Source organism: Botryllus schlosseri, chromosome 3 (genome assembly GCF_051294905.1).
Source record: "Botryllus schlosseri isolate E-star chromosome 3, Bs_hap1, whole genome shotgun sequence".
Lineage (NCBI taxonomy): Eukaryota > Metazoa > Chordata > Ascidiacea > Stolidobranchia > Styelidae > Botryllus > Botryllus schlosseri.
In genome coordinates this window covers 5,844,237-5,916,325 of record NC_137238.1, presented here as the reverse complement: position 1 = coordinate 5,916,325, position 72,089 = coordinate 5,844,237, and the positions used below count along the sequence as shown (strand labels likewise).

The following is a 72,089-nucleotide window of genomic DNA, read 5'->3' as shown; positions in this document are numbered from 1 at the left end:
GGATTTGGCAGTTTCGGCTCTGTATGTAAAATGTGACCATTATTGAGACGGTATCGGCAAATTACATATGATGATGCATCTTCGGGTGGGCCAATTGGTATAAGTCACTTTGTTGCATGCTGTTAATTCTTGACCTGTCATTAGGATTGACGGTATAATGAGGAGCACACGATTCCGAGTTGGTATTTCTATATGAGATGCATCATTTTCCTCTGCTGTTCGTCTCTGTACTGTAAGGCTATGATTGCAATGAGCGCCCCTATATTAAATCGAAAAATTAAGTCACATTGATCGCGCGCAGCGCAAAGAAAATTTCAGGATTAATTAAAATCTTTCAAGAAATCGGGAGTCTATTCGTAAATTCAACTTGCATCTCGACGGCCGCCAATACATAGTATAAGTGCGTATCGAGTCCGCGGATGCGGACGCACAAATTCCCTTCTACGGCCGCAGGTTGGGCACCCCAGCAATAGATCATACGGTACGGGTTCACGTGATTCATTGGGCATTGCAACAATACAAAAAATATGAAAGCAAAACAAACTCAGTTTTGTATTGAACACAGGCTTGTTTTGGCGGCTACTAGAGCGTAATACGTAGTTGCAACGGCCACGCTCATCAATAGCCACAATCGCAATTCTGAAAAAGAATTAAAAAATTGAAGTATACGATCCGGCCCTGATCCGACTCCGGCCATATCATGAAGAAGTATGAATCCAGCTCATACCAAAAGTGAAAAAATCCTATCGGATATCCAGTCCTGCCTCGGTCCATGTCCCGGATTGCGCCGCTTTACATCACAGGCTAAATATTTGAATAGAAATCATGAATTACGCGCAACAGGTTTGAGCTTTCATAATAACGATGCGCAGGTTTCTCTAATTTACGCAATTTGAGCGAAAAAAAAGTAATAACCCCAATCGGGCCTGGTTTTGGATGGCTGACATTGCGCAAGAATGGCAGAGCGATCGATTTTTCGTCAGCCACAAAGAACATATTCTCCGTATATAGCAAATAATCCACAGGCCAATATACCATGGTTCGGGATTCGGAAAACGATGCAAATTTTTATGACTTCACGTCGCGGCACAGCTCTAAAAAATCTGTGCAAGCTTTATGTGTAATAAAATAAACTGAAATACCTCCCAGGAATAGCCTAAATCTTAAAACAAAGTATTTACGGTCTGATTGAAGTGCTGCGCAGCTTTTTGTTGTGACCACAGGGATGGTTGATGAGAAAAAAATTCGTTCCGTTCAAATGCAACATTGAAAACTTCAATGACTGCATGTTTGTTTGAAGAACAACCGAACTATTTATTATTCAGAACTTATGTGTTGTTAGATATAAACGGCGTTTGATAAATCAGATACATGAATGAAATCACTACGTAAACGACTTCAAATAAAATCGATTCCGCCAACATAAGTTAGTTGCTCCTGTATGATAACAAATATTAAGCGATGGCGCTTCTCTCTTATCTCTGCCGCCCCGGTATCATCCAGCGCTCTCCCTATGATGTCTTATACATCACTGAGGAAGAAGGTGATATCAAATATTCTGAATAATTCCGCAACCAGACTTGAATCGGCAGGATGTCTATTCATCCGTAAGTCACTTTATCAAAGCCATGCAGTTTGGTTATCTATGACAAACAACCTGACTACTATACTGCAATATATAAACCCCCTACATAATGCGATCACTCACATTGCTTGTTGACAGTCTTTGACTACACTTCGTGTAGAGAGATAGGCTATTAGAAATTATTATATTTGCGTGTAGATATATACAGCGTGGGCTATATGTGGAGAAACATGATATTAAAGCTTGGAAGTCCTACATTTGGACCCAACTTGTTGCAACATCGGAGATCTAACTAATGTCAATTCTTCTTTTTCAGTGGAACAATAAGTTATATAAAGGCCTGTAATAGTAGTCTGTCCGTCAAGATATGAATATGGACGCACAGCAGGAAAAGCAAGTCAACCCGGCGAAATTTTTGCAAACGTGAGAATTTAGTTTAATTTTTGTACTGGAATCCTGATGGTTTCCGTACCTATTATATCGTTTAAAACACCAAAATGAAATATATAGGGTTGAATTTAGCACTGATGTGTTTCATAAGTATTATTTTATTTCAGTGAAACCATGCGATTTGAGTACGGCGACACAGAGCACGCTCTTGCTGAGTTTCTGCGCGATTGGAGTCCGTTCGAAGAGTCGGAAAACACAACGAAGACCTAATCATTACGGTCCAACTGTCGCGACCCGTACCGTGGGGCCATGAGAAAAAGAATCAAACAGGTACGTCATTCCAGCTGTATTTATGCATGAAAGTTATCCCTATACTTCGTTTTCTCGGCACATTTGTACGATCAGCGCAGCTCAAACGGCTATCACAGGCACATGCTTTATATTTACATGACCAATATGATTTGCTATAATGTGACCTATTTGTTGCACAAAATGTGGTGACGCTAATTCAGTCACTTTGTAACCTTTGCAGAGAAAAGAGGCAAGATTCAGCAAAGATATATTCTCACCCGATCGATCGGAAGAAGTGGCAATCAAGCATTTTGTTCTACGAAACAGCAAATCTCGTTTCGACGAAAAACTCGGGGCCATTCCGATTAACTTCGGCGTCGACGATGACGAGTCTTCTTGAGATAGAAAGACTATATTTAATCTCTTTGAATTCTTGCCAAGCTAGTGGGATCGCAATACCGTTTCCTGTAACGCGATACGTTAAAACACTGTTTTCCATTTTTTGTTTCTAAGTATTTTGTTTGAATAAAACAATGGATTGACGCGATTGCCAAGGAATTTAAGCTATCCTTTTTATGATGGAAAATGCATCACGAAAAACCAAACCAGTGGTGGCATATTACAAATGTTAAGGGCATTCAATCAATATAATCAATAATAATCGTTAGATTATATCAGGGATATCTAGAACTCTAGAACCAGAGTTTACATCAGTGGTTCCCAAAGTGGGCGCCAGCGCCCCTGGGGGCGTTCGCGAGCATGCAGGGGTCGTCGGCCATTAAATTGGGCGGTTGTAGGGGGGAGAGGCGCTGAGAGCAAATGGGGGCGGTGTAGGTTTACAAGGTAACTGCTGAGTAGTGTTGACGCGATTGATAAAAAAAATCAGCTAAATTCACAGTAAAAATGCAGAATCGATTCAGTTAGGGCAGTGGTTCTCAACCTGTGGTACGCGTACCATTAGTCACTAGTGGTACGCGAAGGTCTGCCAGGTGGTGCGCCAGTAGGGAATAGAAGTTATTAGTTAAGGTTGGGTTGATTTTGAGTTTCCTGAAGCCGTCGTCGTCTTGGTTAGGTTGTCGTCGTGGGTAGGGACAATTCAACCAATGACGGCTTATGGGGAAGAGATCTAGTCGTAAAAAATTGGGATTCTTATTACCTTACTATATTCCGTTTTAATATATTTGACCTCTAGAATTCCAAATGGACCCATCACAGAAACCATATACTGCGCCTTAAAATGGGCAGTTTGTTTCCTGTTTCCCTGCCTTCGGCAGCTCAACGCGGTGGAAACATTTTTGACCGCTTTCGGCGCGCGTAACTTATGTAGTCGGTACGCGATCACTGCATAAAACCTCGACATGGCACGTTGGTGGAAAATGGTTGCGAACCACTGAGTTGGGGCAAGGGTCGTTCGTCTATTTATTCAGCTGTACCGGAAAATTCCATAGTTACGTGCCAATATCCCCATGGATGAACTCCAAAAAATAGAGCCAATTTGAAAAAAAACTAAGGTCATATTCGGAATCAGTGCCCTTCAGAACCCTTAAAACCACTCTTACTTTGTCTGACTAAAAATATATGTGTTGACCAGCAGTGTGTCAAGACACCAGCTTCATCCGTCTCATTTTTTAGCTGCAATAAATGCATAGCAACATTCGTTTTATGATATAGGCGTGGTCAGGGGGTGTCGGGGGCCGCTGGCACTAGATTCGTTGTCCGGGGGGGGGGGAGTTCCAGCTCCAGCTCCGGAGCTCTCTTCTATCATAAATTAACTCTGGTACCAGCTCCGGAGCACATTGATACCACTGTTCCGGCTCCAGCTCGGCTCAATTGTTGCCGTCGTAAGGACGCGTCATATTGTGGGTATGTAAAGTCCGGTGACGTGTAATTACTTCGTGCTGTCTGTGGATGACATCATAGCCGTACGAGAACGCACTTTACTCCATGCTATTGCTATGTACACGTTGTAAGCTTGAAAACAGTGACGTATTGTTTTCATACCGGCATTGCGCTTTTCCATATCAAGCCATACAGTCTAATTTAATCTTCAAATGGTGCGATTTGTTCAAGTATAACTGCCTAAATGAGCGCATGTCGCGACCTTAACAGCAGAAATCCACTTTCTACCAAATATACCCAATGGTTTGAAATTCGATATTGGTGCGCTCGTTACCATGCAGTCCGTTCGTCGTCGATCAAGTTTAGTGGAATATATTGCATTTTGACACCGGTCCGCCGATCAAAAAAGGTTGCCGACCCTGCATTAAACAATCGCTCTGGTGTGATTATACCATTCACGGCCCATATTTGGTTCGAGACGCATAACTTAGGAATCACTATCAATCATAGTGTATGCAGTTGCAACACATTTTTTATTTTGATCATATATGTTTTATAAGTATGCAAAATAAAATAATTTTGAGACCTGTCCGCAGTGATGAGAGAATAGTGCTTTTCGAGACTCCGAATCCCTCCGACAACTTTAGTGTCTGAGGAAAACTCCCTCCGACTCCGAAGAGCTCAATCCCAGACTCCGAGATACTCCGATGAATCTCGTCAAGTATCCGAAACAGTGGCAAGCATGGTGCATGGTACACATGGTACAACATGGTACATGTGATAATATGGTTTGCCTCATAGTATTGCTTACTCTAGTTCCCCAATTGCAGTGCAGATGGCTGATTTTTATGCACTTGGCAATCATTTTTGCATGTTACCCGTCATATTACAACTTTGCAAGGTGTCAACTGTCTGTGTTTTGGTTTGTCATCATAATCAATAGTGTATTCTGGTCAGAGCTATCCAAAGATATCGGAGACAAAAGTTACAATACTCCGAAAAAATATCTGTAGTAAACTCCGACTCCACTCCGACTGTCACAAAATCGGCAAAACTCCGCTCCGAATCCACTCCGACTCCGCTCCGATGCTCATTATACTGCGCTGTCCGCAGACCAAAAAAGGTTGCCTACAGCTGTATTAGAATATAATGACAAACTGGTTGTAGATATGGTATTGATTTATAACGGATGGTGCGCTGTGGAACTAATCCAGATCTGCAGAACCCGTCTGAGAACAGTTGATACAAAAGGGGTTTAATATTTTCGCGCGAGTATCAAAAACAGGACATTCCGTGGATGTGCTGCAGCGTGTGGCACATCTTTTTAATTTGACAATCGACGTTCAATAATAATGCGACAAATCGAGATTGTCTATTATCTAATTATTAGATTATGTTATTGGCATTACTTACAATCACCATAAAAAACTGAAAAATCGTTTATTGAGACGAACACAACATAACACAGCATTTTTAAATGGCCGCATCAATTCGCGAGGACAAAAGGCTATTCCACACTGATTATTTCGAAACCAAGACTTATCCTCATCGGTGGTTTCCGACGACATGCAGATGTCATTTTGTGGCAAGCTTTAATCGCCACTGGCACTTTGATAAAGTACTTCGCTGCGTCGCAAATTGGCCGAAATTCGGTATGAACTGGAGCGAAAATCGTCGACGAAATGGCTGGCACCATATTGCCCGATTCATCCCGCACTCGCAGGCTACACAAAGCATCCCAACAGTCACACGCGAAGGGAAATTCCTGGTACTACCTAATTATGAGGATTAGTATGACGATATCACTATAGATAACTATAATAACTATAGTAACTATAATAACTACAATATCACAGGCTATACGTAATTGATTAGTAAACATGAATTCGCGCAACAGGTTTTGATTTTCATAATAACAACGCGCAGGATCGTGTTTTTTACGCAATTTGAGCGAGCAAAACGTAAGTAAGTCGGGTTTCGAACCCTGACGGAACCTAATTCTGGATGGGTAACTACGCGTAATAGTGACAGGGCGTTCGATTTTTTGTTAGGAAGAAAGAACATATTCACCGTTTTTGACAACGAATCCACAGGCCAACATACGGTCGTTTGCAAGGATTTAGAAAACGATGTCATTTTGTGACTTCACCTCGCGGCATATTTCTAAACAACCCGTGTAAGCGTTCTACGTAATAAAATAAACTGAAGCAACTCTAAGGAATGAATCTCGGATCAAAACATGATAGGCCCTGATTGAAATGATGCGCAGCTTCTTGATGTGATCACAGAGAGAGCTGATGAAAGAAAAATTTCATTCCGTTCAAATGCAGAATTAAAAGCGCATCAGCGATTGTTTGTTTGAAGAACCACTGAACTTCATACAGAACTTGTGTTATCGGATATATAAAGCACATTTGATGAATCAGGTTAATGAATGGAATTACTTTGTAAACGACTTCAAATAGAATCGATTCCGCCAACTTAAATTGGTTGCTCCTGTATGACAATAAATTTTACGCGATGGCGCTTCATCTGATTTGTTTCGCAATCAGACTTTGAATCAGCGGGATGCATTTCGGTATCCACGACAAGCAACCTGTCTATAAACCTCCTACATAATGCGATCACTCACATTGCTTGTTGGCAGTCTTTGGCTTCACTTCGCAGAGAGAGATAGTTTACTGGGAATTATTAGATGTGCGTGTTGATATACAGAGTATATGTGCAGAAACATGATAATCAAGCTTACAACTCCTACAGTTGGACACCATTATTGCAAACAATGATTGTAAGATCGAAGACACTAACAAATATAAATTATTCTTTTTTCAGTTTGATAAGTTATAGTCGTTTGCCCGAAATAAAGATATGAATATGGACGCACAGCTAGAAAAGCAAGTCAGCCCGGCGAAATTTTTGCAAACGGAATCCTGATTTACGTCTTTATTATTCCGTTTAAAGCACCAATATTGAACTGTCTAATATAGCACCGTTTCATAAGTACTATTTTATTTCAGCGGAACCATGCGATTTGAGAACAGCGACACCGAACGCGCTCTTGATGAGTTTCTACGCCATTGGAGTCTGTTCGAAGAGTCGGAAAACACAACGAAGACCAAAACATTTCGGTCCAAGTGTCGCGACCCGTACCGTGGGGCCATGCGAAAAAGAATTAAACAGGTAGGCCTACGTCATTTCAGCCGTGTTTATGCATTTATGCACATTTATTTATGCATATACACAAAATGTGGTGACGCTAATTCAGTCACTTTGTCACCTTTCTAGAGAAAAGAGGCAAGATTCAGCAAAGATATATTCTCACCCGACCGATCGGACGAAGTAGCAATCAAGCATTTCGACTTAGGAAACAGCAAATCTCGTTTCGACGAAAAACTTGGGGCAATTCCAATTGACTTTGGCATCGATGATGACGAGTCTTCTTGAAATATGGAGAAGATGTTTGATTTTTTTGAATCCTTGCCACGCAAGTGCCCTGTTCTTTGTTTCCAATTTTGTGTTTCTGCGTATTTTATTGAATAAAACGATTTCGGCAATGCGACTGGCGTATGTAATATAAACAATGCTTTTCCATCATAAAATCCTGGACCAGTGCTTCTCGACAGGGTGCCGTAAATGAACTTCTCATCTTTCCCGCGAGAAAATGAGTTAAGGAGGGTTGAAAGTCGACATTAGGGTGGAGTGAAAATTGAAAATTTTTGAATTTCAAAAAAGGGTCTTGATATGTGGTGCCAAATAGTAAACAAATAAATTCTATCATAATTTTGGGTTCGTACACCCTCTAGTGGTCGTGCAATTTCACCGAACGAGCCCAAAACAGCTAATTTCGCCATATCTTGATCATCACTTACACTAGAAAGTCAGTTTTGGGCTTAAAAGATGCAGAAGCAACATGTTTCTATCTCACTTCCATAGAACTTACTCTTAAAAATGAACAGAAAAAAAGTTGTAAGCAAATTTCTGATTTTATAGGTAAAATTAAGCACTGAAGCAGTGGGTAGGATGTCAAAAGCGTGTAGTGATTGATCTTATGACTGAGCAACATACCCTATCAATTAGAACTACTTATCGAGACTTTCTCAAACAAATGAAACCCCCTCCTAGCATAAATAGGGCTCGGGCATCGAATATAGAGACTGCTAAAACTGTATTTAAAACAGCGTCTATCGGTAGTGCGGCATCACGATATCGGTAAGTTTATAACAACTGCCATCATGAGATTTCTTACCAAAATGCTGTCGTAGGGTTTGTAGCATATTTATCACAAAGCTCCTGAATTAAAGCGCAAAAATTGAAAATACACATTCAAAACACAAACATCAATTCTAAACTGGAAACAGAAAATTTTTGTAGCAGTATCACATGAGTATCAGTGTGCACAAGCAATAAAGTCATGTTTGGTATTGAAAGATTTCATCTGCTTTCAAGACTTCAGTTTTTGTCTGATGAGGTCATCTCTACGTTTAAATCCTGAAACATTGAGCAGATGCTTAAATCAACACTGTCACATGTCTTTCCACCGCCTGGCTGTGGCAAGGATGACTGAGCCTTAATGGTGATGATCATAGGTTTCCCAGCTCGTGATCAGACAAGGTCTTGATTGCGATGCAGGCGGCTGTTCAATATTTTTGAGGTTTAAGTTGACAATTTGGTGGAAAGATTAAGCCTTGATGTTGATAACTGGAATTTGGAAGAATCTGATGCTGGTGTCAATGTTGCTGCTTTAGGGTTTGGTTTCATTTATATGTCCTCCTTCAAAGTCGTCAATTGGAACCAGATCTGAAATATTTAGAGGCTGGGCACGTCGTTCATTCAATATAGGTAACTCTCGCATCTCAAATTTCAAAGTACTATGTGGGACAGAGTCGTCCATCGAGAAATCTGAACTGTCTTGCTCAATTCTGCGTGGAGGTCTATTTTCCGTCATGGTTTGAAATAAAAATGCACAATTCCATTGTAGATGGTGCTAAAAATTTCCACAATATAGTTTCCCGTGTCACAAAGCTGACCGATTCCCGAACTCACTCCCTTGTACTATCTTTGCTACGAAGAAATGCTCATTTAGAACATCCAGAAAATATTTTGCTGGGAATGCTTTGGTGACGAGGAGGGAAACGTCCGAAGTTTACAGTTAACAAGATTACAGCTATGCGCAGAACAACCACACCATACCAAATTCCAATTATGAATTTGAAGGAAGATATATAAATGACACCAAACCTAAAAACAGCGACATTGAGCATCAGTTTCTTCCAAATTCCAGTTATCAACATCGGCGCTTAATCTTTCCACCAAATTGTCAACTTGAACCAAAAAGATATTGAACAGCCGCCTGCAATCAAGACCTCGTCAGATGTCGAGGTGGAAAACCTAAGATCATCACCATTGAGGCTCAGTCATCCTTGCCACAACCAGGCAGTGGAAAAACAATAAAACATGGTTACTGAAGCATCTACCCATGTTTCAGGATTTAAACGTGGAGATAGCCTCATCATACAAAAACTGAAGTCTTAAAAGCAGATGAAATCTTTCAATACTAAACATGATTTTAATGTTTGTGCACACTGATACTCATATGATACTGCTACAAAATTTTTCTGTTTGCAGTATAGAATTGATGTTTGTGTTTTGAATGTGTATTTTCAATTTTTGTGCTTTCATTCAGGAGCTTTGTGACAAATATGATACAAACCCTACGACAGCATTTTGGTAAGAAATCTCATGAGGGCCGTTGTTATAAACTTACCGATATCGTGACGCTGCACTACCAATGGACACTATTAAATACAGTTTTAGCAGTCTCTATTCGATGCCCGAGCCCTATTTATGGTTGGAGGGGGTTTCATTTGTTTGAGCAAGTTTTGAAAAGTAGTTCTAATTTATAGGGTATGTTGCTCAGTCATAAGATCAATCACTACACGCTTTTGACATCCTACCCAATGCTTCAGTGCTTAATTTTACCTATAAAATCAGAAATTTGCTTGTAACTTTTTTCTGTTCATTTTTAAAAGTAAGTTCTATGGAAGTGAGATAGAAACATGTTGCTTCTGCATCTTTTAAGCCCAAAACTGACTTTCTAGTGTAAATGATGATCAAGATATGGCGAAATTAGCTGTCTTTGGCTCGTTCGGTGAAATTGCACGACCACTAGAGGGTGTACGAACCCAAAATTATGATAGATTTTATTTGTTTACTATTTGGCACCACATATCAAGACCCTTTTTTCAAATTCAAAAATTTTCATTTTTCACTCCACCCTAGTCGACATATTACAAATGTTAAGGACATTCATAATCTGAGTAGCATCTGGAATGCTGTATAATCGGTATATGATCAGCGGTTTTATTATTTTTATCAGCTCAAGACATAGGCGTACAATGTACAATACCATACACATGATATAATGCGATGTAATGAACGGGTAGGAGGATGCTGAAACCCTGACAACAAGGTCTCGTCATATATAACATCAATCTCGGCCAATCTCCGATGTAACAGTGTTCAATCTTGATCTCCTCGGCTGTCATTTATAGACGCTCCTTCCTTTCTTGTTTTCACTCACGTTGACTTATGACTTATGATGTAATAACAGGTAACAGCTACGTGGGAATAAGGAGCCTATATCAACCTCACGCGTGGATCAAACCGGAGCTTGCAGCCTCGATCGCTGTGAATTTCACGCCAAGTCCCGTTGCAGCAAGGGTTTTAAATCGCGGACCCCATCAAGTGTTGTCGGAGGTTGTGTGACTGTATGTATCCCCAAAATTGCGGATACTTTTATTTAACGAGGGTCTAAAAATGCTCGAATACGTTTTGGGCTAGGAACGCCTAAAAAGTTACCTGTCGACTAAAAAAGCTCATCATCACATCACGTTTACCTCAATTTAAACTATTCCATGCCTAAAATAAGCTGATTATTTACGGAAGCCGTCGAGATAAGACAATCTGAATAGTATAGCTGCTCGATGCCCATACATCATTAACGGATAGCTACTGTAACTAGTTCGCGGACCCCAGCTGTATTCTGTGTGTTATGCCGTATTGCGGTGCCTTGTTGACGAATTTCATGTTGTAACGCAGAGGCACCGGCGTTAATTGACTTATTTCCAATCACGAACCGCAACTTCAAGTGGTTTTCAACTAAAAAATCTCACCATATGTTCAGAATCTCAAAAGAGGACATTTTTTGTTAGCGACAGGCAAACAAGTTCAATAACAGGTTACTTTTATCGAGAAAATAGGACAAATCCTCCTATATGGAGACATCATTGTATCCCCATCCGCAATAAGAATTTTCAAATGAGATTCTCCGGACGAATTCTTATCAGATACCAAGATCCACTCTAATTTACTGCGACTGTGTCAATAATTAACCTATCAATCTTTCATCTGAGCCCAGACCATTAATGGTTGATAACCTTAGAGAGCTGGAGTGGTATACTAACTTCACAAGGTTTACACCACACGGTACCAATTTTCTATCCTAAAGCACCAATTCAACCTACCTCATCCAGAGTGCAAGCCAAGCCTGTCTATGTTTAATCCATTTCAGAGCACAACACAAAGCCAAGATAATCAGAAACCTGCGCAGTTTATATGCAACAAAATACAGCAAAAACTTGTCTCCGCCATGGTATACAGTTAGTTCAACGAACAAAGTTCAGAGACTGTCTTGATGACTTGAAAGAAAATACAGTTACACAAATACAAGTGAAGTAATAAGGCTAATTCAATGATACTGAAAAAAGGTCATGTCTGCTGTTCAGCTAAGTTCTACTCATCGTGGAAAATGACAACAAAATGAAAATAATACAGTAAGCATCAGAACAATATTCCACACAAAGTGCGAATACAGCAAGAATGAAACACGAAGGGACATAATGCTGACACCAAGAAATCTCATTAAAGGAAATAGTATACTGGAATTGAAGATTTGCCACTAAACGTCCTACATTTGCCAATACTGTGCACAATAACCATAAAATCACAAACATATGCTGGAAAAAAACATAAAAATGCACGAGCTTCATGAACGTTGCTTCATGGGTACATCTTGCAAAACGACAGTCATGAAATAAATAACAAAATAAAATCGACTGTGGGTTTGCAACATACATAATTTACTGTGGGTTCGTTTATAACACCTGATTAATCGTCACTAAAATACAATTTCGTTAAACAGTGATTATCCAAACGAAAGAACCAATGCTGAATTACAGTCAGAAATATTTCATAGAATATCATACAACCGCATCGGTATTTGCAATGCACTACCTGACATAGAATTAAGTTCAAAACTATCTCAAGCAAGTTCGCACACATGAATGCTGGACAACAATTAATCATGGTAAAAAAATACTGATCCAACGATAAGTCAAGTTTTGAATGAGGATTGGAAAAAAAATAGGGACTACATTCAAACAATAAGTGATGAGGAAAATTGTAGAGAAATTCACATATTTTAGCGTATCTTCAGGTGACGAGACCACGAACAAAACAGTTCGCAGCAAACGGGATTATCTCGAAGCTACAAAGTCAGTGATTCACGGTCATCAAAGGACATTTGAACATGTGACACAGTGAAGTGCGACATTTGAGCATGCTGCTTCAAAACTATTGGAGTACTCGAATATGAGCTGAGTACGGAACGTAATGATCCGATTCAAGCAAAAAAGTACGGTATGCTTTATCTGATAACCAAGCGACGAAAAACAATATTATCAGCAGGAATTATTATTTAGACTTTCTTCCCAACGTTAAAGCTCATAAATCTACATTTGCTTTATCCCGATATACGAAACATGCAGCCTGCTGCTACGCATGTTCAATGCTCATAGAAATGACCTTTTCGTGCAGAGAGGTCATAACGAACTGCCATAGTGGTAGGTTTAGTCTATAAGAATGAAAATTTTGGCAATTGTAACTATCAATATTGTCATTCTGCTTGTGTGAATGGTAGGCTACAAACTTTGACCTTGCTATTAATTCTCACTCAGAGGCAGTCAGGAAGAATGTACTCTACATTTGAAGTAGGCCTACTCCAAGTAGGTTCTGCCTAATTACACTAGTTTTTCAAGTCGTTATTACTTTATACTAGGCTTCTTCTACTTCACAGCTATCGGTGATCAAGGCATAAAAACTAAGCCTAACCCAAATTTCAACTGACATGTTCAGAGTTACATGCTTGACGGCCGCATGCTACTGTGTGGCATGCTCATATGTCCGTGGACCCAACAAAACAGCTTCATACAACAATGTAAGGCAAATGCTGTGGCAATATGAGGCTTTCACATAAATACACTGCTGTCAAGTTCAACAGTTCGCTGACGCTAAAGTAAAGTAGTTCATTATAATAGGACAGTGGTTCTCAACTGGGAGTCCGCGAACCCTCCAAACATGCAAAATGGTTGAAAAACTAGTTTCTATTTGCTTCACAACTGCCAAAACGTCAGGACTCACAGAAACAGGATGAAGAGAAATGAAGCTACACAGAATTCGCTTTGGAATACTAAAAGTCTTCCCGATTTCTACACAGATAGTATGATTTTATTCTCAAGAAATGTCATTTTGTCGCTGTTTATCACTAGCCTGCAGTTACTATTTACACGATGATAGAGCTGAATTTAAACTAAAACTTCGGGGAGGGGGTTCGCGAATAAAAAAGGTTGAGAACCACTGTAATAGGACATTACAAACCGGCACAATCGCCACAAAGTACACATTAGGATATTTCATAAAGGTGGCTTAACACAGACGAATCGCTGCCACTATTACAAACGAGACATGATTCAAGTAAGGCTTCGTATTTCTGCAGGACTGGAACTTATCGGAGAATATCGTGGAATGAACTTGACAAATCTCGCAGTAATCTGCGACAGGCACGTGCCATCGTACAATACTAGATTCGGTAATCGCGCGATACCTGAAATTCTTACGTCAACGTAACCGGGTGACTCGTAATACGGCACAGAGATATTTTGTGGTTCTGCAGTCAATTCCGGCCGCGAACCCCAGCTATCACGATTTACCGGCTTTTTCTTCGAGGTAAAGCATCCCCAATTGCACTTGCGAGCCTTCCGTTATAGACCGACTCCGTAGGCAGGCGTTGTGTTGCTCTGGTGAGAGACAATCGAAATTAACGTAACGCGCTTGAGGCAAACACAAGTTAACAGCCAGTGCAGTGTTGTATAAGGAGCTAGGAGCTATCGTGAGCTGTTTAAGAAACGAGATTTGTCACACTGATTCCGAAAATATAGACAATTTGGTCAGGGCAATGATATCAGGCAGACTTGGACAACTAGAAAATTTTCAGCTTTTCTGAATTAGATTAGAATTAGAATTAGAGCTCCACAGTTTTTTTCAAACTTGATTAGAATTAGAATTAGAGCTGCACAGTTTTTCCAAATTAGATTAGAATTAGAATTAGAGCTACACTGCTTTTTCAAATTAGATTAGAATTAGAATTAGAGCTACTAAGCCTTTTCCAGTTTAGATTAGAATTAGAATTAGTGCTATACTTAGTTCGCAAAAACTTGGAAATGGAATGAAATTGTATATGGGAAATGAATACAGCAAAATGCCGTTCACATCAAATCACAGTGCGCGGTGCAAAAGGCCGTGAGGCGATAGGCGCCTCATATTTTTGTTTAATAAAAACAACAATAGTGCATTCCCATAAACATGAGAATGGGTAACTCTTGTACACCAAGCTTGGCTCGATTTTTACTATACTTTAATAAAATATTACTTCTTTTATGGTAACCATGGGCATCGCCCATATGTTAGTCAGAATGGCAATGTACTAACGTAAAGTTTTAGAAACTAGAATGCTGTTCGCAGGCTACAAGCTACTCTAGCAGGCTATATTCATCATAATATCTACTATGACTGCACGGTGTAAGTAATGCGATGGCGGCTTGGCACTGGATTTCCCTGCGCAAGCGGGATATTCTTTTTAACTCACTGCAATAGTGCAATATGCCTCGGACAAAAAGGCATTTTCAGGAAAACAATAATTAGATTAGAACTAGAATTAGAGAATACGGACATTTCACAAATTAGATTAGAATTAGAATTAGAGCATACGAACATTTCACAAATTAGATTAGAATTAGAATTAGAGCATGGAAGCATTTCACAAATTAGATTAGAATTAGATTACTGGCATTTCGCTCTAATTTAGTGAAATTAGACAACTAGAATTATCTAGTTGTCCAAGTCTGATATCAGGGTTGTAACCAAGTCACAAGTCAATCTCACTTTTATAGTTTGGACTCGAGTCAAATCGAGTCGTTTTCAATTCACCACCGAGTCATGGTATTATGGCTCGAGTCCAAGTCCAAGTCATTGTGTTGACTGCCCAGTTTCCCGTTAAAGTCTTGTTAAACCCACTTTTGTAACTCTGTATGGTGATATCAAATGGTTCCCATTCATAATATACTAATTTTCATCACTCTTAGCCGTTTCTGGTCGCATTTTCAAGTACCAGTACCAATAGACGACTTTACTTTTCCTCGAAATTGCAATGCAATGTCGGTCTTGGCCGTCTGAGTCTCGAGTCATACGATTTGGTCCAAGTCGAGTCAATACACAAATTGACTCGAGTCATTTCCAAGTTTTGAGAAAATTCATAGTATGAGCTGTGATGGATGCCTCTCTTTTATGATACTCGCTATTTTGAATGCTTTGCTGGGATGCGACTAGCTGTTAGAATACCCAGCTTTTATAACATTGATATTTCGAAAGCCAGGGCTCCCATAAAATCACGGATAATGAAAAATAATGAATACTACAGAAAGGATTTTGAGATTACTTGATGAATTAGCTCAGAACGATGGATTTGGAATCATACAGCCCAACCCTGTTTGTAACCATAACAAACCAGCCCACATTTAGGGCATTAAAAGCCAACGCATAATGGCGAATTCTTACCCAACGAAAGCGATTTGTCACAGTGCTTCGGGTGCCAGTGATGGAACAAAGTGTCGACGGGATTTCGTATGACCTGGTATTTCGGCGAACGGCTGTACTTCCTGTACAACAGCACGTCTTCAGATCCCCAGCCTTTGATGGTGAGGTCGAAACCGCCTGTGTGATAAAACAAATTGACGGCACCTTGGATTACATGATATAAGACTATGACAGGGGTAGGCAAACTTTTTAGCTCGCGAGCCGCATTCAACATTTGAATCCTTTCGCATGTTGCACTATGTAAAATTGGGATACTAAGCCAAATTATATAGTGACCGAATACATGTAAATAATATATATGTTATGGTGTAGTTATTAACATATACGCTTTGGAAACATTGACAAGAATTTATAAGCTGGGCGTCATCATTGTCCAAATTAGGGACGAAATTCGGTTGCCCCTATTCACAGAACCAGAGGTACATTTTTGAGTCTGTGAGCGGCGATCTGCTGGTTGTACTTTTGGTTGAACTCCGGGACACACGATACTGACAGCAGGATAACCATGTTACCTGTAAATACGCTAGTACAATATGTAATTATCATATATAAAAATACTTCGATAAATACAAAGAACGAATCTATCTAGCACACTCGCGAATCGGATTTTCGAAGTGCAGCACTAAAAGTAATGAACTTGATCGTGTTGCCAATCTAAAATCACGTTCTTGGTTCGGATTAAGTCGTTTACGTTCCACCTTCTGTGATGTTTAGCAATTGAAACCTTTCAAAATGCATGGGCCTCGTGGTAAGAAGTAACTAGAGTACTATCGTAAGAATATAACTTATCATTATCATGTTGAAATAAATAAAAAAGGGGTATTGAGCACTAGGGCTGTTAAAAAAAGAACGGTTTCTTCAGATTTCACTGGCTACTTGATAAAATTGTTAGGTTGGTGAAAACAATGCTGCACACCAACTTTGGCTCAATTCCAACAGGTGGGAGCGAATTTCTTGCAGTAGAAAGTCTTGAATTTATCATTAAAAAACAGAAAAATGTATTTTCAAAGTCTTTTTGTCAACTCCATAAAATTATTAGGCTAACAGTAGAGATGATGCACACCAAATTTGGCTCAATTCCAACCCCTAGAAGCGAAGTTATTGCAGTAATAGAATTTGGGTTTGAAGTAAATAGTATTTGCGGTGGCTAACTCTTCAATTAGTTATTATAAAATCTTGGATTGGAAATTTTTCTACTGCAATAACTTTGCTTCTAGTGATCGGAATTGAGCCAAATTTGGTGTGCAGCGTTGTTTTCACCAACCTAACAATTTCATGAAGTAGCCAGTGAAATCTGCAGGAAGCGTTTTTTTTTAACAGCCCTATTAAGCACCCACAGTTATTAGATTTTACGCATTTTATCCATATTTTTACAATGTTTCTTGAGACTTTCGCGGGCCGCACGAAGCGGTGTTGCGGGCCGTAGTTTGCCCACCCCTGGACTATGAGGCCGGAATGTTATGAATTACCGTGTACACACTGGTTTAAGTTACCTATCTAGTTAATCTAACTAATTGTTTTTTGAGCAGTTCTAGTTGTGTATCAACAAAACACTTGTGGAACATATGGAAAACAAGTGTCGCCGTTTGGCGTGAGTCGTTGTACCAGTGTTCTATTGTGTGATGTTGTCGCAGCTGTTGCTGGCTCACAGACATCACTACTGACAGTAACAAGGGGAGGGTTTATTGGGTCGAAACCCATCACATTAACTTGTACTGATATTGAATACACAATGTACCTTTCAATTCTCAACTATTTACTGACGATTACCCCTGACGAGTGTCAGCCGAAAATATTCGGGTTCATTTCAATATGAATATACTATTCAATTGCATATTGAAGTTCTGTATCTCGGAGAAGCTATCCAAATATTCATATTCAGATGAACCAGAATATTTTTGGCGGATATTCGTCGGGGGTTCGCGTCAGCAGCTATTAGAGAAACACATAACCAAATATCGCATCACCATGATGGATTTCCAATAATCTAGCCGAAGAAAACGTACCGGCAATTTTTAATTTGGATAAACGATTGTTGGGTGTACCATTCTCTTAGGGTTGCAACCAAGTCGCAAGGTTCCGATTCACAAGTCAATTTAACTTTTTTAGTTTTGACTCGAGTCAAGCCGAGTCATTTTCAATTCAACACCAAGTCCAAGAGCAGAGGGTCGAGTCCGAGTCATGGTATCGTGGCTAGAGTCCAAGTCTTTGTGTTCACCGCTCAGTTTCCAGTTAAATTCTTGTTTACCCCCTTTTTACAACTCTGTTTGGTGATATCAAATGGATCGCATTTATAATATAGCCTACTAACGTTCCTCACTTTTAACAGTTTCAGGTCGCATTTTCAAGTACCAGCACCAATAGACGAAATCCTAATAGTGTGGTTACTGTAGGCCTACTATTATTCGAAGTTACAATGAAATGTCTGTCTTGGCGGTCCTAGTCTCGAGTCATGCTGAATTACTCGAGTGCAAGTCGAGTCAATACAGAAATTGACTCAAGTCAAGTCATTTACACATTTGAAAAAAGGACTCGAGTCATTACATCCCTGCATTATCTACTAGTAGTCGGCGATCACGGCTATCCAGGTTAATTTAAATCAAATTCTAGGCTATATCTTCGATTATCGCTAAAATGTGTTCTTCAAAGTCGGTCGACCTTACCGATATCATCAAAGTCCCCTTTATACTGACAGGTCATCCCGAATCCGAAATCCCGCCAGAATCCGTTGTCCCTGCGTACGACACGTTGGTCTTTCAGGGACGGGACCGGCTTGCCCTTGTACACCACGTCGGGGTTGTACAAGCTGAAGACCATCGGGTAGAACACTTTTTGACCTGGAAGAGCAAAGGTTAATGGCAAGCGGCCATTAGATATACACAGGTCGGAGAGCATTTGTTGGACTTCATAAGAATACTGTGCAGTACATGGCCTTTAGGGCTGTTCAAAAACACAGTTCATAACTTTCTACTGCAAGAATCTCGCTTCTACTGGTTGGAATTGAGCCAAGTTTGGTGTGAGGTGTTGTTTTAGTCGACCTGATAATTTTATCACATTGCCAGTGAAATTTCAAAGAAAAAACTGTTTCTGAGCAGCCCTAATGCATATACGTCAAAATTGTACGAGCGAGGGCCATGACATCTATATTCGCTGTACTCCAAAACTATTATTAGCGCAGGTTCAGCAACAAAAGTTTAAAATTTGCTTAGGTCCGTCATAACTATCACGGAATGATTTGTAGCCCAACAAATCTAATACGGCATATCTAAATGCAAAATCCGGTAAAGAGGTATTCGTAAAAGAGCCAGCGAAAGTTCGCCACAGCTAGTGTGACAATTGGCATTTTTTATTACAGAATCTTCCAAAGTGGTGAGAGCGAGTCGAAGGCGGTGGTGAAGGTTTTTACGGGATGCTAAATCTATTTTTTATCAAGTTCATAATCGAAAACGCTGTAAGCAGCTGTAAATAGACCCAAACACAGTTAAAATTTGCACTGCTTATTTAAATGCGGATTCAACACTGAAAGGTCCGCCTTCGAACTGCGGTCCGCCAGTCGAGTAGCCCTGTTACAGTTGATTTAATATTCATCATTGCGAGTTTCAAACCTAAGGATACTGTTACGGCTCGATTACTCGATGGCTATTCAGGTAGGCTATCCCAACTAGTGAATATCAATACACAATGCTAACAAAAGACATAGTGCCAACCGCCAACACATAACATTGGCAAGTAGCCAGGTTTGATAGATTACATTTCAAAACGTTCTCACTTTGACTACAAACCTTCGAATGGGAATTTGAAAAGGAAATGGGAAATGGTCCAAGGATTACACGAGTATGCAACACTTGGTCATGCAACACTTGAGCATGCAACACTAGATCATGCAACACTTGAGCACGTGGGTTACAGATACGCTCATAGTTGGGTTAGGATTAGGGTTGGTTGGTCTAAGAGTCAATTTCGAGGTTACGGCTGGGGTCACTGTTAATTGTGTCGCACGCTCAAATTTTAGGCCACTGAAACATGAAGAAAATGTTGAAAACTGTATCTAATGTAATCTATTGATAGTAAAAACGAGATGGATAAAGAGTTGCTCGGTTTAGATTGTCATTCAGTTTACGAAAGTACCTTCCAGACTGTCCTAAATTCTCTCGTTTTGACTCGACTAACACCGGAGCAAGTAAGCACGGCACACTTCACCTAGCCAAGTCCGCGCGCGGCATTGCTGAAGAAAACGGGCGGAGAAATGCATGTCGACGTCGCAAAAGAACATCAGCGAATCGCGAGAGGTTATGCTTTCGGCGCCTTTTTGCAAAGCTGAAAATGAGGCTTCAAGTTAGTTTCAGTTTCTGGCCGAAAACGGCATTAAATTCAACAGGTGTCAGAACTACATGAAGTAGGAGCATATTTATGGAATTATTGCTAGATTTGAAGGTCAATTATTTTTCTTATCAGAAATAACCTAGTCTACTCATATTACAATTTAAAAGGTTATGAATTTAATTCAAGACAGAAAATAACATACACAATTGTTCAAAAATGATTCAAGGTTATTGTTAGGTCTAATTATGTTAATTTTATTCAGTTGATTTGAACATGTCTAAAAATGCAAGATCGCAAATACAAGACCTTTTTTTACCGTTAGCGAGATATCGTCTTGAGTAGGACGTTGTATATTTTTGTCCTTGATAATTTTGCGGCATATACATACACACTATCTGTGCACAACTGCACATGCATACCATGAGTGCATGATGTGCATATGCCGCTGGACAAAGAAGTGCAGATATAGCCTCGTAAGGCTTTCTAAGTCATGCACCACCCCTCCATGATATCCCAAGCCAAGTCGAGTCAACGCAAAATCGCATCTGAAGTCTGACTAAAGTCGAGTCATGACTCGAGTCAATTTTTGTATTGACTCAACTTGTACTCAAGTCACTGTGTGTGACTCAAACCAAGTCATATGACTCGAGACTGGGTCTAGCAAGACCGACATTTCATTGTAATTTCGAAGAATGGTCAAGTAACCATGCTATTGGGATTTCGTCTATTGGTACTGGTACTTGGAAATGCGGCCAGAAACTGCTAAAAGTGAGGAAAATTGGTATAAACGCACCTCTTCCCCTTGAAAATTCCACGACGCCACCATCGATGATCTGATAACTTTTGAAATTGCGTCTGGTCCCCACGCCTTTCAGTATCGTCTTGGCGTCTGTCAAGGCTTCCTTGCCGTAACACACGACGGTCAAGTGAACATGGCCGTCGTTCGCTATCCCTTCTTGTTCAAATGTTTGCATAAATTTTCTGTATAAATAAAATAGATTCACAGCTGTGTCACCAACTGCATCCGATAACATGCATTCAAAAGAGTGTAGGCCTATTACGCGGCCGAGGTAGAATTAGGTTATTATTGTTAATTATAGCCAATTGAGAAGGTGCAGAAATACTCCAGACTGGCCCGAATTTTAATCAAATGGAGCATTTGGTTGGTGTTCGCACCAAAGGTGGTCAATAGGGCTGTTTAAAAATAACTATATTCTCAAATGTTAGGATCTACTTGATAAAATTGTTAGGTTACCTAAAAATATGCTGCACGCCAGTGATGGCTCAATTTCAACCAGTGGAAGCGAATTTAATTTAGTAGAAAATTTTGGATTTTTTAAAAAATATTTAATATAACTTTATTTCAAATTTTGCTAGCTACCCCATGAGATTGTTAGGTTGTCTGGAGAAAGCGATGCCTAACAAATTTGAATTAATTCTAACCCGTAGAAGGGAAGCTATTGATGTTCAAACTTTCGGATTTGAAATCGCAATATTTACGGTGGTTAGATCTTTAATATTAAATAACGAATGAATTTACCTCCTTAAATACTATTTCTTATAAATCCAAAATTTTGTAGGCCTACTTCGATAACACCGCTTCTAGTGGTAGGTATTGAGCAAAAGTTTTTGTGCATCGTATGTTCCGGCAACCTAACATGGGGGTAGCCAGTCAAATTTGAAAAATTTCAATAATCATTAAATAAATCCAAAATTTTCTAGTATAATAACTTCGCTTTCTCTGGTTGGAATTGATCCAAAATTGGTGTGCAGCGTTTTTTTAGGTAACCTAACAATTTTATCAAGTAGCCAGTAAAATTAAAAAAAAAAACTATTTTGGAACAGCCCTAAAACACAAGCAGCCGTCTGAAGTCATAGTGTAATCCTTGCGCTACCAGCAACTGCGTAACCAACCTCAAAGAGTCCCCTCTACCAAGCAGAGGCACGATAATATGAACGGTTTCCGTCGAGTCCCGACCACGTACCGATACGCTGTCCAGCCGTGCAAATGGCCGGAACAGCGACACCAGCCGTAAAGCAGCAGACGAATTGACCTGGAAAACATCGCAGGATTCCAATAAAGGGGGCAGACCCGAAAGCAGAGTAAAATTAATATATTTGAATAGATTCCAGATTCATCCCCAAGTAGTATAGTCCAAAACATTGCGGGGAAAGGATTATTTTGTTTCATGTCGCTCGTTATTTTTAAATGATTTGAAATTTAATATTGAAGTTCAAACCCATTCCAACATTGTAAAATTTTTTAAAAATCCCAAAATCCTTCAACTCAAGTCCGTGCTCGCATCTGGTAGACAAAGAACCGATTGACAAATGAAAAAGGCGTTCATTAGGGTGACAAATAATTCAAGTTCGCGAAGGGACAGATTTATTTGACCGACAATGCCGAAGACGGTCATTGAATCACAAACAATTAGTTAGGATAAGGTTACACTTAATGAATCAGATACAGATCGTGCCAACGCAGGGTTTTAATGACTCGTGTCACGGTTTTTGGTGACTCGACTTGACTCGAGTCATTTTGTGTATCGACCGACTTGTACTCGCGTCATTGTGCATGACTCGAACCAAGTCATATGACTCAAGACTAGGACGGCCAAGACGGACATTTCATTGTAACTTTCAAGAATAGTAAAGTCACCACATTAGTGGTATTTCGTCTATCAGTCCTGATACTTGGGAAATAGGGCCAGAGACATTTAGCACCGAGGAAAATGACTAATATTATGAATTCGAGTCATTCGATATCACTCGAGCAGAGTAGAAAAAAGTGGGTTGAACTGGATTGAACTTAAAACTGAGCAGTCAACACAATGACTTGGACTCGGACTCGAGTCACAACAATATGACTCGGACTCAACCCTCTTCTCGTCGACTTGGACTTGACTCGGTGGTGAATTGAAAATGATACGACTTGACTCGAGTCAAAACTCCAAAAGTGAGATTGACTTGTGACCCGGAACCTCGTGACTTGGTTAAAACCCTGTGCTAATGTGTCGCCAGTAACAACTGCATTTCTGTCACAAAGAGTTTAATGTAATTGATACGGCACATCCTGTTCTGATAACTCGCAAAACTTCCCTTCGCTGATGTATACGTGCTTAGTCTCAGGCCGCACTATTGAAATAGCCCGATGTGTTCGTTGCCAATTTCGATAATATTCAAGAAGACAATTTCGAAGACAAAACCAAACTTACAGTGGATCCAAAGAGTAATTCGTAATGAGTGCCGGCATCGTGCTGAAGTCTGTAAATACCTGAGAAAAACGAGGAACATATCCGATAAAATCCAAATCTTACACGTACGGCCAAGCCCTCTTTAACAGTATGACTTGAATGGTACGGGCTTTTATGAACGATAATTTGAAAAAGCCTCTCAGAAATTCCTTCGGTATGCATGTTCAAATGTTCACTGTGTGGTTCAGCAACACACATTTCTATGTTTCCTCTTGTATTAGCTGCAGTAAAATCATGTGTCAGTCAAAATTCTAGAAATTCTGTAACGAGGCTGTGTCTTTCACCACCTATAGTGAGAGTTCCCCGGAATGACATCAACACAAGAATATGCAGATATGAACGATGTACGCATTGCGCAAAGAAACTGCACCATGCATTATTTTTGCGCAGGGGCTTTTATCATTCAAATTATGATCAAGAGCCACGGCGAAAAAAAGAACTCTGAGAATTCTCCATACTGACAACGTGCAATCTTAAAATGACACCGTTCTATACATGATGAACGATAATATACAGAGAAGTGTAGAGTTACCATACCAAGCCGAATTTACATTCAAATTTGTTCAAAACATGCTTGAAAGATATTCGAAATTACACGCCCGAATTATAAGCGATTGAATAGCATATTACTATTGAAATGAACCCGAATATTTTCAGCTGACACTCGTCAGGGGTATTAGTCAGCAACTGGCAGAGAATTGGAGAGAACATTGTATATAAACAATCGAATCACAAAATATGACGTTACCAGCATGAAATTTAGAATAACACAGGGTTCCATGTACTATTTTTAGATTGTACAACGTAAATCCAAATCACGTCAAAATTCTAATCTCCATTAAGAATAAACCAAATACAATCTTATCTTTGGTTCGTACCTTCCACAAATTCCATGTCTGGACTGCTCACAGCCTTTGCAGCTACGTCGATAACCTCAAGTAAATCGGCCTGGAGATCGGTATACATATGCAGAGGAACCTCGGGCTGCTTTACGAGACGTACCCGAGAGTCCAACACTGATTTTCTGCAATAAAATCGCACGCCACTCAACAGCGAGGCAGACCACCACTAACTAAACATGCATGGTGAATTTACAGTATATTTTCGGACTTTACCATCAAGCAAAATGCAATGACAAATAAGTAAAAACCAGTCAGTGAATGCCACATAGAAATCTAACGCCATGTCGAAATTACAGGATAGCCAACTAGATAGACATTTTGATGCTTAACAGTGCACTGAAGGCCAACATGGTTTGTCTCGAATAGAGAATTTTTTTGATTTATTATATAAAATAAAATAAAAAATTCAAATTTGTCTTTGAACACCATGAAATTGTTAAATTGCCTGAAAGAACAATGCATAACAATTGCTGCCTACTTTGAACAAGCAGAAGTAAAGTTATTGCAGTTATAAATTTTGAACTGGCAAAAATAGCATTGACGTTAGGTAGTCCCAGAATAATTAATTAATGAAAATTTCGAATAACTTCGCTTCTATGGGTTGGAATTGCGTCAAATTTGTTTTGCATCTTGCTTGTATTGTAGATCAGTCGACAATCTCATGGAGTTGACAGTAAAATTTAGGAATTTTATTTTTTATAATAAATTCAAAAATTTCAAATCGACTTTGAGGATGCTTCTACTGGTTGGAATTCAGCCAAATGTTATGTCTAGCATTGTTTTAGGCAACCCAACAATGTAATCACCCAATCCACGGAATCCAGAAAAAATTTTCCCTTGAACAACCTACTACATACTTTGCTGGAAATGGCATTTATATCGGTGAAGTCGTGATCAACCTACGGCATTGTCACAAGGGACATGGAAATAGGCAGACATGGTTAAAAAAAAAATTAAATTATCATTAATGTGACGTCAAGCTGGCATTATTTTCTTTGTGGTACTAAAAACTCCATATTTGCACTTTGAATATCTTCCATACTGTTATTATGGTGTCATAATGAGTGATGGTAGTATACTAGACGCGATACCCGATATTCGAATTTATCAAGCCCTAATAGTAAGTAACCGACCTCGTGAATGTGGCAAAAGCTGGAATGTCGTATTCACTTCGAAAGGCGTGCGGTCGTAAGAAGTAAGGTTTCTTGGCTTCATTCACCTGCGTAAGTTTGTAAAACACTTTAATCTCATCTTACACCTGACCCACAAGACACCAGGGTCATTACGGGTATCCGTAATTCTGGATATCGGCTATGGACCTAGTATCCTATAAGTATCCTACAAAATCAAACTAACTGTGTATTTTCATCCTTATGTTGACATTGCTACTGGAATCACCAAGTTACATTGGTCAGGTTAGTAGTTTGATTCTTTCACACAGTTTATCACACTGGTTAAAGAGGATAGCTGACCTTTAAGCAAATAGTTCACAATCTCGACAGAGCCAACACGATCTCTATTACGACAATAAAAAATTCGGTAAAGACTACTGAAGTAATGAGCAATAAAGTGGCAGAATAGATAGAGAAATAGATGGTGTAAATGACCATTGTAGTCGACAGACACCATCATGATTACCACAAATGACATTAGGGCTGAGTACATCGTGAATGCCTATAATGCAATAAGTCTTCTCGCTTCGACGAATTTACGTGTAAGGTTCACTCTCGCTCGCTGTGCCTACATGTGTATAATGACATACAGTCACTAAAACGTATGACGTATGTAAGCAAGGAGTGGGGAATCTCGGAAGACTGGGGCCGCGGGCCACACTATCATGTAAGACGGAAAACTGTCCGCAGGCCGTATGTTGCCCCCCCTGATCCACCAGGTTACGCTACTTTGCTACTTCAGGGACTCATTCAACTATATGGCGCCCCGAGATCGGTGAACAAGGGATAACGTTCTACAGTACTTATTCAACTATATGGTACCACGTGATCTGTGAACAAGGGATAACGTTTATACAGTACAACGAACTTGAATTACGTACGGCTGCCACGATATCGTGCAGCTACGGACTATAGGCTACTCATACCACCGGACCATCAACCATCCGGTAACCCTTTCATTGCAATAGCTACGGCAGATTTCACGATTAAATTCGATTGTTGTGTGCTTATTTTACGCTTAATTATATTCGTGATTATCGTGTACCTTTCCTATCAATTAGAAGTGTGCATGCTATAGTACTCTCATGGATAGTGGCAGCAAACGGAATAAAACTACTACCTAAAACCCTCCAGTTGGCACAGGCCGTAAGGACGTTAAACCCAAGGTAGAAGTAGGCGCAGGGCAACCCAACAGACAGACTAGCGAGACTAAACACCAACCCAGCGATCAGACTGCCAAGGATCACGTCGACGCGGCGCATAAACACAACATGGACATTTTAATGAATCGTGACACACAAGTAGCAGACGACACAGAACTGCCAGACGACACAAATGTTGAACAGGACCAATCAGACGGTCAGACATCAGATGAGGAACCCGACTTAGACGGGCCACACACATCGGCAGGGCGCACATCACATGCGCCGGATTTCACAAACATTACTTCCCGCAGACGGAATAACGCAGCACGATCTCACGCTGCACCTCAGTCACAATCCGCACAATCAAATGTCGCACTACCACCAGTAAATTCAGCACCAATTGCACCATCGCAGACAGATACTGAACTTATTCAGGATCTTGAATATACAGAGCGCATAGAAATGACTACTGTTGTAGATAAATTGGAACGCTCAAACTTTGACGAAAACAAACCAAGTGCGTTTTTGACAGTTGCTGAATTAACATTTGAAGCCAACAACATCACGACAGACCACGCTAAATCATGTTACCTCATGCTGGATATCAAACCACACGTCTTGGAACGTGCTATGACATTTTCAATCGACACGAAAGCTCTACGCAGCTACAGGACTGCGAAGCTAGCATTGCTACGTAGATACCAACCGGAGGCTAAGGAATCAGCAAACAACTTTGGCCTTATTGTGAACCTTCTGAAATTAGATGATCTTACACCTGAACAGGCTTATGACGCCGTCATCACATATCACAACGGACTAGTAGATTGCGTGGCCAGCAGACGAATGATTAATTCAGTATTTCATCATATAGTGGACCACCGTCTAAGGCCCTTCTTACTGCTTAAACTCCGTACTAGCAACATTGACGAATTGCTAGTCGTGGCACACCAACACCACACACACAGCTAAGGTTGCTGACCGTCAGAGAGACGAGGAACCAGCATCTTCAAAAGCACTGGTCCTAAAACTACAACACGAAGTTGATCAACGCAACGGCGTAGGATCTCAGTTGACTACCGGAGGCCACCGTTTCACTTTATGCTGGTATCGCGATAAATATGGCAAGAAAGCGAAGACATGTAATGACACAGATTCGTGCCAGTGGAATGCGTACCTCATAACACTGGACAATTCAGCTCAGCCGCAGAATTTTTACATGTGAAGAAGTCAGGTAACGTTCCTGCATTCGACAAAACCTGGCTGCTCCACCCGTTCCGGCTCATACTTTATTTTGTGTCTCTTTGTTATTTCACTGTCACATGGGTGCTTTTGACTGACCCAGACATCGGACGACGCCTGAAACAGGCTTTACCTGGACTGTCACATGTAGGGGAGAGTGGGTAGGTATGGGCCACTGTTTAGGTGTGAGCCACTGCCATATCAGGTGACTGTGACATCTCATATGCTTGTCAAGTTCTGTGATTGTTAGAAAAAGGCTCCAGACTCACCCATGTTACTCACAGCCATGAGGCCAGCGGACTTTTTGACTCAGCTGGAGATATACATTTTGCGGTTAAAGTAAATTTATTTAAAAATAGGGAATTTGGGTCTGAGTCCACATATGTGCATGTTTGGATTAGACTTATTTACGGTGTGGAAGCTATAGAAATATGCTATCTATAGAGAATAGTTTTAATGCTTTGCCAATCTCTCGGATCTTGAAATTATGGTAAGAATCCGAAAAATGTAGTGTTCGAGGTATGGGCCTTTTAGCAGCTTGGGGTATGGGCCGGCCCATACCTCAATAGGCTGGGGTATGGGACAGCATAGCATATACCTGAAATCAATATTTGATTGGTCCTATTAAATAGATTTATCTCTATAATACAGAAGGTGTTGGTCTTATCTTTCCCATATACAATCACTTGAAAGTTAATCATGAAACTCATAAAAAGGCCAGTTTCAAGAATCAGATCTGAGTTTGGCAATACGAAAAGTTAAAGCATGGGAGGTATCAAAAAGAGAAACATGCCGTCAGTAGGAAATTGGTAGAGCTACAACAGGTATATGGAAAAACAGGGGATGAGTCTCACATGAAAAAGATTTCAAAATCGTTTTCCAATATTGTCTTTAATGAAGAGGAGACAAGTTTGTTAGCACAGTATGTCATCATATGCTCCAATATGTATTATGGTTTGTCTCTCCCACTTGAATAAGAGAAAGAGCTGTGACATTTGGATTTGATGGGGTAGTTGAGGCGAAAGAAGCATGATTTAGTAGTGATTGTCATGTTACATATTTTTAGTTATCTTGTTTCGTTATGCATAAGGCTACGACTTAAGATCAATACGGGAGTTTAAATAAATGAATTGTCCACTTTCAGCCCAGCTTTATATCAATATATCCAAAGTGTTGGCAAAACTGTGACAGGAGTTAAGGTTTGTAGGATATGAATAGAATTTGTTGATTCAATACAGACAGCGGCCCATACCTCACCACCCCCCCGGCTCATACCTCGTAGCCTATTTTTTATTTACAAAAATGATGTATTGTTACAGAATTTGATGTCACTTCCAAATACATGGGTATTTTAGCTTAATTCTACCAGTAATAGTTAGCCATATAACTAATGATCGTCTATACCGAAATTTGAGAATATTAGACCAAGTTTGTCCAAGTTAATAGCTTTGCAACATTTAGTGGTCCATACCTACCCACTCTCCCCTACATTATTTTCCGAACAAATTACATCCTTGCCAATGCGTATACGTTATGGAACCATCACAGATGCAAGGGATACGCAAGCATTATCTAGGACCATTCCGGGTTTTACGTAGATGGAAACATCATCTTCAAATCGCAATCTCAGGTCAAACACGTAACGTAGCATTATACGATGTCAAAGTCATGTATTGCGACGGCGATGGCATCTCAGATTTTTCTCGACCGAACGCAAACAGGCAGTTTACATCCGATTCTCACGATGCCGAAAACCACGTGGCTACAGAACATGTAGGCCGAACGAACATCGCTGCTAACGCAGAAAATACAATTCAGTTTCAAAATGCAGTCGAGCCAACAGCGAGCGCATCCGGTTCAGATATTATTGCAGATTCAAGCGAGCAGATTTTGAGCGAGCGAGATTTTGAGCGAGCGAGATTTTGAAATTGTTAACGACTGTAACGATTCGAAATTGCCTTGCAGACCTATTGTTGATAAAATAATCACCACAAGAACAGGACGTGCAATTTCCAAGCCGCCCGCACCCAAGGATTATGTTTTGTCGGCAATCGATTGTCCTGTCGGTTTTGACGGCGTGGCTGTTAGCGCGCCCAACTAAAGGAAACGACTCTCCGATTTCTATTACGGCTAACGTATGTGGACGTGAAGCCGCATCTGATTTGATCGATATTCAGCCACCAAACAAATTCGAACACGGCCCGATTATGCACTCAAAGTCGGGCCTAGCAAATGTATACGCTTTGACAAACCGATTTCACGGTTTCGATGGGAAAATATGCTTTGTAGCAACAAAGTTGGGACACACATTGTTTTTTTTTTGATCTTACGCACAGAATATCGGAGAGGAACGACGTTACAGTATACCGTTAGTGGAATGCCAACATGCAATAGTCACACACTTGTCGGCATACGGACAGCTGACTGAACAAGCTGACGGATTACTTTCAACCACGAAGAAACCACACTTGGAATGGAAATGGGCCAGCTCACGGTCCGGATTTCTGCCCAACCTAATCGTACACACCATACCTATTGTATAAGATTCAATAACCAGCAAACTAAGAGCCGATATATTTGACCTTTCTGGACGTAAAGCGAAGGTTGGGCACTGTCAAACAGACCAAGGGACCATCATATGGGCCCCCTCTATCACAAACAAATATGCGTGTCCTACGGCGCCGATAAGGATGCGAACAAACATTGTTATGCACACGACTCGCAACCACGAAGTATCCTGGGTGGAAATACCCGACCTGGCTCTACCTTTTCAATCAGTGCGCAAATGTAATCACGGTCTGGTCCGCTGCTTACCCAAACGAGCAGTATGCGTCATAGGTGGAATCTCTTTAATTCTAATCCGCTGCAGTTTAAGCGATGCCAAGACCCTTGAGTTGAAACTTTCGACAGAAAGACTCAACGACTCAAGTACTTCGACGCGTCTCTTGTTAGGACAGATGCAGGAATTGCATGATGATTCAATGGATAGACACCTGAGACTGATTTCATACTTGGACTACCTCATTTGCACAATAGAACAACAATTTTACAACGTCCACAAATCGATGACCCCAATGTCACCGGACTCGACGTTCAATATAGCACCCAACAATTCGAGACTAGGAGTGTTTGACTCGTTCTTATACAAACTACATTGCATAACGCAAAACGTCACCGTCCACAACAACCTATTTTTCCCGGACGGAACACTTAGTGCCCGACCACTCATCTCGTTCAGGACAGATAAAACTTATTTCGGTCAATTATTCGACAACAACACAACCTTTTTGAAGACTCATTATATCGACACTGGCTCCGCAAACGCAACCAGAGTATTCAAGGTGGGTGATTCCTATTTCAAGTACCAAAATGGAGTTCTGACATCACTCAATGCCTCAGTCACTCAAATCAATTTTCGATGAACCTCAGCATTGACGATTTATTGGGTTCACCACGTGTTGACAACATCACAGAAACCTTTATGCATTTATTCAGGAAGATGGACTCGTCATTTAGCACAGATTACGATAATGTTTTATCTCACATATCCAGTTCCATGCTGCTAGTACATCGTCTACGGAGCCTGTCCGCTTCGTACGTTTCGAACAGCAGTAGACAGGATGACACTACCCAAATAGACCCCGTAAAGCCAATAAGAGTAGCGTCCGAAGCCATTATTTGTAGCATTTTATCCTTTTTATCCACTACTACCAACTCTTTGCTTAAACTTTTACTTTCTTGCTGGTTTGTCGCTACGATGCTATGGGGTTTACACTTTTCATGCCGATTATTACGTTGTAATCGTCATAGGCTTAGAGAACGTTTAATCGTGAATCAACCGCTAGCTCATTTCAGGCCCTCCGTGCACGACTCCGCCGGCGACGGTATGCGGTTGATGAAAGGATTACTCGCAACGTTCAGGGAGACGCGAACGAACTGCAAACGATCCGTACGGGCCACGATTCTGACATTCTCGAGGACGATACCAAATCTCTCGCAAACCCAACCAATGTCGCCGAGACATCAATCTCTACTTCCGACCCAGATGCAAACATTCAACAACCACCGACTCCGACTATCGATTCGGACACATCAACCAACGATTTGACAACTTCTACCGATGGTGTACCAACTCAGAAGATCGCACCACCAAACCAATCAATTGCATCTGTCGGCGATGAAAACGCACAACAGCAACAACACCATGTGCCAATGGATTATGCGAGAATAACTTCAGTGATAAACGACCACAGCCCGAGATTCCGCCCGAGGATTCCCAAGATCCTGCACAATTCTAAGCAGAAACGACCACGTACGAAGAATCGTCCGCGTCTGCCCATGAGCGAGTGAATCCGAGTAACGCAGTATATGCCAGCCCCACGGGTATGTTGTATACTGTTATATATTGACTGACTGACCATGCTCAAATAGATGGTATGGATAACGAGGTACCAACAAGTTTATTTGCCCCGCTGTGCGGTCACGTTGTGACATGGACAATTGTGACGCTCAGCGTGAGTGATATTGTTAGGATTAATTTCTTTATTGTGTATCGTCATTTTTCATGCCAATACTGTATATTATATAAATGAATGAATAAAAACTTGCTCATTGCTGCATCAAGTAGACTTACACAATTTTAGACATCATTTTTTCAAATTAGACATTTCTCTCGTTATGTGATGCACCTCCATGCTACAAAACATTAATTAACTTGATTAGCTTACATTTGGCCTATCGTTTTTCTCTTTTCTAAGAGGGGACGGTGCAGTTGCTCGGCAACTTATGGGTTTAAGTTAACACACAAACCAATAATTAGCAAATCGTGCATGCTATATAAAATACTAATTACGCAATATTGCACGAAGCCACTCTCTCGTTCGAGAGACTGCAAAACTGTTGAGTCTATCTCGTATCAAACTAGACTCATTTACGCTACCTACCGCAAACATCTACAATAAATTCTGTATTGAGCAATCTCTTGGTTCAAGAACTTACGACAGAGTTGACGTCCAAGTTAAGTATAGCGCAGCAATTACCTATCATCTACCAGGTTACTCTACTTTGCTACTTCAGGGACTCATTCAACTATAATAGCACACAACATAATAGTGCTTATCTGCTGATAAGTATGCTTCAAAAACACTCAAGGATTTTGCCCAGATTGCTGACATAATAAATATAATAAGGACAAGAAATTCAAAATGCCGTATGTAGTCCAGAGGCAGTAGCTGGTCCATACCCAATCTACGCATGTTATGTGCAGGTTTGATTTTAATATTACAGATAAGTAAACTAAATTACGCGAAGCACAGAAATAATGACAACACTCTCGTAGAGTAACATAAATCGTCATTATTATTATGCTCACTGGCAGAACAATTTTTGGAAAGGTGTACCACAATTTGGCTTATGAGATAGTATTTGCCTTGCGATAATGCGGTTCACTTTATCCCAGATTTAAGCCTTTGGTGGGACAAAATAGAACACCATACACAGGGGGACTAATTATGACCGTCATGACCTACTGATGACATTATTGTGGTAGGCAATGAAATTCACCACAATTTGATAGCAAGGACTCTATAACTTGGGGTGAAGTGGAAGCCTTTTTTTAAGTCGACACAATATCAAATTATGGCAAAGATTTCGCATCCATAGACAGCCCTGCGTTAGATTTTCATTCACTATCTCAGTAGTATCACCTGGTATTTATCCCTTTCGGTAGATAGCGACTCCAATATCTTCTGTTTTTCGTTCTAAAACATAACACGTGAATGAATACGTTATTAAGATGTGGGGTGAACAGCAACACAACCTTTCTCATGGATTTTATTGATTTCAGCTTGCTGGATATCGATTGCATCTCCTTTTTCAAGTCTTTAGATTTACGATGGAGGGCCTCCGAAACCTGCAATGATTGAGTACAAAAATGAGTGCCACAATGTAAGCTGATGCAAAACTTTAATAAATTACCTTGTCATTTAGTTCTGCGTCTGTCATCTCCATGCTTTTTAAATGTCTCCCATAGGAATCTGGCAAATACAAGCGAGTTAGCTCAGCAAATACTGTAAAATTTACCATTGCAAGACAAATATATTTTGCACAGACTTGAGTATACATTGTGGTCAGCACTACAGCTTGACATCTATTACCAGAAAAATTTTGAAAGAACACAGAAGTCGAAGTATCCAGTCTGACAATTTGAGCGTTTCACCACAAAATCAGTAATTACATTTCGATCAGTGATAGGCTTGTTTTCATTTTCGTTAATATAATTTCTTATTTGAACTGCTCGAAGAAAATGCCGTCATTGGTTCATCCTTTGAAACTTAAATCGGAACAGACAACTACCATGAATTGCGCCATTGCCGAACATTTGATGGATAGTCCTATTTGCGAGGGAAATTTCTGAGAAGACAGATTTCTAGTAGTAGTCAGAGACCATTCATTCCACATTTCCATTTATATACCTAGCAACATACGAGCCAGCTTTTACCAAAATTTGCCAACCCAGCCCATGACAGAAAAAAAGGACTTTGTGTAGATTATCTTAAAATAGTAGGCCTACATTGAACTTAAGCCTCCAATCCATCTGTTCGCCTCAATTACTCGGGATTTCATGATGGTGACCCTGACGAGTGTCGGCCGAAAATTTTTCTGGCTTACTTCAACATGAAGAATGTTATTCCAGTGTATAGCATACTGAAGTGCTGTTTCACCAACAGTATCTTCAATTATCATAATTTTCCTTATGACCTACTCGACTCAATAGAATTGTCGCGAAGTTGTCAAAATTTATAGTTGATGTGTCTTGCAATTTTGTAACCTTATATGTTAGCATGCTGTACGGATATAGGCTACCATAATTAACTTCAATGTGTTTCAAATGCCAATCAAGTTGTGAAATATATGATCCCGTCAAGTAAATGAATAGTTGGTTCAAGAAGTTCGACGTGGTCAATATTGTATGCATAGCACACAGCCCACACAATGCATCTGTATCCACAGATTAAAGTCCAGTCCAAAGTTAACTGGGTACCCCTGTCTTGAAGCGAGTAGTAGAAATACACAATTCAAGACACTAAGACAGGGTACACCGTTCTACAAAAGTACTTCGCGAAAATGATAGTGCCACATTATTACCGAATCTCTCTGTCCAACCATTGCTTACTATCATGTCAAATACCGGGCAAGGCATACACAATCTTGAAAAAACTCACCAGATATCCCACGGGTCGAAACTTCGACGTAGCTGTGCAGCCGAAGCAAACCTCCACAAACCAACATGATTCCGAAAATCAGGGGCCATCTCAAAGGCCAGTTGGCTCTTCTCGCCGAGGCGCAGCACAAAGGCATCGTTCGCGTTGAACCATTCAACTCATAACTCAATGTGAGTACTGACTACCAAACGCGAGCGGCTGACAAACTACGTAAGCTAGGAACCTAAAGAAATAAACACATAGAAAAATTCAATGAAATCAAATGATTTAAATCTTAGCAGCTTTGGAAATAGGCAAAACGAGCAAGTCAGAAGTAAAAAAGGACTCCGCAATTCCTAGCAGGGATGCTACAGGTGAATAATAGCACCCAGATGAATTCATATAAAAAGGTTCTGTGCGTGTGTAAGAGATAATAAAGCATTTCAGCTGGAAAAATACAGAAAATTTACAAATTTACTGCCCCACTAGATAACACATATATCGCTTCAAGATGAAAGTTCAGGACAAAAACTGTGCGGTAACCATGCTCGTAGAATTGAAAAGGCAGCTATAATCTTACGTCTGGCAGTGGAACATTTAGGCAGCGATTGGATAAACTCTTCTGGAGTGCATAATCATGCGGGTTACCTTTTCTGACATATACGACAGCAGGTAATGTCGTAAACCAAAAGATGTTGCGATTTTTTCAAAATAGCACAATTGGCGTTTATGCCGATACATGCCAACCGGAATTCTAGGTATACCGCATGCCTAAAAAAATGTCTAGGTATGCCTGGCATACCTTGCATACCCAGGTTCGGCGCATATGGGTACTGGTACTTGAAAACGCAACCGAAAAGTGTGGAAAATGAGTACGGTATATTTTAAATGTGAGCCACTCGATATAAACAAACGGAGTTATAATAAGTGGTTTTCTCGAAACTCAGCAGTCAACGCAATGACTTGCACTCATACTCGGGTCAAAATACAATGACTCGGACTTAACTCGGTGGTGAATTAAAAATGACTCGACTCAAAACTATAAAAGTGATATCGACTTGTGAATCGGAGCCTTCTGACTTGGTTACATCTTGATCTCAGCAAAAATTTGGAGTTCCCAAAGGCTGGCAGATTAGTGTAAGAATTCCCCAGATGATTAAAGGTTCAGAACCACCGGTCTAGACCTACCAACAATACGCAACTGGACTTCACAGTCATGAAGCGTCACAAACGTGGGCATTAGAATTGCATCCAATCTATAAATCAGCGATCTCACAAACCCCCGCATAACCGTCTCCTTTCAAGTGATGCAAAAAATCCGCCAAGCTGAAATCGCTTTGCGTCTTGATTCTCATTTCGACGAGTGGGGCCGCAAAGCACGAGTGTTTATCAAAAGCAAACACTTCGAGTTGCTGTTCAGACTTCACGACATCGATCAACATCAATTCGCCGTTAGCCCATTTTTTTATCTTCGCAAAATCCCACACTCGGCTGCTTGGGTTCAACATACCACGTACGCAATCGCTGTGATTCCGCAAAGTAGCGGCCATCGGGCCACTATTTTTCGAAGCTATTCCAGAAAGAGTCGTGACTGTACGGCAAGCTTTATCCAGACACACTCCTGACATACCAAAAACAGCTCTACCTATAAAATATTCCTCCGGCAAAATCGGGATGGATACATTATACTTTTGCAACGCGAGAGATATTGATTCCCAAAAGTCCATAAGCGCATAGTAGAGAACTTGATCGTGATGCTTGATGGTGGAGCATTCTAACACAGCTTCCTCTGCAAAAGTCCAAATCTCAATCACAAACAGTTCCATCCTCTCGACTTCCTCCGCGCGTTTAGATTTAGAAGCCGAGATAATATGTCTCAACACCATGTCTTGTAGCCCGTCGAGAATTCTGCATTTTAAATTTATATTTGGCGACGACACCAAAGCTTTCTTTAACCCGTTTAGTATCTTTTCTTTGATAGCGACAGACGTAACCATCGGTAGATACGACAATAACTTCATGAGTATGTCCTCGTTTTCGTTCATGTCCCACGTGGAGAGGTAAACTGTCAAAAACTTAATCCAAACCGGTTCTGTCGAGGTCACCAATTCTTTAACCATGAAAAAAGTCTTTAACTCGTTCCGATTCGAATCACGATCATTCGTGCCGAAGAAAGTGCGGAACAAATACTCGTTGAGAAATATTTCAGCGCGAACCTTCGTGATTTCCAGAGGCGACAAAGCTACAATGTGAGAATCGCAATGCGATAACTTTCTGAATTTGAGTCTCTGCAAGCACGCGACTTGTTTTTTCAGCATTTTAACAAATTCCAGAGAAAACATTTGTTTACTTTGCGAGTCAACACCTAATTTTTTAGCATCAATTCCTAAAATGCACACCATTTCAGGACGAATTGGCACAGAGCCCTGAGAACTCTTTACAATAGATTCGGCCAATTTTTTCGCGACAGGACCCAGCCCGTGACTGTCTATTAAACATAACATCAACGACACTAACCCCACTAGTTTGGAAGTGACTTCGGATGATTTAATCCCTGCTTCCAACCAGAGCAAGAGTTTCTTCGCAACACCTCCCCCGCATTTTCCGCTGACAATCTTCAAAATAACGCAGACTGCCGCCTCTTCCGGAATGTAACTTTCCGTCATCAAGGCGTTGGCCAAATCTCTTTTCACTGTCGTATATTTCACGGTGCTGCCTGTGCAGATCTTTACAACGCGTACAATATCCGAAGGCGATAGCCCGTTGTTCAGCGCTGTTGACTTGATACGTTTGGCAGCTGTCACCTTATCTCTTTTCTTGGACACTGGATCCTCGAGACATGCGATGCAATCATCAAGGCCGACTTTACCTTCCTTTGTACTCATTTCCACTTATATCTAATACTGTTACTGAAAGAGAAATATATGGATGGGTGTGGGCAATATATGCAACATATTGTCATGTGGATCTTTGTAGTCTGCAACTCTACATATGATGCAACAGAGTCAGGGCTAACCATTACCAAAAGCAAAACCATATCAAGATAACCACTAACTAAAGCACTACAATCACTTTGAAGCGTTTGCTGCTGTATGATTTTTCAATGTGTTACAAACAAAGCAGTCGTGGGTTTGATTCGATCCCACAGATCGTGTGTATGTCATACACTACTTGGTGTATTATGACGCAATAACACCAAGGACAAAAATAAACAACGTCCTAGACTCCTAGAGTATCCTATCCTACTCTGAGCATAAAAGGATAAGCGGAAACTAGAAATTGCCAAGATTATACATCAGTTCCCTCGGAGTCATTGCCCCGAAAATTTCAATGACTTCTTTACCTCGGAATCAAAAGTGCATAAGAACAACAAACGCGCGTCCTCCTCGTCCAACTATTATATGGTCAACAAAAAAGATCATTGCTCTATCAAATATGCCGGACCTGAGCTGTGGAACAGTATCTCGCTGGCTATCTGACAGCCGTTAAGCATGTCCTCATTCTAGTCGAAAAACTAAGAATTTCTACTGAACAAATTCTAGTCTACCCCAGATACTTTACCGATCTCGCATTCTATCACATGCCACCTCATTTTGTCACTTGTGTTTTTGTATTACAGTATTTTCTTTTACTTTCATTAAGTGTGCTTGCCTACGCTTCACATCTCCTAGACTAGGTGGGAGTCTGATTTCAAAGACGACTCCAAGTCGTTTCGACACCTTCCTATCTTTTCATTGTATCACAGTCTTGTGGTGTTTTGAAATGACGAAATTCCTAATAATAAACTGATACTGATATCCAAGTTATTCCGAAGCATTGAAACACAACAGCATATATTTATCAGCAAGGCACGTTCTAAATTCATCTTAAACACTTTTACTGAAAAAGCATTGTGTGCAATAATTTATAGTCTCTAGTCTCTAGTATATGCCTACATATAAACAGAATCAGGGTTAACGAAAGCAAAACATGAAGTTAAGGATTAAGTATGTCAGTCATTTTGAAGTGTGTGCTGCTTAGACACGAGTTCAGTCAGTAGGCTACCAAGACGTTCTTGGCATCAATAATCAGTAGGCTTGCAATTTATGTGAATTTCAGGGGCAACAGCATTTGATTACAGTTGATCACTACTCAGAATATTTTTTACAAACAAAACAGTCGGATATCTTCATATGCATGCATCTTAATGAAATATTGACATTATTAGAAGCATCGATGCACCAGATATATCTATTTTTATAGATAAGTCACAACGTTCATGGAACGAGATGAGAGTGGAGCATTTATACTGCTAAATATCACAAATGAAATGATTACATTCATTTAATGAGAATTAAAAATATTATTATATATTAACAATGATATTTGATAATGACAATTATCAGGCTAATGCTAATGCAAGAGGTTAATGAATGATCTCATAAATTTTATTTTGATATTTCAATTTTTTTGACGCAATCCCCTGGTGTGGTGGTCTCCTCTGGAGGGAGTAGCAAAGAAACTCGGCCGACAGGATTACCGGACCACGACCTAACATATAGATCTCACCTTCCGCCCGCCACATGGCACATGCCACCTCATTTTGTCGCTTGTCTTTTATCTTCTGTGCTTTACTTTTCATTCAGTGTGCATGCCTCTTCTCTATTTTGTTTAGGCCAGATGGGTGTCTGACTTCCATTATGGAATCTCGATTAATTTTTTGAAATAAATCCTGCCTTTCTGCATAGAATAATTAGGTAATCAAACAGAAAGTTCTGCTCGACATTGCCATCAATTCCACTCTGGCCTGACTTCAAAGACTACTTCATGTGTCGTTTCGACACCTTCCTTTTTTTCATTTTAACGCAGTTTCGTGGGGTTTTGAGATGATGAAAATATTATCAAACTGATACTGATTTACTGATGCTCACGTTTAGGGTAACTACAGACAATTATGTTCAGTTCAGCTACAAGTACAACTCACTTTGGCTCCCTGGTGATAATTATGACCGTCTTCAATTCAAAACATAGGAAAAGTGCAATACCTTCTTGAACATCCAATATGAGTGGGACATAACCATCATTACTAGTATTGACTCCGATCTCCCAAAGCTCCAGTTAAAATTTCAGGAAACTATTTCATCTGTCGTAAATTTCATAACATTCAACTCTACCATCTGGCGTCTTCCAGTGTAGTTTATGTTTACGAGTAACCGACAGTTAGACCACTCGGAGTGCTAGTGAGAGATGATTATCGTGGGGGGTCTGAATTAGCAGATGCGAGCAGCAGAAGAAAATGATTCACCCGATACAGAAATGCAACTTGGAATCGTGTCTTCCTCAAGACAGAAATTTGTTTCTGGTACGTTTGGTAGGCTTACCATCCGTCCTCTTTTAAGAGGATTTGTCCTCTTTTTTGACTTTTTTGAAAGTGTCCTCGGAGGACGCCCTTTTGTCCTCTTATTTGAGATTTTGTCCTCTTTTTTGAAATTTTAGGCAGATTAAGAGCAAATTGCGAGTGATATGCCGCATATTAGCACAGAAGTGAAGCTCCGGCGGGTATTTTGGAGTAAAACACGTTATTTTGAGCTCTGAGTAGAAGTGATGACCTTATGACCTTTTTTTAGTCAACCGATCACAAAGTGGGAAAAATTAACCGGTTTTTGAGAATTACACTCCGGTTTTGCAAGTTGCAAATTTGTGAAAAAGTGTCCTCTTTTTTGATTTCCAAAATATGGTAAGCCTAACGTTTGGGAACCAACGAAGAAATAACAACATGCAACAAAGTGACTAATTAAAATGGGGCTGTTCCACTTCATTTTGAACACGCGGTGGCGACAAAGGTAACTCGACCCAAATCTGTTTAGTTGCTATATGCTTTACTATGGGAATGGACTAAACATGGACCGAATTTCGTCTCTTGGCGTACAACGAGGATGGTGTAAGTATCCATATCAATATAAATCATCCATATGGATATCAAATAACTGTTGGCCGACGAAAATGAGGCTATTTCTTGGCTTCTTGTCCTCGTGCTCGACATTGGCACCCTGGCAGGTTGCAGCTTACCGGTACCTTGCTGTAAATTTTCCGAGAGTCGTTGATATGGCAAGTGTTATATGCCTCATTATGTAAGGATGACGGTCATTTGATCGCAGAAGATGCATCAATTAGAAACAAAAAGTTATCAGGAGGATGGGTTCCGTTTACGAAGAAGAGGTATGGATGCCTGGTCCTCTCCTGGCAAAGTAGTCTGCAGAATATCATTTCACCAGCATGATTTATCCTGCTTAAGCTGCAGTAAATCAGTACCCCCATGAGTGTTGTGTGTTGTGGAAAATTATGCTATGTACATTGTACATTTGCAGCTGTGAGGTCCTACAACATATAAAAATCATGCGTTTGAATTACAATGAAGCTGATAAAACTTCAGTCAAGGCAGCCTCATCTATTCTGTTTTCAATGAAAAAGGTTGCAGAAGAGACGTCAGTGTCAAAAGCTGTTGCAAAAGAATAAACCGTACAAGTCAGCAGTAACGGAATCTTGTTCTGACAATTCAACAATCCGGAAAATCAGATAGCTGAATCTACAGAGATTCACCCGTTATTGAAAGAAGCATACTCTATAGTTGATAGTGTAAAGCAGTGGTTCTTAACCTTTTTTCTTCCAGCGCCCCCTTTCAAAAATTATCGTGCTCCAGCGCCCCCCAACTTCATATTGTAAGGAATGTAATAAAGACAATGAGTAAGAGGGAGGGTCGTAACAGCACTTCGTCAGCCCCCTAAAACGATTGCCTTGCGCACCCATAGCGTGATAAACCGAATTCTGAGGGCTTCGCCCCCACGAACCCCATATTGTGATTTTGATGGTCAGCAAAGTTTGTGTGACCTGGTCGCCCTAGGTACCAAAATTTTCTATAATGCATGAATGAATAGATGGTGATTACATATATAAGTCGCTATATACTTTTTATCCTCTCAGCCCACGTAATCAAATTTACCAGTAGCACTGAGTGAGCTGTTGTATAGGAAAATAAAGGCACGTAATTAATAATTAAACATATTCGGGCGTGCCCGCAGGTACAATTATTCGTTACCAGGGCCGTAACAGCACTTCGTCAGCCCCCCCCCCAAACAAGAAACGTTGGTCCTGGGCCCCCACCGGGTGATAAACCAAACTTCCAGTTCCAGACCCCCATTAGGCTGTCCGCTATTTGCTGATAGCCTATTAGGTATCTACATTGGGTTTCCATTTACTGATGCAGCTATTCTCGCCTAGTCGCGCGAAGTGCAAAAAATTCCACTAATTAATGATTGAATTGGTCAATATCATCGGGAATTGCATGTAAATTGAGATCAATTGTTATCCTCTCTCAGCTCACGTAAACACATTTACCGGTAGAGCTGAGTGAGGTGCAATGTTCCCTCTAAGCTGCGCACGTGCGCAGTGCAGACACGGTCTCTGCGCACAGAAAATCTACGTTGCGCACAACAAATCCGGAGTTATGACCTTTTTTTAGTCGTTACGCACTGTTGTCCAAGGGTCAGCGCAGTGAGTTGTTGAGTGTGCGAAGACTCATCAAAACTTAAAGGGAACATTGTGAGGTGTCTTGGAAACTGTAGGGCCCGTTACTAATAATTAAACATATTCGGGCGGGCGAACCCATTGGTATGACTTCGTTGCATGATGTTATTTCGTGACCCCCTGTCTGCAATATCAAAAAATATAGAATCGCTCAACGGGGATATCGCCCAACAGGAATATCCCTGTCGCCCAATCGTACCAAACTAAAAGACGCACACGATTTCAGATTGGTATTTCATCACTGACATATAATTTTTCCCTGCCAGATGGAATTCGTCTTCTTGGGTTCAGATTGCCAAGACAGGAACATTCGGTGTCAGTCATTTAGGCGCCCATGGACAATTAAACCTATATGTATTTTGAAGGCTATATGTAACGAAGTTTTCGGTGTTAATTTGCTCTGAATACTCATTAAGGATATGTCCTATCACCACATCATCTGCTGCCAAATCGATTTTTCTCCAGCGCCCCCCATACCGCCCCCCTGAGCCCAGCGCCCCCCATATCGCCCCCTGAGCGTTTCCGCCCCCCCTTCAAAATCGCCAGCGCCCCCTGGGGGGCGCTGGTGGCAAGGTTAAGAACCACTGGTGTAAAGCAACCATCATTCCAATTATAAATCCTGAACACTCAGCACTGTCGGATATTGAAAGCATGGCGTCATTTGTGTACTTCCAACTGAAAGACTTGACAATCAGGCTTAGTTGTAAGACAACTATCTCATATTACTTCAACAAAACAGGACTATTGTCGGTTGCTCACTACATGGACTCTTATTATACGTATCTGATTATCTGTTACCTATTATGTTGGTAGCACAACGAACTTTGCTACAACCTTCAAGATTTTCAAGTACAAATTCGATGATCAAAAATGACCAAGGCTCACAAGCTCATTTTTGTGTTTTACAATTTTTGGATATGGTAATGCTATTTGTATCAATTTGGTTTACACCATAGTATTTTGCTTTTTGTTTCAGTCCCATACATGGGTTTCTCAAATAGCAGGTTGACATTCCTTCTAAGAATTATGTTAATGTGTAATAATGAGCATGCATAAATCCGTTGCTTAGAATGTTATAATCCAATGTTAATGTGCTTACCATACTATTTATTTTCGGGTCAGGCAGAATAATATTCGAGAACCTTTGCTTTATAGACTACATACGCTTTGCGACTTCAGTTTATAACCGTTCCATTTTATTCAACAAAATAACGGTAGCAACACAACTGGTACATCGTTTAATTGTCAATGATCAGAGAAGATGAGATCTATAGTTGGTATTATTAGTATTATAACTGCTACAATACTACTGGTACACTGTTTAATTGTCAATCATCAGAATGGATGAGATCTAGTTGGTATTATTAGTATTTTATCATTTAAAAACACCAACAGATAGTGATGAGATTGAAGAATAGGAAGGTGTTGGAAGGACATGAAGTCTTTCAACCAGACAGCTATTTGGTCAAGGTAATAATATATCTAGAAAGGGTTTGTGTTGCATCCAGTCCAACCTGGTGTAGTATTGGGCGCTAAATGGCGAAAATAATAATGATAGAATCATTGCAGTTGGTGATAAGGATAGAATCATAAAATCAGCACTCCAATCAAGAGAACAAGACGCCATGAAATAGCATCATTTCGTCATCTAACAGCTATTTGATATCCATATGGATGATTTAGGTTGATATGGATACTTTCACCATCCTCGTCGTTATTCAAGAGACGAAATTAGGTCGATGTTTAGTCCAGTCCCACAGTAAAGTATATAGCAACAAAACAGATTTGGGTCGAGTTACCTTTGTCGCCACCGCGTGTTCAAAATGAAGTGGAACAGCCCCATTGGCCCACCTGACACGATGCATCATAATTTATAACTTTTCCTAAATTTTTGAAAACACTCATCACTCGAAAACATCAGCTCTACCGATGAATCTGATCACTACTAATGTTAATGAAGATATTCATTCCTGACTCTGAAATTTTCTTCGCGCTTGGCGCGACCATGACGCATCTCAGTAACTATTCATAACATAGCCAGTCAACCACTCGCGATTTCGGTGCGTAGGCTATAGTAAGCTGATATGAAACAATTGGTTAGTCCGGAGTTCACCGAAACTGGACAATGAGCATGGACAAGGACAGTTTAACAAGGGCATTTGGCGTCCAACTAGTTCATTGCGACCATGCCCTGGAATGCGTCCGTCGGCTACATAAGTAATCGAAATGCGGCCGTGAATAGCAAAAAGGTTTGCCACCTCAGATTTACATGTTCAAAAATGTAGCTCGGAAGGAGAGATAAAGCACATGAGAGGCACAGAGTGGCAATGCCTCAATTTTGATAGCTCGATTCATCATAAATAACTCAGAACTGGTATTGATCACATGCTATTGTCGCGCTGATTCCGAAAATCTAAGTGGTTTGCTAATCTTGAGACAGAATAGTATTTATTTCATCATCATCATTGGCTTGTTAGCAATTTTATCAGGCAGTGACAGCAGTGGAACTGATACATAAACTTGGCGATTTCTAGTTTCCCCATATCTTCTATGTCACATTACCTGTTAAATAGGGTTACCACACGTCCTTCTTTAATAAAATTTGTCCTCCTTTTTCGGATTTTTGAAAATGTCCTTCGAGGCCGCCTAAAAGTCCTATTTTTTTGCAATTCATCCACCTTTTATAGCTTTCTCAGCTAAGATAATGGACAGATTCCAGTGAAAATGGGCATAGATGACGCTTCATAGCAAAGAAGGACGCTTGAGCGGCAAATTCGTGGTTGGAACAATGGTTGCATTTAGAACAAAAATCAATGTGAAACAAACATGTTCAAAAGAAGGCCCTTGTTCAAAAAATGTCTTTTTTATTGTTTTTGATGTTTTTTAGCCATGACGTCACGGATGTTTAATTGTGGCGTCACAGTGGATTGGGATTGACAATTGAACATAGGGTAAATATGACTCCTTCGACGAAAAAGGCTTCCGATCACTGTCATAGACAGACCAAAAATTTCTTTAACATGGACTACATCGTTATGTAGCATTTCTACTGTTGGCGGTCATCATCAGAACACCCATTCCGTATCAATGATCTATATCTACGCGCAGAAACTGTTGAACCGACGACGACTCCGCTATAGTTCCAGCCACCGCACCGTATACGTCGACTATTTTGGGTGCAAATCGTCCGTAGGCTCATACTATGGTCTTGCGGATGTATTTACACAATTATGGCATAATTAGGCAACGTCTGAAAGAAAAAGAAAAACAATTTTTGTTTTTTCAAAATGACATTTGTTGAAAACACTGTTTAAATCATGTTTTAAACAAAATATTTTAAAACACAGTTTGTTTTAAATGCAACCCTAGGTTGGATCAAAGGTGACGACATTTTTTTTTCAGTCAACACCACTAGTTTTAAGTAAAAGTTGTTCGGACGAAAGTGATGACCTCCAACACCACTAATTTTAAGTAAAAGTTGTTTGGACGAAAGTGATGACCTTTTTTTCTAGTCAACCCACCAAATTTTTAAGCAAAAACAGAGAAACGGTGAAATCGGCTGATTTCAGTTTTGTTTGTTTGTTTTAGGGTATTCATGGTGTGTGTCGACTACTATGGTCATTTACACCAGGCCGATATTCTTCTTATTTTCCGTAACTGCCGACTTATAGCACGGCCCACCTCTAAGCTTTTTGTAAGACACCGCTGCCGCGGATGAGGTTTTGAATATAACGACTTTTCTGATTTGATAAAAATGTCCTTCTTTACCGATTCCAAAAGATGGTAACCCTACTGTTAATGATGATGAAACATGACTGACCCGTTGATCAATGATCATTCGTGACTGATAATTAAGATTTGAACTTGGGCGCAAACTTTCGTGTAATTTCTCGAACTCGGACTGACTGGTAGATAAAATGAAAATGACTCGAGTTGAGTCGGGTCAAACGTTAAATTCGGAGAAGGGATTGTGACTTGGAACGCCGTGACTAGGTTCAACCTGTTATGGCTATAGCTGGTTACATAGGCCTATCGGGTATCGTTATCCATGCTACCATCGCCAATTGTAGGTGGCGAGTATCGTAGCGGTATACACGCTACATAGCACAAATGGATTGTTCGACGATTGCATGGATATTTATGATTGTTACCTGAGACATAGATTGATATATTTATGTTGTTGTTTATCTGTTCCAATATTCGAAGGTAAATCCAAGCTGATTTAATTAGCCTTTGGCAATGACATGATCAATTGCCTGGAGTAAGGCTATGCCCGAAACCTGGATTGGGTTACACTGCTCAACTGCTCTGATATCAGACCTGATTTTGTTAAATTCTAAAATATTCTACCTATAATTCTGGCACGTCAAATGTCCGCTAGCTGACAGCTGTCCGCGACAGCTTTTACGATGTCATGATGCACTTTTCCTGTGGTATGGTGTCTATCTCATTATTTTGACAAACTATGCCAAGTATATCACATTCTCGCGATGTTTGTAGAGTGCCTGTCTGCAAGGTCCCGTCAAATAAGGCCTGCTCGGAAATTCATTGAATACCCCCACTCCAGGGTTGGACAAACTACGGCCCGCGAAAGCCTCAAGAAACGTAAAAATATTGATAAAATGCGTACTGAAATCAAATTACTGTGGGTACTTGATTAAAGCTTTTCCTAATATATTTCAACATGATATTGAGTTTTTTATTTATTTCGTTGGTCGTGCGATAGCCCGACTTCGAGGGGCCCATGCATTTAAAAAGGTTTCAATTGCTAAACATCATAGAAAGTGAAACGTAAATGACTTATAATTCGATTCACGAGGTGATTTTAGATTGGCAACACGAAGAAGTTTATTACTTTAGTGCTGTAATTGAAAAAAAAGACATATTCGCGAGTGTGTTAGATTTATTCGTTCTTTGTGTGTGTAGAAGCATTTATATTTATAATATTAATATATATTTGAAACGTATTTAAAGGTTTGAAGAATTGTGTGTCCTGGAGTTGAACCAAAATTACAATTGGCATATCTATGAACAAATCGTGGCTCACAGACTCAAATTTACATCCATGTTGTAAGAATCGGGACAACCGACTTTCATCCCTAATTTGGACAATGAGGACTACCAGCTTATAAATTCTCGCCAATGTTTCTGACGGGGTGTACGTTATCATCAAACCAATATTTGTTTTGCTTTGAATATACAAATACATATATATTATCCATGTTGGTGGTCATCATATAATCAAATACCAATATTGAATTTTGAGTTAGTCTCCCAATTTTATATAGTGCTGCCCGCGAATGGATTCAAATGTTGAATGCGGCCCGCGAGCTAAAACGTTTGCCCACCTTTGCCCATCTCTGACGCTGTGGCCTGCGATCTCATCAAAAATTATGAAATTGGCCCGCGAGAACATTTTACTTTGATACCCCTGGTCTAGGATAGTCACCAGTGCCAGATGCTTGAAACCCTGCTTAGCTCATTGCCGGCAAAGCAACCCGATCTATAACATTCTACATTCGCATGATTTTAGTTAGATATTAATCAGTTTCAGACTGCGCGATAAAAACGCAAATGATAGTAGGCTACTACAATATGGAGTGTGTATTGATAACCTGACATACGCCATGGTAGTGGATCTTTCAATCAGAATACTATACTATACTATACATTAGGCTTACCATATTTCGGAAATGAAAAAAGAGGACACTTTTTCAGAAATTTCAGACAAGCAAAACTGGAGAAGAATTCTCAAAAACAGGTAAATTTCACCCGCTTCATGATCGGATGACTAAAAAAAAAAAAAAAAAAAAAAAGGTCATCACTTCCGCTCAGAGCTCAAAAACACGTTTTTCACTCCACATTGCCAGGTGGATGACTAAAAAAAAAAAAAAAAAAAAAAAAAAGGTCTTTTTTTCGCTCAGAGCTGAAATCACCCCTTTTCCCTCCGAAATACCCGGAGCTTCACTTCTGCGCTAATTTGCGGCATATCACTCGCGATTTCCTCTAAATATGACCTAAATTTTCAAAAAAGAGGACAAAATCTCAAAAAAGAGGACAAAAGGGCGTCCTCCGAGGACACTTTCAAAAAAGTCAAAAAAGAGGACAAATCCTCTTAAAAGAGGACGTATGGTAAGCCTACTATACATCGAATATATATTTAATATGTGTGGATATTGGTTACGCAATGACGAGCAAAGCTAAAACTAATGACGTAATAAAGAGCAGTGGAGTTCAAAAATCCGACATTTCTGCTATTAATAACCTGATATAATAACGCACTACTCCTTGCTCACGAATGTTCAATTCATGTCATAGTCTTTACATAAGTAAAAAGTAATCGTTCTTTTACAAAGAAATCGATTAGATGTGTGAAATAATCGTTACGATCACGATTACTCCGGATATTTTCGAATGTAATCGATTACGATTACAATAGTAGTGACGTTTCCGTGTTTTATTTCGCGCTTCCATGTATGGTCGCCTCGGTGAGCGGCGTGTTTTCTGCTCATCCGCAGGTATATGCGGTAATAACGTATGCAGGCAGGCTATGCAGGTATGCAATATCTTAGATCATCATCAACATAATGAGGTCTTCTACAATTGAGAGGCCAGTTTACATGAAGTGCCTAAACGTGAAGTCGCCTATATATAATCATTAATCATATATAGTTGCGACGGCTTGCATATGATCCAGTGTCGTAAAGATTTAATCGTCGAATACGAATCTAATAAAAGTAATCCTCCGTTTATGAGAGCGTGTTACGTGTATTGATAGATTACGTAGGAACACCACAAGCTTGCATTTAAGATTACGGAGAGTGTGAACGCATAATATGATTCATCGTCGTGTTAAGAAATGTGTGACAGAGTTAGCAGTATTCTCCTGCATATGATAGATCTGGAATAATAGTATTAAAACAATGAAGATGTGTCCAGTCTTACTAAATTTAACCATCTTCATTCGAATCATAAATGCGGGGATATTCGACAGGATTGCGCGACCCCGCATCTGCAAGGTGAGTGAAACAATTTGGATTGTTGATCAGTCTGCTTCAAAACTGTGCTCGCTGATCGTAAAGCTTTGTGAACAATGTCAAGCTACATCAAACCTTGCAATGCTAACTGCAAAGACATTCACTAATTTCTTTTTTGATAAATAACGATGTGTATACGCTTGCGTTTAACGATATTTATGATTCCTGGACGCGTTATCTATAATCCGATTCGTTCACGAATCGCGTCATACCGGAATTATAGTAAAAGATGTGGGTTATTGTTGTGTGTGTCTGTGAATTATATGTATCCCAAATGGTAGCGATGAAATTGACCGTAGAAGGATGAGGGTCTGGAGGGCGAAGCCACTCCGGGAAATATGTTAATGACCCAGTAGTGTCAAATAACATCATCGTTCATGGTGTATGGGTTGGGCAAACAAAGTGCTGTAACGGATCTGCGGTCATCATGTATAGTCAGTACGTCATTCCAGAGGTCCCCGTAAGCCTCGAGATCAGGGGTGGGCCACCTGCGGCCGTATGGAAGTCCATGTGCAATATGTTCATGCTTTTGAATTAGCTGGATGGTGAGAGCAGAGGAAGGTTAGCTACATTTGAATTTCCGTTATAAGTAGCCTATACTTGAGTGTTTTCATGCGGCTCCATTCGTACTCTGAAGTTTGAAATGTGGTCCTGACACCCAAAAAGGTTGGAAACCGCTGGTTCAAGCGATTGCAATATATTTCCGCTGAGCTTACCGACAATACTGATGGAAGGTCAGGAAATAATAGCATGCAACAAAGTGACCAATAACAACTGCCCTAAATTTCGGAAGACACTATCAAGTCCACCAGTGGATCTGATCACATGGGCTGATGAAGGATAAATATTTGATTGCAATATGTAGTAATACTAATAATGATGACTAAATTTAATTGTGAATCTGAAAAAAATTTCGCGCTAGGCGCGATCATCACTTTCACAAAACATGGCCACTCGCGATTTCGGTGTGTATAGTAAGCCGATGTAAGAAATTAGATAAGTCTGGAGTTCAACTGAAATGGACATGGACGGTAAAACATGGGTATTTCACGCCTGGTTAGTTGATTACGGCTTATGCACAGGAATGCGGCCGTAGGCTACATAAGTAATCGAAATGCGGCCGTGAATAGCAAAAAGGTTGCCCATCCCTGCTCGAGATCATCGGTTTGGTGTATATGATGCATACAAGAAATATGAAATACAAGATCTAATGATATGAAACTGGCATTTACGTCAATTAAGCATGATGCTATATTGCAGTCAATCGGCGTAATTGTAGCTGTAGAGCCATATATTTGCCACCTCGCAAAGTCTTCATACAACAGCGCGATCTAGTAATAGTTACTTCGCGCATATAGAGTTGATAGTTTATTCATTATTTTTCTATCCATAAATTGTCGGAACGAATGCACCACGCACGCGACCTTAAAATCCGAGTAACTGTGATATCACGGCAGACCATCAGATCAATCCTCGCAATTCACACCGTGAGGCATTCAGTAGTTTCCGAATTGCTTGATTACGGGTAATTACTTGATAAACTAGGTTCAGAAATAGAGGTGATTGCTAATTATAGTTTGGTTAAAGAGTTATATGCATGATCGCTCGGCACTGACCTGATATTTTAACACTTACAAGGTCAAAATCATATCCGTAGTCCCGTAACCACAGGAATTACATCTCCATCTCCGTGATTCATATTAAAAATTGTATGTTTCAATCGATTTCCGTAACACACGAACTGAATCAAGACATGATCATGCTTCCGAATAGCTAATTCACCACGTAGCATAGGCCTATATGCAATAATAACGAATTGCAGCGGGATTCGGTACGCCGTCGATTTCGATGCTAAATTGTAATTAGTAGGGCAAGTTTTTGCAATATTTGCAACTTTTTCTTACAGCTTCCGGCAGCTTCCTAAATACTCAGAAGCTTCGTAGTATGGTGTTTTCAGCTGTTTGAAGGAATCTTATATTGCAACGTTTTGCAGCTTTTTTCCGTTTTTTCATGTAACGTTTTGCAAGTTTTTTCGATTTTTCATGCAACTCACTTTTCACTGGAAACATTTGTCACTATATGTAAATAGTTCGCGGGATTATTTCACTGTCGTTTAAATTTGAGGTCTTTTCTCATTTGACGTACATTCAGGCTAGACCGCCGAAAATTGTATTTTCACTGGGTCAATTTTTGTCAGGCTATTGATTTTGTTGAAGTCGCCAACTCTGAGTTTTGCTACAAGGCCTTGGATACTGATCGATTCGAGTATCTCATACCCTAATAATTTCAAGGAACTTGTCCATAAATGCAACTTTTTAGTTCAACTTTAGTGAAAATCAAATGCAATTTTTACTGCAACTTTTGTGAAAAATAATGGCAACTTTCCACGGATTTGACTGCAACAAAAACTTGTCCTATACTAATGTTATTACTAATTAGTTTAGAACAAGTATGCGTATCTATCTTTCCTTTGACTCGAAGTTATGATTGGATGCAAATAGTTTAAATGTGGTTTTGTTTACATGTACGTATATTTTTAAGTCGTCATGACTAGGGCAAGTTTTTGTTGCACTGAATTCGTGAGAAAGTTGCACTTAATTTTAACAAAAGTTGCAGTAAAAAGTTGCATTTGTAATTTTTTAGAATTATTAGGCCATTAGGGTATGAGATACTCGAAAGATTCCGTTGTATAAACCAACAATTCAAGATTTGCAGGATATCATGCTTGTCTCGTTTCTTTCTTCGTTATTCAATCGATCATGGATACACTTATAATATTTAGGCTCGAAACCTACAAGACAGCATTACGCTGTCAGCTCCTGCAGAGCTGATAAATTAGGTACCTCCCAATTTCACGGATGGCCTGGCCAAAAATTACACGTTTTCGGTGCGCAGCAAGAAAATAACGCAATGCGGAAATAATTTTCGACAAAAATCCAATCAGCAAAGCATTCATAAAACAATTCAAGATAACACCATACCACAACCCCCAGGTCTACAAACTTGGCCCTAGGCCTAGGCATAGCAGCAAAATTAACTGTTGTCGACTTTAACAAAATCAATAACGCGACCCTGAAAAGGCGACCCAGTCAGACTTGTACAAACTACTGGAGTTTCAAAAAGTGCAACTACAACTTGAATTAGAACTACTAAATTTTCAAAATCTGCAACTAGAACTAGAACTACTTACTTTTCAAAACCGGCAAGTAGAACAGGAACTAGAACTAACGACATTTAAATATCCGCAACTAACTAAAACACAACAATTAATTAGATCAGTGTTTCTTGACCGGTGTTTCCAGGCGCACAATGTAAGTAATATTAAATGTGTGGTTATTGTGTAATGAGGTCGACTTTTGTTTTTGAGACTCACTCAAAATAAGTGTTTCCCTGAAGGCTTGTAGATTAGCGTAAGGCAGATCTGGACATTTTACGACCCGCGGACCAAATACAAACCGCGAAAAGTTGCTTGGAGTTTTGAATTATACATTCGAATGTGTACTAAACATGGGCTGTATAATATATAAATTAAACCGGAATTGAGTTTACTTTGAAGGCGGTATATTGTTTATTTGTTCACAGTGGTTAGGTAGCCTACGTTCGTCGTATGCGTGATCAATATTCAAAATAAAGTCGATATAACATGGGTTAATTTAAGTCGGGATTGTGACATAAGCACACAGTCACTCGGCTGAGGCTGCAAAAGTTGCGAAAACTTGCCATAGTCATGACATATATATATATTAAGAAGTGCATTTTTTAATGTTCAACCGTTTTAACAGGTCTCTAACTGGAGTTCATGGACCAAATGTTCGGGCGAATGTACGAGAGGGATATCCATCAGATCTAGAAGAGTATTGTCGCGCGACAATATCTTTTCACGCTGTCAGAAACCCACGTTAATATCGATGACAAAATGCCTACCCTATGGCTGTGGTATATCCTGCGAGTGGGGCGTGTGGGGGCATTGGACAGCGTGCGACCCGTGTCGTTCGGGGTTGATGTCCAGATCGCGCAAGATATCTCGACCCGCTATGTTTAATGGTAGGATATGTGCCGGAAGTGAATATACTGTGGCCTCTTGCATACCTACTCATAGCTGCTATAATCCCACCCCGAGTTGCGAAGACGCGGGAATGTCTGCTTGCGCAACAAGAGACGAATGTGTCGATCATTACCTACTTTGCAACGGGGATTCAGATTGCAGAGATCGATCAGATGAGCGTGATTGCAAACCACACATGACAACGGATGTATGTTTCGGCAAGCAGTACTCAGACTTACCAAACGGTTACCTCATCGGGTCCGGATACGATATTCTTAAAAACTCTGCTAGCGGACAAGTGTTAGACAACTCCAAGTTTCAAGGAATATGCGACACGATATACGTACCGGAACTGAATAAATCCTTTCGCAAGCCGTACAACTTACAAATGTACCGAAGTTTCGCTACGGCACAAACAACTCTGCATTCTTACATCTATAAAGACACCTTATCGATGAGCAACAGCAAGGTATCAGAATTTGAATTCAAAATTGAATCACGTCCCACGCTACCCGTCCCAAAGGTGTCTGGGGCGAATGCGGCAAGAGCTAATGATGAGCTATGGAAAAGTATAGTAGATTCCAATTCAAAAGGTGACTACTCATACGTGAGCATAGTGAGCACAATTGAAGTGGGACAGTTCAAATTGAGGCGAGGACACCTAAAGGTTTCACACCATTTCAAAGAACGCATCCAAGGCCTCCCTAGAATGTATGATGCTGCTGTGTATTCGCACTTTATCAGTGATTTCGGCACGCATTACTATACGGAAGGCAAAGTAGGGGGTTTATACCAAATTATACACCGGGTTCAATCGAAGAATGCGGAAAAGACCAACGCGGGGGATCAAACATTAAAGACCTGCTTACTGGCCAAGTATTACAATATGATCGTCAGGAAAAATATATCAAGAGATTCCGCGGCACCATGTTATGTGGCAGGGGGTAATAATCTTCTAATTGATACGGTGTCGCATGTAGTGACAGATTCCATGTCGGTCGTTAGTGGAGGATACGCGGCAGCCGCTGCCGAACTGACGTACGCGGGCCATAAAGCCGTCAAATCAATATACAGTAACTGGGCGAAAACCGTTCCGCGAAGCCCTATAGTTTTCGATTTTAAAATTGCACCGATATCAGAATTAGTCGACGACTTCGACATACGAATGAATCTTGACATTGCATTGCATGATTTGTACACTAAATTTGATCCGAGTAATTGTCAATCCGTCGCAAAATGCATGAACGGGGGAAAATTCGTTGTGGTGAGTAATGGTCGAGAGTGTAAATGCGTTTGTAATTCTCCGTACTTTGGACGGATGTGCGAAAAAAGTGCTCGAATTCTGTAGACTGAACAATGAAATGAAATAACTCCAATCGTCAGATTCACAGACGCTCATCACTATTTTAACAAAGAATTACTTTTTTATATAGGCTACATTTGAATCGTTTCGATATCAAGGTCAATCAGTCAGCGGTACTATTACATTTATCCTCTCAAGACACACACACACAATGTACAATGCGATATACAAGATGCAATGCGATGTAATCAACAGATATAGGGATGTTGAAACGACCAAGTAATGTCTTTCAGTCCCTTTCAACCGAAAGACCGATTAACAGTGTGGATCATTATTTTCTTTTGATATTCTTTCCACTTTCTTCCTTGAATAAATCTTTGATCATGTCTTTCTCTTCTATTTGTGGTAAGATACTGTCATCATATTATGCAGTCTTTATATCGCCGGAAGCAATCTGTCATATGTGACGAAATATCCAGTAGATTAGGGTTGCATTTAAAACAGACGGCTGTTTAAAACACTTTTGAGATTGGCAAGGTGCATGCTCGTTCAGTGTTTAATTTTTTGTGTGCTAAAAGCGCCATGCAGAGAGTGGTCTTAAGTTAAAATGCAATAAAATCAACCAAAGATGTTTAATTGAGCTGAGAAATTGTAATAAATAAATAAAAAAAAGTTTACAGTGCCGACGAAGGTTCGTTTGTGAACGCGAACCTCTAAATTTCTTAGGTTCACACACAGAACGCGAACGTGACCCTCACGTTCACAACATCGTTACTCATTACAATGTTTTCGTTTTGTTTGCAAAATTAGACTTTGATAGTTTTTTTCTTTTATTACTCTGTTGATCCAGAGTTCATTTTGCGCACCAGTTATCTATAGCAATGTATTTGATGTGTAGTTAGATGTGTATTGTCGTTGATTTTTGTTTTTATGATTCAGTGAAAATTTGGGGTTGCGCGAAGGCTTGCATATTAGCGTGAGTGTTCCCCGGGTTCGCAGAGGTTGAAAACCACTGGCGTAAACTGAAGAGAAATGGTGATAACGTTTTATGTCAATAGAATTCTTCGCTTTCTTTCGGAATAATGCTATGTCTATTTTGCGCGCGAATTTACAACTTTGAAACCCACGATATATCGTCGAATAATATATTCTAGTGCCTGTGCGCTCATTGCTCATGCTGCAAATTTCCGATTTCAAGACTATATATCTCGAGGGATGATGTACGTTTTGGTCACATAATGTGTCCGATTCGTTCGAGGACCACATTAAATATCCGAGCGGGCAACGAGTTTGAGACTTGTGACGTATATGATCAGCGCAATCAAATATACAGGAACATTTTCATCACATATTTGTTCTATTGACATATGCACATTAGGGTTGTTCAAAAAAAACTTTGTTTTCCAAATCTCACTTGCCTACTGACTAAATCGTCAGCTTGTCCAAGAAAACGATGCACACCAAATTTGACTCAATTCCAACCAGTAACGGCCGTGCAATCTTGAATTGAAATTTTTAATTTATTAAAAAAAATTGAAAAAAAAAATCTCAAATTTTTCTGTCAACCCCATGAAATTGTTGAGCTGTCTTCAAAGACGATGCAAAACAAATTTGAGTCAATTCCGACCAGTAGAAGCGGAGTTATTCGCGTTTTTCGTTGATATTTGTCGGATTATCCTTGAGCCGGGGATTATCAACGAAAAACTCAAATAGCTCCGCTTCTACTTGTCGGAATTGACTCAAATTTGTTTTGCATCGTCTTTGAAGACAGCTCAACAATTTCATGGGGTTTACAGAAAAATTTGAGAATTTTTTTTTTCAATTTTTTTTAATAAATTAAAAAATTCAATTCAAGATTGCACGGCCTTGACTGGTTGGAATTGAGTCAAATTTGGTGTGCATCGTTTTTTCGGACAACCTGACGATTTAGTCAGTAGGCGAGTGAGATTTGGAAAAAAAAGTTTTTTCTGAACAATCCTAATGCACATTGAAGTGCGTTGCAACAACAATGTTGGAAACTATGTCTCATGCTGCAATAAAACGCCTGGTAAAATGTTTGTCGCGTATTGCGCTGCATTACTCCGTTGACAAATGATACGACTGTAAGTGTTAACTAAGTACGAGCACCGTGTGCATCCGAGTAACTTAATGTTATGATCCAGGCCACTAACGTTACGACCAAACTTAGTGACGTTCTGTTGCAGGCTTAGGAAGTGACAGGAAGCGTTGCAGTCGTTTAGTGCTATATTCCGGTGATAAATGCAACCATAATTAAGTAAGGTGCGATTTAATCCACGCAGCAGCAGCATATTTGCGGAGATGCGGCTGCGATGAACGGCAGGACAGTGATAAAATATCAATTTGTCGCGTTGTTATTCTTCATCGCAGGTGAGCTCGAGATTTTCCATGTTGCGAATTGCAATAATGCTGGTAAAAAAACTAGGGAAACTACATTAACTCCGACCTGATGCGTAATTTAAACCAGGAAATCCTTGTAGATACGTTAGCTTTTCCGCTTTTGATCGAGATTCCAGTGTAGTTCGATAACGATAAGGGTTGTGGGTATAGCCATCAGGATCTACACTTGCTTATGTTTGTGATTGCATCGTGTGAATTTCACGATACACGAATAGTCATTGGGAACATCATATGCATCCATATAGGCACGCGACTATACCGACTTCCTCCACGTGATCACAATTGCAAAAGGTAGCAAGATATATCGTATTCACTTTCACGAATGGTTTGTGCATTCTCACTAATTGTCAATGGACATAAATTTGCGTTTCTGTTTCGGGTATCGCAAGGCAAATAACTGTGTTGTGATAGTTACCATAAACGTGTTTCGGTACTAATGGAAATGTGTCATCATTATAATGAAACACATCATCCTGTAGCCATTTCATGACATCGGAATGGACAATAATCCTAATGAGATTTTAAATCCTGAGAAGATTTAAATTCGACCCGCCCGTGCCTCACCTGAGCCTTACCTCTCTTTCGCGTTGTATTTTTGAACCATGGATATCAAAATTGGTGATGGAAAATGTTTAAATTTAGTACCCTATGTAGCTTATTCGGTGCCCCGATAAAATCCCGGCTACCATATATCGTCCATGAGTGTTGCCGCCCCTTCGACATTCAAAACGCCTGACGGGACACTGGCGCTGGCTACAAGGCTAAGAAGCCCTTATTTAGACAGTCCTATACGATTACCAGTTTATAATGCTTAGGGGTGATAAATCATAACTTAAATTTTCGAACCAGATATGAATTTGCTCTAATGATAGCCTATCCCCATTTTGATATGATGCTCAACTCGAGAAGGCTCGTCATCCATTTGTAATTAAATTAGCTCAATGATATGTGTCTTTGAACGAAGCCTACTGTTATTTCATGCCATTCATATGTCATGCATATTCTAATCACATATTCTACAGGAGATGTTAATGCTGCCGAACTATGCGAAAACATAGTAAGTCATAAGAATATTTTTATTGACTGTATACCAGGGTTGTAATGTAACCAAGTTACAAGTTTCCATTAGTCCGAGTTCAATTCCCCTAGCTAGTAGAGGATCGAGTCCGAGTCATAGTGTTTTGACTTGAGTCCAAGTCATTATGGTCATTGTTCATATTTCAGTTCAATCCGGTTCACTCCACTTTTTTCAACTCGGCACGAGTGACATAGAATGACTCACATTTAAAATAAATTAATTTTCCTCAGTCTTGCCCGATTTTCCAAGTATCAGGCCTGATGGACGAAATACCAATAATATGATAACTTTACTATTCTTCAGAGTTGCAATAAAATGTCTGTTTTTGGCCGTTCTAGTCTCGAGACATATGACTTGGTTCGAGTTATGCACAGAGGTGGTCAAAGTAGTCAAGAAATCTACTCCAGTAGAAGTAGAAGTAGCGACGAAAAAATCTACTCAAGTACGAGTAGAAGTACTTCTTCCATAAGCAACCTAAAACTACTTGAAGTAGAAGTAGAATTGACTGACTTTAAAAGTACTTAAGTAAGTAAGTAGTTATGAAAACGATCCTAATTCGTTCACATGGACTGTAAAAAGGTGCAAATTGAGCTAGGCGATAGGTGACGAGCTTGATTCATATTGATGCATACCAGCAGGTATCCAATTTTCGCTAGCATAAGTATTCGTCCACATCATGGGATGAAAATGATAGTATTGATATGGAAATGCGATGCTAATCCTCTGTTGTCTCGAACAGCACGTTTTAGAAAATAGCATGGTATGGCGCCATTCCCCATTATAAGGCTCGTAGTTTAGTCGAAGAGCAATACGGAGAAGTTGTATAGCAGTGGTCAGGAACCTTTTTTGTCCGAGGAGCCATATTGGCCCTATTTTTTTCCATCTCAACTCCGAAAGAGCCATACATACCAATCAACTGTTACGTCACAATTGAAAATTCATGACGTCATGGTAGCACTAATTCGAACTCACTATATGGGATTCCTCCTGTGCGCCATATTTTCTCTGTAAAAACTGGTATATATTGTTCGAAAATAAAGCTCGAGACGAGAGGTAAGGCACTGGCCAAGCCTCACCATTGATAATGCAATCCATCGTAAGTAGCATAGCATTTATTATAACTGATATTAATCGAATGTGACTGTCACAATGATTCGGAAAATCTTAATACTTATCGACTTCTCAATTCTCAAAGTATTCGGTGGTAACATAACGTTGCGCTACACGCCTACATTTTATCGCCAGTACTAAACAGATCGTTACTTACCAATCAGGAACGTGGATAGCTATCGCGTTGTTGGGATTTCGAGTTTGTAATTATGAATGTCGCATCCACAACAGTTGACTTCGCGCCGTAGATCCGGAAGACAATGTGTATTTGAAAACTGCATTTTGAAATGGGCGTCGCCAGGCATGATATGCTCTTTGATTAATCAACGTATCGCACAATTAAAGATTTCGAGTCGAGTACATAGAATTCGCGAGTGATATTGGCCGCCTGAGTGACAGTACTTTAAATTTGAGAATTTTGAAAAGAGGTGGTCCGAGCCCCTAAACCTGAAGACGGCATTGTTTTTACCTCTCAACGACATGGTTAGAGTTTCTACTGCCACGAGACTAATTATTCTGGCCGTGATGAAAATTTACCAGCAAGTCGCTGCAATATTGATCAATTCAGTACAAAAATAAATATTTGGCAAAGAGCCGTATCTTGTACCCAAAAGAGCCATAGGTTCCCGACCACTGTTGTATAGGATACGGTGTAAACAGTTTGCGCGATTAGTAAACGTTAATAAAAAAATATGGTGGACCGTAAAAATGCCATATTGTGTAGCTTTATTTCCAGAAATTAAAGGCATTACTACACTTGCTTTTATACTTCAACATGTATGTTATCCAGACAAAAGAACCGATAATAATTATAACTCAAAGTATATGATACTGGGAATTGAAAGTGAAATATAAATACTACTTCTAAAAGCAGAACATGTATTTCATGTTTTTAGTCCAGAAAGTTTCAAAGGTGGTATGCTAAAACAGCTCTAAAACTAAAAAAAAAGTCAGAGTCCACTTTTCCAGATTAGGACACGCCATGGTCATGCCAGATTACGATATGACAAGTAAATGCTAGATTGTGAAACATCAGTTTCAAACGTTATATACTGTGATGAATTATTTGATATGGATGAAGGGTGACAATGTGGTGTGAACGGAACCACGCCAACCCTCTACCTAAATTATATTCACCGATACTTTCGTGAAATCACACTGGTCACCCTGTATCCATAACTGCGCGCGAAGCGCGTCGAAAATTCTTGGCTTTACTAAACTTTTATGAAAATCAAATGTTGATACTCCGTGAAAACAGCCCCGAAATTGCTCAGGCTATCTTCCTGATTGGAAGATTGAACTACTTCTACTTGACAAACTGAAAATAGCGAAAAGTAAGTAAGTAGATCCAAAATATTACCAAGTAGAAGTAGAAGTAGCGAAAATCAGATCTACTTGAGTAAGTACCAGAAGTAGAGGAAAACTTCTTGAGTACTTCGAAGAAGTAGAAGTACTTTGTTACTGATCACCTCTGGTTATGCACTATGACTCGAGTAGGTCCTACAAGTCGAGTCAATACAAAAATTGACTCCAGTCGAGTCACTTACGCATTTGAAGTCGAGTCAACGAAAAATCGTGACTCGAGTCGAGTCATGACTCCATCATTACAACCCTGTTACAAACCGTATATATACCTATGGGCTGTATAAGGGTGACTATTATTGTACAGTCAGCGTATTGGCGCATCAGCAACCTGGCCATTAGCTATCAAATAAAATTGCTTTAGTTACTTACGCAGGACTATTTTATCGTATTTGTTTCTTACTTTCAACAGGATATCACCAGTGAGTCAACATTTTCAATGATTTCGATAGCATATGATCGCCTGATAGTTCCAACACGAATCGCGGCGATGCGTGGCTACGCGACGAGACCTACCGCACAATGCACAGCAATCACTGCGGAGCCATCTACAATTCTAGATTCACGAGAACCATGGTTTTACCATTTTCCTCGTAGTAATTCTCTGTGGATCTGACCGTATTAAGGTGGCATTATGTGAAGTAAAAAATTGCGTGCATAGAGCTATACAATTTTGTCGTATTGTTATAATGAGGCATTGACGGGACAGATTCAGAGGTGGTCAGTAACGAAGTACTTCTACTTTTTGAAGTACTTCAAGTAAATTTTGCCTACTCAGACTACGTTTTAACTAGTTATGATTTTAGACCACTTCTAATTCTACTTGACGGTTTTCAGTTTTGTAGGTAAAAATAAGCGTAGAATACCTACTTACTTGTGAATCACCACTTTTACTTCTACTTGAGTAGAAATTCCGGCGCTAATTCTACTTCTACTTGAGTAGTGACAGTGACTACTTTGACCACCTCTGGACAGATTTCACTTGAGCAATATGGCGTATACCTCTGCGATGTCAAAGATGAAAGTAGGGAAAGCAGACAGCAAAAACGGCTTATTCTATAAGCAAGCTCAAAGGAGTTATGATCTCCTTAGAAAACTGTTATATATCCGGACACCTTTACGCATCATATACAATATTCACAACATATAATGTCACGGTATGATGATATCACCATATGTAAGGTTGCCATGCGTCCTCCTTTTGGAAGAAATCGAAAATGCCCACCGAGGACGCCCGAATTTCCTCTATTTTGGCAGTTCGCCCTCCTTTATAGAGATTTGAAAGCCTGGCGACTGTACAGGTAGTACAATAAAACGCATAAATGACGTGAAATCAGGATGTGATGGCAGGGTTGACTAATGAAACGGTCAACTTCGAGCAACTATGCATTAGAGATGGTCATCGAGAGTTGTGAAATGCTCTTTTTTAGTCAACACAGCAATAATCACTAGGACAAGTTTTTGCAACTTTTGCAACTTTTTTTTACATCTTCCGGCAGCTTCCTAAATACTCGTAAGATAAGTCATGACTAGGGCAAGCTTTGGTAACTTTTTACAGCTTCCTAAATACTCAGAAGGCGTGCAGTATGGTGTTTTAGCTGCTTGAAGGAATCTTGTTTTCTAACTTTCCGCAACTTTACTTCATTTCAAGGAACTTGTTCATAAATGCAACTTTTTGGTGAATATTTTGTTAAAAATAAAGGCAACTTTCCTCGGATTTAACTGCGACAAAAACTTGCCCTAATACTCAGCGTTAGAATTTTCAAAATACCCGTGCGCTTTTAGATTTTCTATCACTTCTAAAATGTCTCCTCTTTTCCGGTGACTCAAACCATATATCTATACTCATCCTGTTGATGTTGTAATTGGAATAATGATATTACACTAGCGCCTAAACCTGACGAACTTATCCCGAATCACTGTAATTCATGCGAACCCGTATCAGTTCTTATCACCTAGTAATCGGTTCGTCGCCGTCTCGCCATATCGACATGCGTCATTTTTTCATAAGTTATACGATAACAAGCAGTTTGAAGTTTTGTTCTCCTTTCCAGAGGATGACGGGTTGCAAACTTTGAAAAAATTTATCCAGGAGCGAAACAGTGGGCTAGTTTCGATCACCACAACTGTTGTCGATGGACACAGTAATTCAAAATCGACGTTCGACACTACGACAACAACTGCAGACATACCGATAACTCCCACGATTCAAGAAATTGGTATATCGACTGAACAGTTAATCTAAAAAATACGACCTTGGTAATATAGCCCTCTCTTTTTTCACTTACCGAAGATCCCACGACTTTCTCAAAGTCCTATACGAAGATCGCCGACGAAATGTCTACGACCGCAACGCAACGCAGCCAGGCAGCTACAAGCGGTGAGTTGATGACCGAATGAATGTGAGATTATGTATTGACGATAACGGTCGACATTATCTAATTCTCGTGCATACAGCTGAAATCGAAACGACTGCTTTCGGTGAAACAACCACGCCTACGACTAAAGCCGAACTTACAACTTCCAGGCCAGGTAGTAATTGGTTATTCTTGGTTTCGAGAAAATGAAAATATTTATAATCCGTTAAGCGACAACGAACAAAGATTTTTCATGCTTCCGAACGGATGTCGCATTATGATTAATAAATTACGTATCAAAATTTGTAAAAATATCTGGGCTTAGATGCTGTCCACCAAGTTAATGGCGTTTGTTTCCATTTTTCTCATTATACTTTCGGAGCAAGCCGTAGTTTCACTGTTTCCGCAGTCATGCGGAAATTATACATTTCTAGGTATCGTTAACAAAAGACTTGGTATTTTCGTCACTGCAAAGCGAATTAAAATCCACGCGTTGTAGTTATAATATCATCTCCGGCTCCAATCTAATCTAATTTCGTTTCGCACGTTCCATAATACAGGAATCGTGAATTGAGATTGGTGTCTTACAGCACCACTAGATAAATTGAAATAAAATACGTATATACACATTTATGCGATAAGGGTTGATGTCAGGGTTGCATTTAAAACTAAAATCTATTTAAAACAAATGTGTTTAAAACAGGAACCTTGTTCAAAACATGTCAGGAATATTCAATAGTGACGTCATATTGGATTAATATTGACAATTGAAAATATAGGGTAAATATAGCTCTTTTGACGAAATATGTACTTAGCCTACTATAGCTGTTGAACCGACCATTTTAAGGGATCTAACCATACCATATCGTATACGTCGACAATATCGCGTGGTAATTGTCCGTAGGCTCATACAACATGATTTTTGTAAAGTATTTACACAATTATACCATGATATTAAAATTTGAAAAAACACACTTTTTTGAAGGCCTTTGTTTGAAACACTGTTTAATATATGCTTTGAACAATGTGTTTCAAACAACGGTTTATTTTAAATGCAACCCTACTTGATGTCGTCCTACTATAGCTAAGTTATAGATTAGATTATTGAATGCAGCAGAGTACATTCCTGAATCTGTACCTATGGGACATTCGTCGACACATGTAAACCAGAAAGATCTTGACCAATCTGCTAGATCTGCATTCTACTAAGAGAACTTGTGTCCGAAGAATCAGTATTGCAGGCGCGATCAATAAACTTATACATATTGTACATTCTGGCCCGGTACTGGAAATAGGACACAGCGGACCGGCATATTTGTAATGTCACATCAGACCGATGCCCGTGGATTTTATCAACACCAATGCATATGCTTTAATTCAAATTGACTCGAACTCGTATGTTTCATGCATCGGATCAGTGGTTGAGGATGCGGGTGGCATTTCAAACAAACGGTGTTTAAAGCACTTTGCTCAAAACAAATGTTTTAAACAAATGCTTTATAAAAATAAAAATCGTGTTTATTTCAAACGTTGTCAATTGTGCCATAATTGTGTGAATACGTCCGAAAAGTCATGTAGTAGAGGCCTACAGACGATTTTCACCCAAAGTAGTCGACGCATACGATGGGGGGTGGCTGGAACCCTCGATATAGTCGTCTTATCAACAGTGTCAATTGTCAATGCCAACCTACTGTGACGTCAAAATTGAATATTCTTGACGCCATAGCTAAAAGAACCGAGAAAACATTAAAAAACATTTTTTTAACCAAGAGCGTCGTGTTAAACATGTTTGTTTTAAAATTTTTGTTTTAAATGCAACCCTACCCATATGACATGTTTCATCGCTATATTCGACGCTACACGCTCATCTACCAGTATTCATAAAATGAAATAACACTATATACCAATTTCATGACTTTCAAAGTGAATATGAGTGATTCGGTCTTTTGCATTTCAGCATGCCCATTATCCCACTTCAAGTTCGCGACTAATCAGCATACGGATTATGTGCAATACGATGGTAGCGTACCGGTGTTGCGGGAGTTCACTGTATGCGTGTGGTTGCGAGTAGAAGGGATGGGTCAAACCGAATCATACGGGGTTATGAGCTACTGTACGCTAGAATCAAAGCGTTGTGAGACCCTCCTCATGCTTCTTAGTAATCTGAAAATTTCGGTTACCATCGACGCGGAGAGTAGTCCATATAAGTTTGACTCTACCTTCAAAATGGGACAATGGGTTTATGCATGCATTGTGATGTCGGGAGGGGTATCGCAGTACTACATCAACGGCACGTTACATTCGGAAAGTGTGAAGACGATCAGCGAAGCGATCCCATCTGGTGGCGCATTGATTTTGGGAAACGCTCAAGGAAAGGATGGAAAAGGATCTCTACCGGGAGAACCTGTAGATAATAGTCACGGATTCAGCGGCGAAATGAAAGAATTTCAACTGTGGAACACAATACACAGCGCCGAGGAAATTGCTGATTTATTTAAATCGGGTGGGTGCAGTTGCAACGGAGAATCCGCGGTGTCTTTTAATGAGCGCAATTCAGTGATTAAAGGAAACGTGAAAGCTTTTTGGAATATCCCATGTCGATGAAATGAATCGATGAGATCGCTATATTTACGAAGAACCCGATTTCGTGGACCTTTCTTAAAAATGGAAAATGACTCGACTCAACTTGAGTTTATGTGGATATTTGCTAGACTTGTACTCGAGTCATTGCGAATGAGTCGATCAAGACATATCACACGAGATATTGTATATTAGGCTACCTGACTACATTCTCGTGTGAGGGTTTCCATATTTTCGTGGCTCAAATTCCGGAAACTCTTTAGCACGCATTAATGGGTTTTATTATGATGTCTGAATGTGAATACACATAACGTGACACTGGCAATGCTTTGCTTGTGAAATGTATACTGGAGTGTTTTTTTTTAAACATAGGTCCTGAACTAACTACAAGTCGGCAGATACGGAATCAAAAATAAGGAATATCGGCCTGGTGTAAATGAGCATAGTAGTCGACAAACACCATGAATACCAAAAAAACACAACAACAACAACAACAACAACAACTAAAAAAATTTTCGCGGGCGGGCGGGGGGAGGGCGTGTCTAAATACCGTTTGAGAACCATTGAACTAGACCAGAGCTTTTCAACCTTTTTGAGCTTCACTCTTTTTTAAAATAAATTTCATTCGCACAAGTCAACCGAAAATTGTTATACAAAAAGAAGATGAAGATACTTAAGAATACTCTGTTCAGATGTGCAACAAATTGGCTACTATAGCTTTAGGCCATGAAGTGTCTCATTGAAAAGGCAACTCTATTCCCTCGTTTTGATTTACACTATTTCACTAAAACGCTTCTCGGCCGAACAAGTTATTGTTGGATTTTGTACATCAACGCTGCTTGGATGGCCAGGTTAATAACTAGCTTGTTCGACTACACCACCAAAATCTGAATTTTGTAGCATCTCGGGCCCCGAGCCTCACCCATGAAAATGAATTCATTTTAGTATTACAATACTATGCTACGATTTTACATTTTTTATTTTACATACAGAACGCACACACCACATCAGTTCTACCCGACACAGCTCTATAAAATATGTCTGGCGTACGCAATTTCAAATTAGGGTGAAGTAAATTCCTCTGCGCGTAGCATTTGAACTACTGTCAACTCTGATTGCAAGAACGGGACGATTCCGTGTCGACAATGGAGCCTATCCATATCGAAAGGTTTGGCCATCCAGTGACGGTCATTTCGGGCCAAAGTATTGTCGCCGCTGATGTTTTGACACCGTATTTTATCTGCGGCACTGCATTTTATCAGCGGTATGTTGGCCAAAACTTCACGTCTTCATGTGCCCCGATGCATAAGGGGTTGGCTTTGAAATGAATGTGTCTCATAGGCCTGAATTCGCTCCGTGCACACCCCTACACTAGTTCATCCCAACGGTCTTCGTGCATGTTTTCCAGAAGAAAAAAACATTCGGACAAATCTTATCATGAATTCAAACCAAAGGTCGGCTGATTCTCATGATCAAACCACATTTTCTGCGTGTTTCGATTATTGCCTACAGTACCCAACACAGTGACCTTGGATATGTAAAAACTCTCGCAGGATTTTCGCAATAAATTCATCTAATATTACATACATATTAAAAGATAGCTCTCGCATCGTGTCGACATAAAATTATGCCCATGCGGTCCATACTTTAATAACCCTTGAAGGGGTAATATTTGCGTTACAGTAAATTGCAAATGTGAGTCTGTGATGACGGTATTTACTACTATCCTGGTGCCTCGCGCTAATCAAATAGTTATTACGAAAATATGATAATAGTTTAGCGAAAGAAAGCATGAAGTGAATTTGACGTCATTTTTCCAGCCTGTCGGAGGCTCAGACGGGCTGATACACTGTATATGTCTGCAGCTTCACCAGCTTCCAAACCAGGCTTTTGATTACGTAATAATTATAGTGCGAATATATTTATTCACTAAGGCTTGTTAGAGCTACGATTAGTGGTGTTTCAATGTTAAACAAAAGTGTTTACAATTGCGTCTCAACTACATCGGTTGCACTGCCATTGAATTTTCTATTAGGTTTATTTGAATTATTCCACGTCAGATAAATTAACAATTATTAGACGATTTTCATTCGCACTCATCCGGATTTTTCATTCGCACCATTCGCACCAGCACCTTCGTCATTCGCACTGCATTTTTTTTTCATTCGCACCAGTGCGAACCGTCACACAGGTTGAGAAGCACTGAACTAGACTATTGGGCGATCTCGAAATTGAGCTCTGGTGATTGCTAGGGTCGATCTTCTCACTTGGTCTGCAACAGACTTCTTAACGGGATGCATGAAATTATTATCGGGGCCGTCGTGTGTCTGACAGCCCTGGGATACTGTTAGGACGGTGCAGATATGCGACTGTATGTTGTAGCCAGGACCGAAACAACACTGTTAAAGCGACTACCGCCCCAAAAAGACATTGGTCTGCGGCCCATCATAGCGTGATCGAGGCCACTTCCGATGGGTTTACTATATATGCATCTGGTTGCTAAATTTTGTGAATGAGTTAGTTATATTACAGCAAATGATGGGTATTTGAAACTATTTTTATTGGAGTTTTGGGTTACCCACACTAAAATTATTATATTTGACAGCGCAATGAAAAATTTTAAGTAGCATAAATTTTCCACAATATAAAACATTGTTTATGTTGATTTACGAAAACATTTTCAGCTCTCTTCAAGCTTTCAAAGCTCCGGACATTTAGGCATATTTCAGCATTTCATCGCGGAGGCAGTTTAAACAGAGAAATTCCGGACATGTCCGGGAAATTCCAGACGTATGCAAACCCTAGTTAGCATATCTAACACCGAAATCGTCATACATGAGACCTGTTTGACACCCCCGCAGACAGTAACAGATAGAATCCCTGAGCTAGCCTACGTTTAATTCACTCATGTCAGCGGGTGACTTATCCTTGGAAGATGGGCCTTGTGGCGATATGTGGGCCCCATTGCGCCTTTCACCGTGCTAAAACGAGTATTTGTCTTCTGCTTCGACTGTCTATCTCTAACGTATCTAATATAGTAGATTACTGTGGAACAAACACACTTGAGGTGTGCAATGTGCATGTCGATCTCCAACCTCTTCGACGTACCACGATAACGTGTAATTCCCTTTGATTGACGATACTTCCTGACGACGTTCACCTCACGAGTCTTTTGATCTCGTGTAACCCTCTTAAAACGAAATAAGGAGAGTTCGCAGCACCTTATCACACCGGTTCTCAACCATTTTGGCTACTTCTACTGTTTCCGAGCACTCTAGTAGCCGGCGCATTTTTGTGCTTGCACTACGTAACCAAGCGGTTACGTTATTAGACTGATTCCCCCTCTTTTTAAACATAAACTGTACTTGATTTCCTTAATTCGTATTTTATGAGTACAATTTAGTTCTGGGATAAGTGTGATCACTGGTGAAATTGTCATATGAACCGCGTGAATTAATCTCTCGAATCTCCATCAACGTAACTGTCGCAATGGAAACGAGTTCTTTTACCTTCTCTATTATAATATCACCAGAAGTAAACTTGTGTATGAGAAGCATCCCTTATACAGCTTTTTACTAATCCTTGATAGAAAGTAGTATTATTCCTCGGTCCAGAATATTATCCAGTCGGGATTACAACAAGCAAAACATATCCAGGTGAAAGTAAAGACGGCGCCACTTTGATTGATTAATTTTGTCTTTACGAGGTCGCGGAGATTTCGGGTGCGCTATGATGCTATTTCCTGAGATTTGTTTGACAATCCGCACTGCCTATCTCCCCATTGTCGATTTAATTAGCCGTTGTATCGAAGCGACCAAGCGTGTACGCCATTAACGAATACAGAGGCTTGCATGAACGCCAAATGCCTTTCCACACAGACCGCGTAGCATGAGTGAGGACTGGGGAAGTGGGGATAGCCGTGCCTCAATTCGTCAACTTGCAGTCACCCTCTTTTCAAATGCTCCCTGTAAACCGGTGTCATATAATTTGATGAACTTGACTTTCAAGTATCAAATTCTTCTTCGATAGCAAAACGTTGAGATGCAAGCCTATATTTTAGCGGCAGTGCCATAGCACGCTACCTAACAAGAGGAAAATAAATGGCTATGATTGCGATACGACTTTCTAATCAATAACATCACTTGAAATGGATTACATGTCTCGCTGGTGTTTAGGAAGACAGTGAGTATATTTGTCAGTTGCATTGTTTCACAGGTGTCGCCAGGTCTGCTCAATAATCAGTAATCGTTGGGTTATATTTTTCATCTGACCAAGTCACACACAATGTACAATGCGATAAGACACAATGCGGAGAATATCGAACGACACGCAGTTGCGATCCTTTCAGACTGACATGCACCTCGGTCTAGACTCTAGAGTGCCCGATGTAACAGTTCTTTTCGCCGTTGATCTTTTTGAAACCGCGCCCCTTTCTAGTTCTTTCCATTCCTTGTGAGTGCTTTCTTTCGTCGGGGCTTTTTCTGGGCTTTTTTCATTGCGGCGGCGTGGAAGAGGAGCCCAGATGAACCTCCGACGGGAGTCGAACCGGGGCCGCCCTATTCGTAGGCGCTTTTCGTTACCACTACGCTATCCCCCCCGCTCTGCGATCAATCAGCGCATCGTGCAAATCTGATTTAAGCTTGCGATATGTCGGACAAAGCAAATCCGCGGGGGATATTGGTCGCGGGCATGAGAGCAATTTCTATTTCCATTGAAGTTCTGCACCCTATTTCTAAATGAGTATAAAACCCACTTGTTTGCTAAATACTAGATTTACTTAGCTCATAAATTAAAAATAAGTGTTGACTTCTCTTGTGGCACCCCTGCTATACGTAAATGGCACACTAGCGTGCCGCGGCAACCCAGTTGGGAACCACTGTATCAGTTAAAGCGAATGTCAGCATGTAGGACTAATCAATTGTTTGCGCAATGTCAGTTTGAGATTGTTTTGATGTAGCCTATATACCATTACCATATACATTTACATATATTATTACCAGTGTTGGGAGGGAGGTATCCAACATTAGAATCAAGAAATCCGCTTCCCCTAAATCGCGTGAAGCGTGGACAAAATATAGAACAAATGATGTTTTAAAACATTTTGTTTAAAACATGTTTGTAACAAGTTTAAAAATGTAGTTTGAAAAAACACAAAATTATGTTTTGTTTTCCAGAGATTGTATATTTATGCCCATAATATTGCAAATACTTTCGAAAAAACAAGTAGTATGAGCCTACAGATGATTTGCACCTGAAATACTCAACGTATACCTTATGGAATGCTTAGAACCATTCGAATCGTCGTCGGTTGAACAGTTATAGCAGGTAGATATAGATCATTGGTATGGAACGGATGTGCTGATGGTGATAACCGCCGACCGTAAAAATGCTGCATATCGATGCAGTCCTGGTTAAAGATATTTTTTCCCCGTTTATGACATAAGTTCGAATTTTTTTTGTCAAACTAGCCATATTTAGCCTATTTTTCAATTGTCAATATAAATCCGCTGTGACGTCACACTTACCATATTCTTACTTCATGAATAAAAAAACGAACAATCAAAAACAAAAATCAATAAAAACATGTTTTAAATGAGGACCATGTTTTGAACACGTTTGTTTTAAGTCAATTTTTGTTTTAAATGCAACCAGGGACGCAAAACGACACAACTCAATCCACGCGCTCCTATGTGATATGGTCATGTCAATAATCTAACAAATGAAACGATTTGTTGCTAAGTAGTGGAAAGTGATGATTGTAATGCAGATGTTCACATATTCCCTTGATCATTTGTAACAATGCTCTAGCAATCATCGGTGTTGAGTTTTTTTTCGCAATTTCATGATTCTCTGAAATGGTCAAGAAAAATATTTATCCAGCAGTGCGATTGCTATTTTATAGTCTC

General features: G+C 40.0%; 3 protein-coding genes and 1 long non-coding RNA gene across 4 annotated transcripts; 3 read left to right on the top strand and 1 right to left on the bottom strand.

The window, feature by feature from the left end:
- Positions 1–2,148: 2,148 nt before the first annotated feature.
- On the top strand, positions 2,149–2,797 carry LOC145435596 (uncharacterized). Its single transcript, XR_013913904.1, has 2 exons — positions 2,149–2,305; positions 2,508–2,797. It is a non-coding gene; the product is annotated as an uncharacterized LOC145435596 (long non-coding RNA).
- Positions 2,798–13,554: 10,757 nt separating this feature from the next.
- Positions 13,555–35,965, bottom strand: LOC145435671 (chondroitin sulfate N-acetylgalactosaminyltransferase 2-like). Its single transcript, XM_080312963.1, has 13 exons — positions 35,352–35,965; positions 34,105–34,163; positions 33,947–34,039; positions 33,834–33,887; positions 25,706–25,791; positions 24,549–24,694; positions 23,632–23,690; positions 22,331–22,470; positions 21,210–21,397; positions 20,294–20,410; positions 18,757–18,930; positions 16,055–16,210; positions 13,555–14,238 (listed from the first exon to the last, which is right to left on the bottom strand). The coding sequence occupies exons 1-13, from the start codon at positions 35,485–35,487 to the stop codon at positions 14,141–14,143; spliced, it is 1,506 nt and encodes a 501-aa protein (XP_080169089.1). The 5' UTR covers positions 35,488–35,965; the 3' UTR covers positions 13,555–14,140.
- Positions 35,966–49,397: 13,432 nt separating this feature from the next.
- On the top strand, positions 49,398–55,665 carry LOC145435670 (complement component C6-like). Its single transcript, XM_080312961.1, has 2 exons — positions 49,398–49,912; positions 53,713–55,665. The coding sequence occupies exons 1-2, from the start codon at positions 49,817–49,819 to the stop codon at positions 55,321–55,323; spliced, it is 1,707 nt and encodes a 568-aa protein (XP_080169087.1). The 5' UTR covers positions 49,398–49,816; the 3' UTR covers positions 55,324–55,665.
- A 1,674-nt stretch (positions 55,666–57,339) lies between these two features.
- On the top strand, positions 57,340–66,470 carry LOC145435669 (uncharacterized). The gene is made up of 6 exons (XM_080312960.1): positions 57,340–57,666; positions 58,719–58,753; positions 61,659–61,839; positions 63,301–63,465; positions 63,540–63,626; positions 65,561–66,470. Exons 1-6 carry the CDS (start codon positions 57,609–57,611, stop codon positions 66,205–66,207), a joined length of 1,173 nt encoding a protein of 390 aa, XP_080169086.1. The 5' UTR covers positions 57,340–57,608; the 3' UTR covers positions 66,208–66,470.
- Positions 66,471–72,089: the final 5,619 nt, after the last annotated feature.

Excerpts from the sequence above, each read along its gene's own strand:
- LOC145435671 (XM_080312963.1), bottom strand. The coding sequence starts at position 35,487 with ATGCCTTTGTGCTGCGCCTCGGCGAGAAGAGCCAACTGGCCTTTGAGA. Across the intron at positions 22,471-23,631 it reads AATTACTCTTTGGATCCACT|GTCAATTCGTCTGCTGCTTT; the intron begins GTAAGTTTGGTT and ends GATGTTTTCCAG. Across the intron at positions 20,411-21,209 it reads GGAATTTTCAAGGGGAAGAG|CTTTGCAAAAAGGCGCCGAA; the intron begins GTGCGTTTATAC and ends CCTCATTTTCAG.
- LOC145435670 (XM_080312961.1), top strand. The coding sequence starts at position 49,817 with ATGAAGATGTGTCCAGTCTTACTAAATTTAACCATCTTCATTCGAATC. Across the intron at positions 49,913-53,712 it reads CGCGACCCCGCATCTGCAAG|GTCTCTAACTGGAGTTCATG; the intron begins GTGAGTGAAACA and ends CCGTTTTAACAG.
- LOC145435669 (XM_080312960.1), top strand. The coding sequence starts at position 57,609 with ATGAACGGCAGGACAGTGATAAAATATCAATTTGTCGCGTTGTTATTC. Across the intron at positions 58,754-61,658 it reads CCGAACTATGCGAAAACATA|GATATCACCAGTGAGTCAAC; the intron begins GTAAGTCATAAG and ends TACTTTCAACAG. Across the intron at positions 63,627-65,560 it reads CAGCCAGGCAGCTACAAGCG|CATGCCCATTATCCCACTTC; the intron begins GTGAGTTGATGA and ends TTTGCATTTCAG.